At 42.0% G+C, this 72,089-nt stretch overlaps 1 protein-coding gene and 1 long non-coding RNA gene across 3 annotated transcripts in view; both read right to left on the bottom strand.

The window, feature by feature from the left end:
- The window catches only part of LOC106603743 (glutamate receptor ionotropic, kainate 4), a 75,134-nt gene extending 55,656 nt beyond the window's left edge, over nt 1-19,478 (bottom strand). The window contains exons 1-3 of one of the 2 annotated variants that reach the window (XM_014197795.2): nt 19,347-19,478; nt 17,609-17,773; nt 12,344-12,441 (exon numbers count right to left, since the gene is read on the bottom strand). In XM_014197795.2, coding sequence (XP_014053270.1) covers nt 12,344-12,441; nt 17,609-17,773; nt 19,347-19,428 — 345 coding nt within the window. In that variant the 5' untranslated portion in view covers nt 19,429-19,478. The remainder of the gene's footprint in view (nt 1-12,343; nt 12,442-17,608; nt 17,774-19,346) is intronic. The other variant, XM_014197797.2, reaches the window with a different exon arrangement.
- Nucleotides 19,479-52,954: 33,476 nt separating this feature from the next.
- On the bottom strand, nt 52,955-58,637 carry LOC106603744 (uncharacterized). The gene is made up of 7 exons (XR_001328485.2): nt 57,336-58,637; nt 56,806-56,860; nt 56,125-56,237; nt 55,940-56,005; nt 55,748-55,851; nt 53,286-53,375; nt 52,955-53,089 (listed from the first exon to the last, which is right to left on the bottom strand). It is a non-coding gene; the product is annotated as an uncharacterized lncRNA (long non-coding RNA).
- Nucleotides 58,638-72,089: the final 13,452 nt, after the last annotated feature.

Raw genomic sequence — 72,089 nt, 5'->3', positions numbered from 1 at the left:
CGGCAGCTTTCCAATCTTTGGGAATCTCATACGATACGAAAGAGAGGTTGAACAGGCTAGTAATAGGGGTTGCAACAATTTCGGCAGATAATTTTAGAAAGAGAGGGTCCAGATTGTCTAGCCCGGCTGATTTGTATGGGTCCAGATTTTGCAGCTCTTTCAGAACATCAGCTATCTGGATTTGGGTGAAGGAGAAATGGTGGGGGCTTTGACGGGTTGCCGGGCAGTTGACCGGGGTAAGGGTAGCCAGGTGGAAAGCATGGCCAGCCGTAGAGAAATGCTTATTGAAATTCTCAATTATAGTGGATTTATCGGTGGTAACAGTGTTTCCTAGCCTCAGAGCAGTGGGCAGCTGGGAGGAGGTGCTCTTATTCTCCATGGACATTAGTGTCCCAGAACGTTTTTGAGTTAGTACTACAGGATGCAAATTTCTGTTTGAAAAAGCTAGCCTTAGCTTTTCTAACTGCCTGTGTATATTTGTTCCTAACTTCCCTGAAAAGTTGCATATCATGGGGGCTATTCGATGCTAATGCAGAACGCCACAGGATGTTTTTGTGCTGGTCAAGGGCAGACAGGTCTGGAGTGAACCAAGGACTATATCTATTCCTAGTTCTACATTTTGTGAGCGGGGCATGCTTATTTAAGATGGTGAGTAAGGCACTTTTAAAGAATAGCCAGGCATCATCTACTGACGGGATGAGGTCAATGTCATTCCAGGATACCCCGGCCAGGTCGATTAGAAAGGCCTGCTCGCAGAAGTGTTTTAGGGAGCGTTTGACAGTGATGAGGGGTGGTCGTTTGGTCGTAGACCCATTACGGATGCAGGCAATGAGGCAGTGATTGCTGAGATCTTGATTGAAAACAGCAGAGGTGTATTTGGAGGGCGAGTTAGTTAGGATGACATCTATGAGGGTGCCGTGTTTACGGATTTGGGGTTGTACCTGGTAGGTTCATTGATAATTTGTGTGAGATTGAGGGCATCAAGTTTAGATTGTAGGATGGCCGGGGTGTTAAGCATGTCCCAGTTTAGGTCACCTAGTAGCACGAGCTCAGAAGATAGATGGGGGGCAGTCAATTCACATATGGTATCGAGGGCACAGCTGGGGGCAGAGGGAGGTCTATAGCAAGTGGCAACAGTGAGAGACTTGTTTCTGAAAAGGTGCATTTTTAGAAGTAGAAGCATGAATTGTTTGGGTACAGACTTGGATAGTAATACAGAACTCTGCAGGCTATCTTTGCAGTAGATTGCAACACCGCCCCCTTTGGCAGTTCTATCTTGGCGGAAAATGTTATAGTTAGGGATGGAGATTTCAGGGTTTTTGGTGGTTTTCCTAAGCCAGGATTCTGACACGGCTAAGACATCTGGGTTGGCAGAGTGTGCTAAAGCAGTGAGTAAAACAAACTTAGAGAGTAGGCTTCTAATGTTAACATGCATGAAACCAAGGCTTTTACAGTTACAGAAGTCAAGAAATGAGAGCACCTGGGGAGTGGGAATGGAGCTAGGCACTGCAGGACCAGGATTAAACTCCACATCACCAGAGGAACGGAGGAGAAGTAAGATAACGGTACGGCTAAAGGCTATACGAACTGGCCGTCTACCACGTTCGGAACAGAGAGTAAAAGGAGCAGGTTTCTGGGCACAATAGCATAGATTCAAGGCATAGTGTACAGACAAAGGTAAGGTAGGATGTGAGTACATTGGCGGTAAACCTAGGCATTGAGTAATGATGAGAGAGATATAGTCTCTAGAAACGTTTTAACCAGGTGATGTCATCGCATATGTCGGAGGTGGAACAACATGGTTGGTTAAGGCATATTGAGCAGGGCTAGAGGCTCTGGAGTGAAATAAGACAGTAATCACTAACCAGGACAGTAATGGATGAGGCATATTGATATTAGAGAGAGGCATGCGTAGCCAAGTCGAGGCAAAGGTAAGAAGCTCTGGATTAACCATCTCTGGATTCACATTAGATAGTTAATCCAGAGATTCTTACCTTTGCCTCAATTTGACAGTTTAGCCCAGAATACGAGCTCCACGAACCGCCGACTCCTTCGCTGGAGTCCCATATTGTAGGAAAACAAGAGGGTTATGATCGGTATAGACCACCAGAAGGGTAGAGATTCATACATAAACCTCAAAGTGCTGAAGAGCCAGTACCAAACAAGCTCCTCCTTCTCGAGAGTGGTTTTGATATGAGGCCAATTTCTTTTAAAAGTACCCCACAGGGTGCTCATCATTGTTATTGTATTTCTGTAGGAGCACAGCCCGGGCTTCTACGTCACTGGCATCGGTGTACTAAGCAAATGGACGACGGAAATCCGGAGCTGCTAGCACCGGTGCAGAGACCAAAGGGTCTTAGCATTTCGTTACCTGATCGGAAGACGAAGGTAGGAAAACAAACCATCAGGAGTGACAAAAGCAGTCAACTCTTTGGCGTGCTCAGTTAGAGGGACCTGCCAATAATCCTTCAGCAGATCAAACTTGCTAATGTACTTAGCAGCGCCAACACAGTCCACATAATCGTCAACCCTAGGCAAAGGGTACGAGTCTGACTTAGTAACTGCATTGACTTTGTGAAAATCGAATGAGTAGCAGCACACATGATGGTTAAGAGAAACTGGTTACCACTCTTGGCTTCGGGAAAAGGACCAACATAGTCCACCAGAACCCTGCTGAAAGGTTTGTCAAAAGCGGGAATAGGCTGCAAAGGTGTAACTGGTAAAGCTTTTTTCGGTTTACCCGGCCACTGGCAAATACGACAGGATGTACAGTAAGACACAACATCCTGTTTCAGACCAGGCCAGAAGAAGTTAGGCAAGATACGGCCACAGGTCTTGTTGACCCCAAGATGGCCTGCTATTGTGAGCCAACCTCAGTATCTCTAGTCGAAGCGCAGCTGGAACAACAATTTTGAGAAAACTAGGCCAATTGTCTTGCCCAGAAGTGGCGCGAGAATGCCATTTCCTCATCAGAACACCATCTCTGTCCAAGCAACACCCATAAACTTCAAACTCCTCCTCTGGATGTATCTCAACAAGAAGAGGGGAAAGGGAAACATCTTTACTCTGTTCAGCAATCAGCTACTTCCTAGACATCGAACTGTAGGGACCCTCTTCCTTCAGCGGTCCTACAAATTTGCTCACCCTTGGGGTTCTCAAAAGAGAGGTCAACTCAGGAGGCTTACCAAAATCATAATCACCATCAACATCTCAGACAGATCGACCATGGTGGTATCGCTGACATCCTCAACACTAGACTTGCTCCCGGTGACTTTCTTAGGCATAGCACACGCTAGGGAACTTTTCTGATAACCCATCAGGTTCCTCTATTCTGGGTTCCTTACAAACCGACAGGATTTGGCATTCCCTCCAGCCAAAATTGTTTCCCAAAATGATTTGAGACCACCTTCCCCGGTAGGCTCGTCTTCACCCCAACGGAACTGGAAATAAGATCAAACTCGAGTTCTACATTATACAAAGTAACTTCCATGCAACCCATCTCCAAGCCTTGTACTAACACACCGTAACCACTCGCTGAAGTGTCAAAGGCAAAACACCCTCCAAAATGAAGGACTGGGCTGCCCCAGTGTCTCGCAGTATCTTCACCGGCTGCTTAACAGCATCACCACTCTGCAAAGACACAAATCGTCTGAAACAAAAAGGTTCATACACATCTCATCCAAAATATTGTTTAGGAGATACACCAGTCCCAACCAGAGACTTAATTGACTGGAGGGCTCCCACAAGAAGAAACTGCTTTTTCTCAAATTTTTCTGTTTCAACTTAGGACACAGAGGCAATGTTTCCTTTCTCACGGCATTAATAACAAACTGATGGATATGAAAAAAAAACCAGCTTTCTTCCGGTCTTTGGGCTCTGTTGAAAAGGACTGAAACCTTGCAGTAGGAGGGGACTTCTGGATTGCTTTTTGCATAGGGATAACTACTGGGTGCTTTGTTTGTGAAGGTAGTTTTGTGTGTCAACAAACTCATCTGCAAGGACTGCAGCTTTCTCAAGAGTGAGATCCTTGTGCTCATAAAATGTAGATAACCCTTTTGTGAAGGCAAAAGTTTGAGTGTCTTTAAATCCTCAAGGTCCTTGGCCTCTTGAAAGCAACACCCCTGATCAAAAAGACATGCTTGTTTCCTTGTGAACTCAACATGGCTTTGTGATTGTGTCTTTCTTAATTTACGGAACTGTTGTCTGTATGCCTCTGGGACCAACTCGTAAGGATAGGATAGCAGCATTAAGTGTCAATCTGAACTCTGGTCAAGAAAAAGCGGTGTACACTTTGAGCTTTTCCCACAGGAACATTTTGGAGGAACAGTTGGTCTCGCAGACATTTTAGGGATGTGGCAATCTGCTCAAACAGAGTAAAATAATTGTGCCGACCAAACTCTCTTGAGGTTGCAGGACGGCCTGACTGGATTCGGAGTGCTTTCAATTCTATTTCTCTTAGTCAAATGGCATGCTCACGTTCCTGTTGTCTGGCTGAATGTTCACATTCTTGTAGTTTGGCTGCACGCGCATCTTCTCTTTCCCTTTCCTCAAGCTCTAATTTCTGTTGCTCCAATCTCTCCTCACGTTCTCTTTCCCTGTGCTCAAGCTCTATTTTCAGTTTTTCACATTTTGCCTTGAGTTCTAGCTCTCGCAGTTGCACATCTATGGGGTGTACACTATCACCCCATGACCCTTTTCATCATCATTATTCAATCATTGCGCGCGCATCAGCGAGCGTCTGCGTAGCCAGGCACTAAAATAGAACTTGGTTCTATTTGTGACACTCGACAAGTCCTGCCTCTCCCATCTCCTCATTACTTTTTAGGAGCATATGCCCACATGGGTGATTGAAAGATGAACTGAGATCCACACTCCAGTTGGTTGTGGTAATGAACCTTAAAGTTGGTTGCCAACCTCCATATAAAGTCAAAAGAAGAAGAAATTACTAGACACGAACTCGGTTGACCGTTTTATCTGTGGATTAATTGTCGGAGTAGAGAACCTTGTGCATTTCAGGTAAAATAACCCAATGTTTATATCCCAGGACATATTAGCTAGTAAAGAGCAAGCTAGCTAAATTACCATTAATGTTTAATGCTTTTCGACCTGTCCCCAAATTAATATAATTGTTTTGATATTTCAACCAGCATGTCCTGATCGTGTATGGTGTGGGTGGACAAAATCAACTTGTGCACGAAGGCGGATGCACACGTGCGTGAGGTCTGGTCAGCATATAACTCTTTGACTACTGCTTTTGAATTTGCATGTGCAACATTGATGTCATAATGCTTTGCAATGACAATCAGATTCACCTTCATACATTTATCTAGCATCTCCCATGTAGGGTTTTCCATAAATCCTTCCAACTTAAAGTCCATGTTTTTTTTGTAAGCCTGTGTTTATGCAACTTTTAAAATTATTGTACCAATCTTATAACCCCTCAGGTTGGATGTCTGTGACAAACGCTACCAAAAGTGTATTTTGGACACAAAAATATATCTGGGCACAGCAGAGCTTTAGAGTAGGTGATTAGAGCGACTACCATACTCATGGGAAACAAACTCCCAATTTGTTAGTCCTTAGCAAGAAAACCAAATTATGTCGCTCAAACAGAAAGAGGAACTAACAAAGTCACTGACCACAACCAAAGTGTAGGAGGGGTTCTGAAAGGCTCATGGGCTGTCCACTGAAAGTTGACAAGCATCAACAGGCACACAAATATAAAACCCACACCAAACTTAAAGACAGGAAGCAAATCAAAAAGTGTAGCCAAACAAAAACATGGAAGATCAGCTAAAGGATTGTTTGTCTAGACCTCAAATAGGGAAAGCCAACTAAAGGTGTTAACACTCTGCATATCGCAAGACAGCTGGACCACTGGGCCAGCCACTCTTAAATATCACCTGAGTCAGCACAGGTGAAACACTTTCCCCACTAACAAGATGACAAACTAGCACAGGTGTAACACACACAGACTAACGAGGTGACACCATTCTGTGTGCCCCACGTGCTAATGTCCAACCAAAGCCTGTAAGAGTATACTATAATGTTTATTTGTGTCCATGCTATAGAAGAAGATACCAAGCCCTGAATGTGCAGCAGGTGCCAAAATAGCAAAGATAATACCAAAGACAAACATTCGGGTAACATTGTTAGTTCTGGGTCTACACTCTCATAACTGTGTGCTGCGAAGAACAATCTCTTGTTTAGGCATGGGAAAATGCATATATTAATTATATAACGCAATCAAGAATGGCTTGTTGGAGATTCATGACTCTATTTTAATAAACCTATTGCAATGGTAAATCTAAGCACTGGCGGTAGTCTATAGGTTCAGAGGTGTTTCCAAAATATTTTTTGATATTTTCACAACTAGAATTATGGGTGCTTTAGCTGATAGGTGCACGAGAGGGCTGGGTTTTGATTAATTAAAAAGTTGAAGGTGTGTCGAGGCTTGACCTCTGACTGGCCAATCAGAATGTGCCCCAGGGCTAAAATATGTGGTTGCTTCAACTTGTGTATTTACAGTCTTATGTATTGCAATGAAAATTAACTCCAATTAGAATGTCAGTCCGTTATAGTCTAGTTTGTTAAATGGCCTACTAAATATTGGCCTATCCCATATTTGCTAAATATGTTTTGAACAGTAATTGCATGGCTTCAATATGGAAATATACCATTAACATAGCATTCACACTGATATAGGCCAACTGTACTGTATTTTATATATTTAACCAGGCAAGTGAATTAAGAACAAATTATTATTTACAATGATGGCCTAGGAACAGTTGGTTAACTGTCTTGTTCAGGGGCAGAATGACAGATTTTTACCTTGTCAGCTCTGGGATTTGATCTAGTAACCTTTCGGTTACTGGCCTAACGCTCTAACCACTAGGCTACCTGCCACCCCAATACTGTAAAATGCATTATGTCTGAATTATGAACATGCCAAACATTGTCAATACACAATATTAAATTTACTAAGACCTAAAAAGACTGAATAATTCCAATAAAATTCTAATAAAAACAAAACAACTATTGTTTTAAATAGGCTGTCTAAATACAGTTGCAGGCACCCTAATTGTTCCCCGTGGGCATATAATATTAGGCCTAAAACAACACAGACTATGGAGGGTTTTACAGACATCCAAACTTTCACAGGATTTGGGAAAAGAGGGAATGTCCACTCACTGTTACTGCTCCCAAATATATATATATATATATATATATATATATATATATATATATATATATATATATATATATACATACATACATACATACATACATATATATACACACACACACACACACACACACACACACACACACACACACACACTACCGTTCAAAGTTTAGAAATGTCCTTGTTTTTTAAAGAAAAATCACATTTCTTGTCCATTAAAATAACATAAAATTGATCCGAAATACAGTGTAGACATATTTAATGTTGTAAATTACTATTGTAGCTGGAAACGGACATTTTTTTAAATGGAATATTTACATAGGTGTAGAGGCCCATTATCAGCAACCCCTCCTGTGTTCCAGTGGCACGTTGTGTTAGCTAATCCAACTTTATCATTTTAAAAGGCCAATTGATCATTAGAAAACCATTTGCAATTATGTTAGCACAGCTGAAAATGGTTGTGCTGATTAAAGAAGCAATACAATTGGCCTTCTTTAGACTAGTTGAGTATCTGGAGCATCAGCATTTGTGGGTTCGATTACAGGCTCAAAATGGCTAGAAACAAAGCACTTTCTTCTGAAACTCGTCAGTCTATTCTTGTTCTGAGAAATGCAGGCTATTCCATGCGAGAAATTGCCAAGAAACTGAAGATCTCGTACAACGCTGTGTACTACTCTCTTCAAAGAACAGCGCAAACTGTCTCTAACCAGAATAGAAAGAGGAGTGGGAGGCCCCGGTGCACAACTGAGCAAGAGGACAAGTACATTAGAGTGTTTAGTTTGAGAAACAGACGCCTCACAAGTCCTTAACTGGCAGCTTCATTAAATAGTACCCGCAAAACACAGTTTCAACGTCAACAGTGAAGAGGCGACAGTGCCTTAGACCACTGCGCCACTCGGGAGGCCCAGGACAAGGTGACTTTTATCAATATATTCAGCTCTATTTACTCTCAGATTCAAAATGCTAATTAGCGTCAAAGTAGACATCATGCAAGACTACAAATCCCTGCAAGCTCCTGCATATCATCTCTAGGTGAGACCTTTACTAACAAGTACTCTGTCAATTTAAAACTTGCACAAGAAATAGCTCAGCAGAAATAGAAACTCAGCAGAAATAGAAATGTCCTCTCACTGTCAACTGTGTTTATTTTCAGCAAACTTAATGTTAACGTTCCCTGTAGCTCAGTTGGTAGAGCATGGTGTTTGCAACGCCAGGGTTGTGGGTTTGATTCCCACGGGGGGCCAGCACAGGAAAAAAATTAAAAATGTATGAAATGTATGCATTCACTACTGTAAGTCGCTCTGGATAAGAGTGTCTGCTAAATTACTAAAATGTAAATGTAAATATTTGTATGAACATAACAAGATTCAATAACTGAAACATAAACTTAACAAGTTCCACAGATGTGTGACTAACATAAATTGAATAATGTGTCCCTGAATAAAGGTGGTGGGGTCAAAATCAAAAGTAAGTGTCAGTATTGGGTGTGGCCACTAGCTGCATTAAGTACTGCAATGCATCTCCTCCTCATGGACTGCACCATATTTGCCAGTTCTTGCTGTGATATGTTACCCACTCTTCCACCAAAGCACCTGCAAGTTCCCAGACATTTCTGGGGGAGTGGCCCTAACACTCACCCTCCAATCCAACAGGTCCCAGATGTGCTCAATGGGATTGAGATCTGGGCTCTTCGCTGGCCATGGCTTAACATTGACATTCCTGTCTTGCAGGAAATCATGAGCAGTATGGCTGGTGGCATTGTCATCCTGGAGGGTCATGTCAGGATGAGCCCGCAGGAAGGGTACCACATGAGGGAGGAGGATGTCTTCCTTGTAACGCACAGCGTTGAGATTGCCTGCAATGACAACAAGCTCAGTCCGATGATGTTTTGACACACCTCCCCAGACCATGACGGACCCTCCAAATAAATCCCGCTCCAGAGTACAGGCCTCGGTGTCACGCTCATTCCTTCGACGATAAACGCGAATCCGACCATCACCCCTGGTGAGACAAAACCGTGACTTGTCAGTGAAGAGCACTTTTTGCCTGTCCTGTCTGGTTCAGTGACGGTGGGTTTGTGCCCACAGTGATGTCTGGTGAGGACCTGCCTTACAACAGGCCTACATCCCTCAGTCCAGCCTCTCTTAGCCTATTGCAGACAGTCTGAGAACTGATGGAGGGATTGTGCGTTCCTGGTGTAACTTGGGCAGTTGTTGTTGCCATCCTGTACCTGTCCGCAGGTGTGATGTTCGGATGTACCGTTCCTGTGCAGGTGTTGTTACACGTGGTCTGCCACTACAAGGATGATCAGCTGTCCGTCCTGTCTCCCTGTAGCGCTGTCTTGGGCGTCTCACAGTACGGACATTGCAATTTATTGCCTTGGCCACATCTGCAGTCCTCATGCCTCCTTGCAGCATGCCTAAGGCACATTCACGCAGATGAGCAGGGACCCTGGGGAACTTAGTGTCCTAAGTTGTCATAACTGTGACCTTAATTGCCTACCATCTGTAAGCTGTGAGTTTATTAACGACCGTTCCACAGGTGCATGTTCATGAATTGTTTATGGTTGATTGCACAAGCATGGGAAACAGGGTTTAAACCCTTTACAATGAATATCTGTGAAGTTATTTTGATTTTTACGAATTATCTTTGAAAGACAGTGTCCTGAAAAACGGACGTTTAGATAAAGGCTGTTAAGATTTCCTCTTGAAATCCGACTTGTCCGTGGTAAGGACAACTTGGTTGCTGACTGTCTTTCAAGGGTGGTCATGCAATAAGTTTTGTGTTTAGCCCTGGCTCACAATTTATTTTGACTGCATGTTTTGTCGTTTTTGGAGATTAGTTGTGTCTTGGTTGGACTTGTTCCAAGTGGATGAGAGTTATAGAAATTTTCGTGATTTTACCTATGTTTCTCAAACGTAATTTTTTTTAGGCAGTAAAAAATTGATTGTAAAAAGTATATATACAGTATATAAAAAAAGAGTTGGCTGTTTTTTCTTGTATTTAATTGTTGACAGACAGACACCATATTTATATTGGAAAAGGTGACGCATTTAAGTTGATCATGTTGTGAGATGGAAATCATTTTCTGTTGGTGGTGAGCAAACTTCTCCAACAAAAATATAGGATATATTTGATGTCTTAATTAACCTGTTGGGGCTCGGGGGCAGTATTGAGACATTTCGAAAAAAATATGTGCCCATTTTTAACTGCCTCCTACACCAACTCAGAAGCTAGGATATGCATATTATTAACACATTCGGATAGAAAACACTCTGAATTTTCTAAAACAGTTTGAATGGTGTCTGTAAGTATAACAAAACTCATATTGCAGGCAAAAACCTGTGAAAAATAGATCCAAAAAAATTTGAATTTTGTGACCGTACTATTTAGTGTCATTGTTTTATAGATACCATAGTGAGAAAGGATTCATTTCGCAACACCTACGGCTTCCACTAGATGTCAACGATCTTTATAAAGTTGTTTGAAGCGTCTATGATAAACAGAGAGCAAATTAGAATGCAAGGAAGTTGACATGTCATCACTTCATTTTTTTGCGCCTGCGCATAAATCTGAGAAGCGTGAGTTTGTCATCATTGTTTATCTAGACATAGGATAGGTTGTGTGAAAATATTACTGATGTTTAACGTTAAAAATGGACCAAAAGATTAATGCTAAACAACATTTGACATGTTTGAACGAACGTAAATAGATTATTTACTAGGTTTTTTTTAGCTTTTCGGCATGATTTTACACCCCCCCACCACGTTTTGTGGGAGCATAATGAACTCTAAGTACTTGGTGTTATTTGGACATAAATTATGAACTTTGTCAAAAGAAACCACATGACCTGGGAATCCTGGCAGTGCCTTCTGATGGAGATAATCAAAGGTAAGGGGATATTTACAATGTTATTATCGATATTAGATGATGCTAACTGTATAGCATAGCTTATTGTTCTTAGCATAGCACCCCGTTTATTGCAAAATGTGATTTCCCAGTAAAGTTATTTTGAGATCTGGCCATTCGGTAGCAGTTACGAGATGATAATATATTATTCTTTGAATGACAATATTATAATTTACCAATGTTTTCGAATAGTAATTTTGTTATGTTCACCGGAAGCATTTCAGAGAAGAAAAAAATCTGAATTTCACGCTACTGTAAAATGCTGTTTTTGGATATAAATATGAACTTGATGGAACAAAAAATGCATGTATTGTATAACATAATGTCCTAGGAGTGTCATCTGATGGAGATTGACAAAGGTTAGTGCATAATTCTAGCTGGTTTCTGCTTTTGGTGACGCCTGACCTTGAATTGAAAATGGATGTTTGTACTTTTGTGGCTATGTACTGTCCTAACATAATCTAACTTTATGCTTTTGCCGTAAAGCCTCTTTGAAAATTGAACAATGTGGTTAGATTAAGGAGATGTTTATCTTTTAAATTGTGTTAAATAGTTGATTGTTTGAGAAATTGAAATTATTAGATTTTTGATGTTTTGAATTTCCAGCCTTGTTAGCAATCCCGACTCGGGGTTCATTGCTAACCTGTAGCCCCAACAGGTTTTAAGGGAGAATGTATTACAGGCTTTGGTTTTTCCATTTTTATTTTGAGGTTGGACATTAGCATGTAGGCTGCACCGATTGGCGTCACCTCGTTAGTCAGTATGTGTTACACCTGTGCTGGTTTATCATCTCGTTAGTGGGAAAGTGTTTCACCTGTGCTGGCCCAGGTGATATGTATGAGTGGCTTGCTCAGTGCTTCAGTTGTCTTGAGAGATGTGGAGAGTTAACACCTTTTTAGTTGGTACTCCCTTTTTGAGTGCTTATCTGATCTTCCCTGTTTTTGTTTTGTTGTACTTTTTGATTTGCTTCCTATCTAAGTTTGGTGTGGGTTTTAATTTTGGACAAATTTAGTGGGCGCTCATGGTGGCTGTCTTTTAGGTCCCAGTTGTTGCTAGTGACCTTTCAGTGGACACACCCATGAGTGTCTTTCAGAACCCTTCCTAAAACCCCCACCATTTTGGTTGTGGTCAGTAACTCTTTGTTAGTTCCACCTTCTGTTTGAGCGACATTATTTGGTTTTCTTGCTGGGGAACGTAATACACAGACCGATACCTATGTTCACAGAAGTGTATTGGTCACACACACACCTCTTTCTCTCCACAGATATTACTGATGATGGTGTCGGAAGCTGGGCTAGCTGAGGGTCCCAGGACCGCCAATACTCCCTTAGAGATAATCTGGCACACTGTTGGGAGGGAGAGGAGAAAACAGAGGGAACCAAATGAGTGTTAACATAGAATTTACAATGGCATTGAATTACACACTGGTTGCATAATGATACAGAGTACAATGCAATTTAATACAATATAAAAGCAGAATTTGAAAGTATTGTTTACTTTTACAATATACAAGTAAATATGTACATTTTGTTTTATTGCATGTTTCTGGTAGTTTTGACCCACAGACTGGCAGGTCAATTCTTTTTGGCTTGGCTAGCCAGCTACCTAATTGTTTTTGTTTGAATGATGCGTCTGGACACTGTACCAGCTTTTTTCATTTCACCTGGCTGCTGGTTCCTGATCTTTTGAAACCTTCAATTGAGGAGTTTCCTAATGCTTGAGAGGAATGGGAGATGCAGTAGAGGAATGCATTGCTGAGGCAGAGGGCTCATAGTGAGGATGACTGGCTAATACTCTGAACTGTGTGTGGTGAGCTTTCTAGCACCCAGAGCTGCTGAGGCAAACATTGTGAAGGAGGATCTACCATTGGTTTTCATTGAAGACTAAATAGAAAGACTCCAACCACAGCCTAGACATACTGTAGTGTCACCTACATGGGCCCATTATGGAGGGATATCACAACACTACATCCCCACCCTTATGCAAAAAAAATAATAATTTCCCGGAATAAACACTATTTTTTTTTTATCAGGCTTACAAGCGTGTCTTGGTTTGAGAGGCGTATCAAAGGGCGCCAGAATTGTGTAACCCTGTGCAGAGCCTGTGGTCTATGGAATCATACAGTGCGTTTGAAAGTTTTCAGACCCATTGAATTTTCTACATTTTGTTACATAACAGCCTTATTCTAAAATCTATTACATATTTTTTCCCCCCTCAATCTACACACAATACTCCATAATGACAAAGCAAAAACAGTTTTTTAGATTTTTGTTGCAAATTTACGGGAATATCCCATTTACATAAGTATTCAGACCCTTTACTCAGTACTTTGTTGAAGCACCTTTGGTAGCGATTACAGCCTAGAGTCTTCTTGGGTATGACGCTACAAGCTTGGGACACCTGTTTTTGGGGAGTTTCTCCCATTCTTCTCTGCAGATCTTCACAAGCTCTGTCAGGTTGGATGGGGAGCGTCGCAACACAGCTATGTTCAGGTCTCTCCAGAGATGTTAGCTCAGGTTCAAGTACGGGCTCTGGTTGGGCCACTCGAGGACATTCAGAGACTTGACCCAAAGCCACTCCTGAGTTGTCTTGACTGTGTGCTTAGGGTTGTTGTCCTGTTGGAAGGTGAACCTTCGCCCCAGTCTGAGGTCCTGAGCGTTCTGGAGCAGGTTTTCATCAAGGATCTCTCTGTACTTTGTCTGTTCGATCCTGACTAGTCTCCCAGTCAGGCCAAAGAGTCTTGGTTTCATCAGACCAGAGAATCTTGTTTCTCATGGTCAGAGTCCTTTTAGGTGCCTTTTGTCAAACTCCAAGCGGGCTGTCATGTGCCTTTTACTGAGGAGTGGCTTCCGTCGGGCCACTCTACCATAAAGGCCTGATTGGTGGAGTGCTGCAGAGATGGTTGTACTTCTGGAAGGTTCTCCCATCTCCACAGAGGAACTCTGGAGCTCTGTCTGTGTGACCGTCGCGTTCTTGGTCACCTCACTGACCAAGCCCCCCCTCCCGATTGCGCAGCTTGGCTGGGCAGCCAGCTCTAAGAAGAGTCTTGAAGGTTCCAAACTTCTTCCATTTAAGAACGATGGAGGCCACTGTGCTCTTGGGGACCGTAAATGCTGCGGAAATGTTATGTCCTTCTGTGCCTCGACACAATCCTGTCTTAGACCATGGCTTGATTTTTGCTCTGACATGCCCTGTCAATGGTGGAACCTTAAATAGACAGGTGCATGCCTTTCCAAATCATGTCCAATCAATTGAATTTACCACAGGTGGACTCCAATCAAGTTGTAGAAACAATCAAGGATGATCAATGGAAACAGGATGCACCTGAGCTCAATTTTGAGTCTCCTAGCAATGGGTCTGAATACTTATGTAAATAAGGTATGTTATTTTCTCTTTATTTTTAATACATTTACATCGCTTGATCGTTATGGGGTATTGTGTGAAGATTCAGGGAGAAAATAATTAAATCCATTTTAGAATAAGGCTGTAACGTAACAAAATGTGGAATACTTTCCGAACGCACTGTATAGCTTCCATAATTGAATGTGTAGTGTAAATTGGACAATGATGAATCAATACCCTGTTTACAAATTTTCCCATTTATAATGGTCTAGTGGTACACATACTTTCAAGCAGCACTGTATATATACACAGTATGTGAACCCTACAGGGCTGGTCATTATTTTACTATAAAATAAACATAAAATCCTTATCTAAACCCCAATTCTTAATAAAGACATTTCAAGTAAATTATATTTTCATTGTTAAATAAACCACTTTTGTTAAATAAGCAAACTCAGATTTGATGCGTGCAAAAATATGTGAACCCCTTCAGTCAATAACTTGTGGCACCTCCATTAGCAGCGACAACTTGGAGTAAACGCCTCCTATAGCCAGTAATCAGTCTCTGACATCTGTGTTGAGGGATTTGTGCCCACTCCTCCTTACAGAATGCCAATTGAGTGAGGTTTGAGGGGTGTCTGGCATGAAATGCCTGCTTCAGGTTCTGCCACAGCATCTCGATTGGATTTAGGTCAGGACTTTGACTTGGCCAAAACACAAATCTTCTTTCTCCTGAGTCATTCTTCGGTAGATTTGCATGAATTCTTTGGGTCGTTGTCTTGTTGGAAGACCCATTTTCGGCCCAGCTTTAGCTCCTTGACTGATGGCCTTACGTTCTGTTCAAGAATCTCCTGGTTTACCTCAGAATTCATGGTTCCCTTAATGATGTGGAGTTTCCTCCAGGGGAGGAAAAGGAGCCCCAGATCTTGACATTCCCACCACCATGCTTGACTGTTGGGATAAGGTTATTTTGGTGGTAGGCAGTGTTGAGTTTTCGGGGAACATAGCAGTGTTGATTGTGACCAAAAAGGTCAATTTTGGACTGATCGGTCCAGAGAACGGACTTCCAGAAACCTTCAGGTTTGTCCAGGTGGTCTCTGGCAGTTTGTTTCTTTTTTGACAGCAGAGGCTTCTTCCTAGCAACCCTCCCATGAATGGCATTTCAATTCAGTGTTCTTCTTATTGTTGAAGCATGCACAGTTACTTGAGATGCAGCAAGGGAGGTCTGCAAATCTCTAGATGTTATGGTTGGCTTTTACCTGATGTATTATTGTTCTTTGGCTCTTGGGGATATTTTGGAAGGGTGTCCACTTCTAGGCCGAGTTGATGTCATGTTAAATGCTCTCCATTTGTAAATTACTTGCCTCACAGTGGACTGATGGAGCTCAAATCTTTTTGAGATGATTTTATATCCTTCCCCAGACTGATGTGCTCTCACTACCCTCGTCCTGATGTCCTCTGAGCTCTCCTTTCCCTTCCTTTCGGCATGGTGTGCTTTGCATTTACCTGGATAGGTAACACCATCCAGGTAAATGCCCCGCCCAAACTCTTTCCTAATGATCTCTCCTTTGATGGGTTAATTTGGTACCCAATTGTTTACCCACCTGATTCTACTTGATTTAACCAATACAACTTGGGGTTCACTTATTTTGGCACCTGCACTAATTCCTTTTTTATTTTGTTTTTCTACTACACACATGATTTCCTCTGCACCAACATATGCTATTGGTAAATATTAACCTGTCATGTCAGAGCAAAAAGACTGGTTCTGATAAAATTAAGATTTCATGGTAAAAGAAAATCTTTAATTGCACAAGGGGTTCACATACTTTCAAGCAGCACTGTGTATGTGTGTGTGTAAGTATATATAATATCCCCACCAGAGACCAGGGTTCAATCCCTGTGTCCACTGTCCACCCTTCCTACTGTCTTCCGTTCTGTCTCCCCGTCTACTTCACTACTGTCTTAATCAAGTATTAAAAAGGAGAATTCCACTTTTTAAAAATCGCTTGACATTTCCCGCAATGGCTGTGTCCCAACCAGGGCCAATAGGGCTCTGGTCAAAAGTAGTGCACTATATAGGGAATAGGGTGCTGTTTGGGATTCAGACAATTAGTCAGCAGTCCATTTCTAATCCTGTTTCAGAGGTATCCATTTCCACAGCCAACCAGCCGTGGAGAGGCCAAACTGGCCTGGGCCTTTATTGGAACTGGGGAAATGCATTTGTCATTTCCTTCCTGCCGGTCAACTAAAGGGCTGCATCCCAAATGGCACCCCATTCCCCATATAGTGCATAAATAGTATAATATCAGGAGTAGGGTGCCATTTGGGACGAAACCAATATATTCTCTCTAGGCTTCAGATAAATAGAAAAAGACTTTACATCCACTAGACTAGAGCAAGCATTGGAAATGCAGCCAGGTCACCCGTGATACAAGTCAGTATTCAATGTCCATCCATGTCTGAGGATGTTTGGAGATGACATGGAAACCGGCCACTAAGGGCAACAGTGAACGCTGTTACCTTCAAGTAGATTTCGGTTTTGCTAAGGCATTTTGGACGGGGATGGAGGATGGGTGTAAACATCGTGTCAAAGGTTGAATGTTTGAATTCACCAATAGAAAGTTGTTTTTTAGATTTTTTTTGTTTTAAGCCTATCCCAAACCTTACCTTAACCATTCAGAGTTAATGCCTAAACTTAACCATAAACACTTTGAAATTTGACGTTTGGAACAACTTTGAAATTTGTTTGGGAAACATGGATGAACATCTAATTCTGACATGAGACTGTTAGAGCTTGTTGTGTAAATGATACATAGGACAAGGGGATTTGTTTCTAGCTGTAAGACTTTGGCCGTATCCTAAATCTGTCTAGTCTACTTACTAAAACTACATACTGTACTAATCATACTACATACTATTTAGAACGTACTGTTTAGTAAAAACGTATGAAGTAAGCAACAAATATCAAGTTCATTAGCCTATGCCCTGAGGGAACTTGGTTCCAGTTACAGTTGAAACCTTTGTATTAAAATCTTTTACTTTTAATAAACACCAGTTTTGCCTCTGTCTTGAGCCTCTCTGAATTTTCTCTCATCACTGCCCTCCAAGTGTTCTGACACATAGAAAATACTTCAGTTTTTAGCACTGTATACCATTATCCTGACTTACTGGTGTCCCCTGTCTCGTACTCGCTGTCCCTCAGGAGTTCAAAAATGTCCACCTCCACTTTGCCCATCACAGAGAGGTTACTAACACGGTTGATGCCCTCTTTGGCCAGGGTGATAGCCAGGCGCTCACCACGACTGCACTCCATCGGGTCATCCAGAACAGCAGCTACAAGACACAGGGTGTGTTACGGTTCTGCCATTTTGAGGACTATGCCTAGGGTTGCAAAGTTTTGGTAACTTTCCCCAAATTCCCTGTTTTCCAGAAATTCCGGTTGGAATATTCCTGGAATCAGGAGGGAATAAGGAATCCTCCAACCAGGTTACCAGCTTTTTAAGCCCTAACTATGCCATCAATGCCATAGCCTGGTGCCAGATCAGTTTCTGCTGTATAGCCAACTCCTATGGCCACTATCATGCCAAACATTACAGTTGAACTGCAATAGTATTCTCCCATTTGTGTTGATTGTGAGGACCTATAGGTTGATATAATTAACATATTTGGGAAAATCCTTTGCAATGAGCGGTTTTTTATTTTGTTGATGAACATCTTTTTGGGGTGAATTTCTCCCAAACATGATCAGTGAGTAGACATTTTTATTGCTATATTTCTATGGCACAGGCTGTATTTGACAGGCAAAATAGCACAGATCTGTGCAAAATATACTGTCAAAATTATAACAATATGCAGCATGACTAAATCAAAACTTTCAACAACAATGTGCATTAAAATGAGGTGGTTATTTAATCACTAAACGATGCATGCAATACATACAATGCATTTGTGAGTTGCAGTATTTGGAACTCACAATGGATATTAATCCCTTCCCGCCTATGTGAAATATTGGTTATTTTGCTCACTGCTGTTTGCTCATGTAAAATGTCCCCCATTATGCATTTTCTCTAGAGGCAGAGCTAGAACAAAGGAGAGAGACAGACTGCAGTTGTCTGTGATAAAAAGTTTATTATGTTAAATGTCATGGGTTTTCTCTCTTTCCCCAAATGTCATGTACTGAATATGAAATAACACTCTGTCGTGTGAGGGAGTTCAAAAGTAGTGCAACCTAACAGAAATGCAATGACGGCTTTACTGCTCTCCAATAATGCTAAATTCTTTGAAAAAAGAATTCACTTCATAAGGTAAGCCAATGCTTGGATGGCAAGGAGAGAGGGATACACAGACAAACTTTTAGTTATCGTTCATATACCGTTCAGTGAAATGTTGACCTGTATGAGAAGCTTGTCATAGTGAATGTTGCTGTTAAATAAACAAGTTATGCAGGGTCAGACAATTCCCTGTTTTTTTCTGTTGTTTCTTTTAAGATAGAAAGCAATTTTCTGCTTCACAAATGCATTCAGTCACTAGAGCGTGCAAGGAAGTGACAGGAGCTCAAGTTGAGATTGCTAATAGAAAAGCAACACAAGCCACATTGTAACCGAAGGTGCCAAGTCCTTTGTCACCATCAAACTATATTAGTTAATACAGCACAGTAAGCAGTAGACTAGTATTAAATTAAATTAAGCCAGTTCTCACATCTCCAAATAGGATGATTTCCAATGTATGCAAATGTCTAATTTAAAGCAATGTTGAGTATTCAACCAAGCTGTGGTATAAGCAAAAATAGCTCTCACCGATTTTAGTATTTTCTACATTCAAACAATGACAAATCCTTAAGAGGAATGTTGGCATGATAGTGCACTGCAATTGCACAGGCAGGAGGATAGTTTGGTGCATTACTTACCCAGTCTCAAGGTGAATGGATTGGTGGATATGCGCCCTGCACACATGGCTAAGAGCAGCAGAGCGGCCCACACCGGGTGCATCTTCTATGACTCCTCATGGGGCTTACCTTGGGGGTGCCCCTCTCACAGCCAGCTGCACACAACAAGAAGAAACCGTCAGCATAGATAGAATAGAGAACTATTCTATTCTCATCAATGCTGCGGTATCCCAGGACTCCCTGAGAAGCAGTGGCCATTGTTACTGTGTGGACTATAAATGGACAGTGCATAATCAATAACTTATCAACAAATTGGCATACAATGCACAAAATAAAAAATAGGCGTATAAAATAAAATGTATTATAAAATGAATTTACTCTACCGCAGCAGCACACAATGGCACATTATTTGGGTCCTCATTCTCGGGTTGTAAAATTAAATGTATTACGCTGTCATAACTATAATACAGCTGCTTCTTTTGTCAAATAAATAGTAATACACATGCATTATTAATCAGAGAGACAGAACATTCAATGTTTTCATTTGAAAACCTGCTCTGCTCTTTATTGAGGGCTGTATTACTGGGCAGTCTACCACTAATATGCTGCTAATTCATTTATCACAATGGGGAAGTGGCAATTAAGCAAACACACACAATGCTCAATCAATTCTCCCATATGCAATTACTGCAGATCACCGTGAATGGCTTTAAATGGCCCATGTGTAGGCAGCCATTAGCCTATAGAATACTGAATAGTGGGATGTCCAACCTGGTCTCGGAGCATTTCGTATTATTCTGTATGTAAATCCAAGACACTCCGTTTAGTATGATATGTTACGTTTGGTATGGTGTGTATTAATTTGAGGACGTCTATCACCCATTTCGTATGATATGTTCGGAATTTGCACATCTAAAAATGTGTTACGAATTGGAAAACCGTAAATTAGTTAATTAAAGCTAGCTAGGTGGCTAACATTAGCTAGGCTAGGGGTTAGGGTTAGCTAAAAGGGATAAGGTTAGGGGAAGGGTTGGCTAACATGCTAAATAGTTGCAAAGTAGATAAAAATAGTAAGTAGTTGAAAAGTTGCTAAAATGCTAAAGTTGTCCGTGATGAGATTAGAACTCGCAACCTTTGGGTTGCTAGACGTTTGCATTATATGCAGACCCATCCACCCCGACCAACCAACCTATGTTTATTTTTGCCTTAAGTAACCATCCTTCTTATGTAACTTACTTTATCATAGAACATTTTGTGTCCCGGATTTACATCTATTATGTTACGTCTATGAGACCAGACTTAGATGTCTGTGAGTGTATACCACTTATGCAGTAACAACCTATGTATGTTGTAACAGAGCTTGCACGATTGGCTATAAATTGTTGGACAAAACAGACAAAAACAGCAAATCGGCTCCAAGTGATTTTAATTTAAGAAATCTATACCCAAGTATTCCCACGCATAATAGAGAGAAACATGTGATTGTATACAAATGTAAGCAAGGTTTGAAATTATTTTTGTTTTAGTCACACATCTGTTTTGGCTTGGTTTGTGTAGGGTTACGTTCAACTTTAAAGAAATACACTTCTCAAAACATCAGACACAGTACCTCAGTTATTATTAAGACATGTAAAATATAGGTACAAAGAGTTTTAAACATCATTCAAGTGCACCTGAGCATGTACAGTGCCCTCAAAGTATTCACACCACTGGACTTTTCCCACATTTTGCTATGTTACAGCCTGAATTTAAAATGGATTAACTTGAGATTGTGTCACTGGCCTACACACAATACCCCATAATGTCAAAGTGGAATGTCTTTTTTACAAATTAATACAAAATTAAAAGCTGACATGTCTTGAGTCAATAAGTATACATCCCCTTTGTTATGGCAAGCCTAAATAAGTTAAGGAGTAAAAATGTGCTTAACATGTCACATAATAAGTTGCATGGACTCAGTGTGCAATAATCATGTTTATCATGATTATTTAAATGACGAACCTCATCTCTATACCATACACATACAATTATCTGCAAGGTTCCTCAGTCGAGCAGTGAATTTCAAACACAGATTCAACCACAAAGACCAGGAGGTTTTCCAATGCCTCGCAAAGTAGGGCACATATTGGTAGATGGGTAAAAATAATATCCCTTTGAGCATAGTGAAGTTATTAATTAAACTTTGGATGGTGTATCAATACACCCAGTCACTACAAAGATACAGGCATCCTTCCTAACTCAGTTGCTAGAGAGGAAGGAAACCGCTCAGGGATTTCACCATGGAGCCAAACAGTTAGTTTTATCCTGTCACAGCCATTAAACTCTGAGGATGGATCAACATCATTGTGGTTACTCCACAATACTAACCTAAATGACAGAGTGAAAAGAAGGAAGCCTGTACAGAAGAAAAATATTTCAAAACATGCATCCTGTTTGAAATAAGGCAGTAAAGTAAAACTGCAAAGATTTTGGCAAATAAATGTTTGGGGCAAATCCAACACATCACTGAGTATTACTCTGAATATTTTCAAACATGGTGGTGGCTGCATCATGTTATGGGTATGCTTGTCATCGGCAAGGACTAGGGAGGAAAACCTGGTTATCTGCTTTCCACTAGACACTGTGACAAATTCACCTTTCAGCAGGACAAGAACCTAAAACACAAAGCCAAATATACACTGGAGTTCCGTACCAAGAAGACATTGAATGTTCTTGAGTGGCCTAGTTACAGTTTTGACTTAAATCAGCTTGAAAAGCTAAGGCAAGACTTGAAAAGGGCTTTCTAGCAATGACAAGAGCTTGACAGAGAACCAACTTGACAGAGCTTGACAGAGAACCAACTTGACAGAGCTTGAAGATTTTTTATATAGAATAATGTGCAAATATTGTAAAATCCATGAAGCTCTTAAAGACTTACCCAGAAATACTTACAGCTGTAATCGCTGCCAAAGGTGATTCTAACATGACTCAGGGGTGTGAATACTTATGTAAATGAGATTTCTGCATTTCATTTTCAATACATTTAAAAAAAAAAATTCTAAAAACATGTTTTCATTTTGTCATTATGGGGTATTGTGTGTAGTTGGGTGAGGGGGAAAAAATAATTAAATACATTTTGAATTCAGGCTGTAACACAACAAAATGTGGAATAGGGTCAATGGGATATGAATACTTTCTGAAGGCATGTGACAATTTGACTTAAAGATCCAATGCAGGCGTTTTCATCTCAATATCAAATTATTTCTGGGTAACAATTAAGTACCTTGATCGTTTTCAATTCAAATGGTCAAAAACAAACAAAAATAGCTTCTTAGCAATTTCTCAAGCAAGAATTTAGCTGGACTGTGTATTTGTATTTATTATGGGTCCCCATTAGCTGCTGCCAAGGCAGCAACTGCTCTTCCTGGGGTCCAGCAAAATTAGTCAGTTTATACAATTTTAAAAATATTACAATGCATTCATTGATTTTACAACACACTGTGTGCCCTCAGGCCCCTACTCCACCACTACCACCTACAATGAGGGAAAAAAGTATTTGATCCCTGCTGATTTTGTACATTTGCCCACTGACAAATAAATGATCAGTCTATAATTTTAATGGTAGGTTTATTTTAACAGTGAGAGTCAGAATAACAACAAAAAAATCCAGAAAAGCGCATGTCAAAAATGTTATAAACTGATTTGCATTTTAATGAGGGAAATAGGTATTTGACCGCTCTGTAAAACATGACTTAGTACTTGGTGGCAAAACCCTTGTTGGCAATCACAGAGGTCAGACGTTTCTTGTAGTTGGCCACCAGGTTTGCACACATCTCAGGAGGGATTTTGTCCCACTCCTCTTTGCAGATCTTCATTAAGTCATTAATGTTTCGAGGCTGACGTTTGGCAACTCGAACCTTCACTCCCTCCACAGATTTTCTATGGGATTAAGATCTGGAGACTGGCTAGGCCACTCCAGGACCTTAATGTGCTTCTTCTTGAGCCACTCCTTTGTTGCCTTGGCCGTGTGTTTTGGGTCATTGTCATGCTGGAATACCCATCCACAAACCATTTTCAATGCCCTGGCTGAGGGAAGGAGGTTCTCACCCAAGATTTGACGGTACATGGCCCCGTCCATCGTCCCTTTGATGCGGTGAAGTTGTCCTGTCCCCTTAGCAGAAAAACACCCCCAAAGCATAATGTTTCCACCTCCATGTTTGACGGTGGGGATGGTGTTCTTGGGGTCATAGGCAGCATTCCTCCTCCTCCTCCAAACACGGCGAGTTGAGTTGATGCCAAAGAGCTCCATTTTGGTCTCATCTGACCACAACACTTTCACCCAGTTGTCCTCTGAATCATTCAGATGTTCATTGGCAAACTTCAGACGGGCATGTATATGTGCTTTCTTGAGCAGGGGGACCTTGCGGGCGCTGCAGGATTTCAGTCCTTCACGGCGTAGTGTGTTACCAATTGTTTTCTTGGTGACTATGGTCCCAGCTGCCTTGAGATCATTGACAATATCCTCCCGTGTAGTTCTGGGCTGATTCCTCACCGTTCTCATGATCATTGCAACTCCACGAGGTGAGATCTTGCATGGAGCCCCAGGCCGAGGGAGATTGACAGTTCTTTTGTGTTTCTTCTATTTGCGAATAATCGCACCGACTGTTGTCACCTTCTCACCAAGCTGCTTGGCGATGGTCTTGTAGTCCATTCCAGCCTTGTGTAGGTCTACAATCTTGTCCCTGACATCCTTGGAGAGCTCTCTGGTCTTGGCCATGGTGGAGAGTTTGGAATCTGATTGATTGATTGCTTGCTTCTGTGGACAGGTGTCTTTTATACAGGTAACAAACTGAGATTAGGAGCACTCCCTTTAAGAGTGTGCTCCTAATCTCAGTTTGTTACCTGTATAAAAGACACCTGGGAGCCAGAAATCTTTCTGATTGAGAGGGGGTCAAATACTTATTTCCCTCATTAAAATGCAAATCAAATTATAACATTTTTGCCATGCGTTTGTCTGGATTTTTTGTTGTTGTTATTCTGTATCTCTCTGTTCAAATAAACCTACCATTAAAATTATAGACTGATCATTTCTTTGTCAGTGGGCAAATGTACAAAATCAGCAGACCAAATACTTTTTTCCCTCACTGTATGGCTCTATAAGCTTGGCACATCTTGCCACTGGGATTTTTGCCCATTCTTCAAGGCAAAACTGCTCCAGCTCCTTCAAGTTGGATGGGTTCTGCTGGTGTACAGCAATTTTAAGTCATACCACAGATCCTCAATTTGATTGAAGTCTGGGCTTTGACTAGGCCATTCCAAGACATTTAAATGTTTCCCCTTAAACCACTGAAGTGTTGCTTTAGCAGTATGCTTAGGGTCATTGTCCTGTCTGGAAGGTGAACCTCTGTCCCAGTCTCAAATCTCTGGAAGACTGAAACAGGTTTCCCTCAAGTATTCCCCTGTATTTAGAGCCATCCATCATTCATTCAATTCTGACCAGTTTCCCAGTCCCTGCTGATGATAAACATCCCCACAGCATGATGCTGCCACCACCATGCTTCCCTGTGGGGATGGTGTTCTCGGGGTGATGAGAGGTGTTGGATTTGCGGCAGACCCCAATCTCTGCTGTGGAGCTTTGCAGCTCCTTCAGGGTTATCTTTGGTCTCTTTGTTGCCTCTCTGATTAATTCCCTCCTTGCCTGGTCCGTGAGTTTTGGTGGGCGGCCCTCTCTTGGTAGGTTTGTTGTGGTGCCATGTTCTTTCCATTTTTTAAAATAATGGATTTAATGGTGCTCCGTGGGATGTTCAAAGTTTTGGTTATTTTTTATAACCCAACCCTGATCTGTACTTCTCCACAACTTTGTCCCTGACCTGTTTGGAGAGCTCCTTGGTCTTCATGGTGCTGCTTGCTTGGTGGTGCCCCTTGCTTAGTGGTGTTGTAGACTGGGGCCTTTCAGAACCGATGTATATATACTGAGATCATGTGACTGATCATGTGACATTTAGCTTGCCCACAGGTGGACTTTATTTAACAAATTTTGTGACTTCTGAAGGTAATTGGTTGCACCAGATCTTATTTAGGGGCTTCATAGCAAAGGGGGTGAATACATACGCACACACCACTTTTCCGTTTATTTATTTTTTAATTTGAAACAAGGTATTTTTTTCGTTTCACTTACCAATTCGGACTATTTTGTGTATGTCCATTATATGAAATCCAAATATAAATCTATTTAAATTACAGGTTGTAATGCAACAAAATAGGAGAAACGCCAAGGGGGATGATTACTTTTGCAAGGCACTTATATTCCTACCTTTTTGACTTAACTCCCAGTATCAAATGTCTGCCAGTGTTGAAAGTTATGGTTAAAGTTTGACGTCAAACTGGGCCGAGGGCACACTGATAATGTCCATGACACTATGTAATTCTGTAACCGCTGATGTTGTCTTCCTCTCCGGCTGGTATTTACAGAACACTTGGTACTGTTGGATTAGAATATAAAGGGTCTTTCTCCAAGAGGCCCGCTATACATTTTTTATCTGCTTTATATATAAAACCCAGGAAAATCTAGTTTTTGACTGACTGCACTGGACCTTTAAAGTTAAATATATTTAACCTTTATTTATCCAGGCGAGTCAATTAAGAACAAATTCTTATTTACAATGAAGGCCTGGCAAAAAGGTGTGTTGCTATTTTCTTCTCAAAACTAAGTGTCATAATGTAGCATTCCGCCAAACAGTCTATAGGATCACATAAATATTAAAACAAACTGGTTTTGGGAAATTTTTGGAACGCAGTCGAATGCGTGGCTGAACCCTATCTAGTGTGTAGCACAGCCACTTTCTAAATAATACATTTTTGTAGGAAGAATGCCAGGACAAACTTTCTTATGGATTAATTTAACCGTTACCAAGGTAGGACTGCAATCTAATTTTGGTGGGAAATACAGTATGCTAGCTAGTCAGTGGTGTAAAGTACTTAAGTAGTACTTCAAAGTATTTTTACTTAAGTAGTTGTTTGGGGTATCTGTACTTTACCTTACTATTTATATTTATTACAACTTTTACTCCACTACATTCCTAAAGAAATATGTAAATTTTTCCTGACACCCAAAAGTACTCGTTACATTTGGAATGCGCAGGCAGGACAGCAATATGGAATAATTCACCACCTATCAATAGGTGGGGCTCACTAAACACATACTGGATTTGTAAATGATGTCTGAGTGTTGGGAGTGTGCCCTTGTCTGGCAGTAACAAAACAAGAAAATGTTGATGTATAGCATTTACTTTAACTCAAGTATGACAATACATTTTTTCCACCACTGTACTTAAGTATATTTAAAACCAAATACTTTTAGACATTTACTCAATGTGACGATCGTCAAAAGGAGTAGACCAAGGTGCAGCGTGATAAGTGCTCATGATATTTTTATTTTAACACTCAGACCACTAAAACATTAAACAACGGAAAACGAATGTCACGTTCTGCAGGCTAACTGAGCTGTACAAAAACAAGATCCCACACAGAAAGAGGGGAAAAGGGCTGCCTACGTATGATTCCCAATCAGAGACAACGATAGACAGCTGCCTCTGATTGGAAACCATACTAGTCCAATCAAAGGAAAAAACAACATAGAAATATCACACATAGAATGCCCACCCCATGTCACACCCTGACCTAACCAAACAGAGAAAAACGTCTCTCTCAGCTCAGGGCGTGACACTCAAGTAGTATTTTACTGGGTGACTCACTTTTACTTTAGTAATTTTCTATTAAGGTATCTTTACTTTTACTCAAGTATGACAATTGGGTACTTTTTCCATCACTGTAGCTAGGTAAGTTTTAGGTGTCTGTTGAAAAATGGTCTACTAACTTTATGATACCAGTTCATATGGGTAACATTCTCATGGGTTTAAATTATAATTTTTTCTTCTGGTGGTTTTTATTTTTGCATCTTGCTCTCAATGTGTCCGTTGGCATTAACATTAGCTGCCAGCTGCCTCCCAGAGCATAGTGCTCAGCTAGCTGGCTAACCTTGGGCTGGCTTTGCAAGGTAATACGTTGGAACAACCATTGCTTGTGATAATGAAAAACACTGCAGTCATTCAGTCATGTACAGGCAGCATTTTGGTTTAAATGGAAATCATATGGAGGCTATTTGGAAACAATAGCAAGCCTGCGTTGGAAATTCAACAATGTAATAGCGAAGCAGCATACTCCTCTTGCTAATCTTGGCCTGTTCTTATATATAAAAATGAATGTTTCCCACAGCTCTACAGTATTAAACACATTATGGCTGCAATCAAAAGTTAAAATGCCAATGACATCTACCATTTGCATAATAAAACTACAATTTTGGACGTTAACCTTTAAGTTAATGGATCTGCGAGAGTCATGTTAATGGCTCAGTTGGTAGCATGGTGTTTGCAACGCCAGGATTGTGGGTTACAGTAGATTCCCATGGAGGACAAGTATGAAAATGTATGCACTCACTACTGTAAGTCGCTTTGGATAAGAGCGTCTGCTAAATGACTAAAGAAAGCCATCCTGGCTCCAAGATACCAAAGTTCAAGTTCAATGCCTCCGAATTGATATGCAGGGCCATGGTCCGATGTCTCTAACATGAGAATACTCTCAGCAGAGATTAGGAACATTGTTGAGAGGACACCGTGAGGAATTAATGAAGTTTTGGCGACGAAATGTTGACATTGACACTTCTGAAGTAAGGAAAGCTTAGGGAGCTCAGAAACCCAATGGACTGTGGAGCCGTGACACATCATTGAACGAAGTAAGGACCTATTTGAAATAAGACTTAATTGGACTCTTTCATTTGCATTTCATTATGCATCTGTTTTACAGACGTGATTTTGCCATTTCAGATTAACCACTTTAGAAGATTAGCGGGCACAATATTAGTGGCTATTTTATGAAATAAAAAGAGGTCGTGGCTTTGAAATTCAATCAATTTTGAAATAATGTTCCCTTATTGCAACCTTTCACCCAAGCTGTTGTTGGTTGTAAATCAAGTGCAGGGTTCCATGCCGGAATCTCATCAGTATTCATTAAAACTAATTTGATGAAGCAAAAGGTGATCCTGTGATAATATTTTGTTCTGCTGGGCAGCAGTGATACACCGTGTGACTGATCTCAAACATCTCCCCTTCAAGTGAAGAGGAAATGCAGTACACACTGGGTCCAAGCCATGACCCTGATTGAAGACACACATTAAATAATATCCACATAAGAAAGAAAACACAGTGAGAAAATCCCGAGCAAGCTGCAGGAGAGATAAAGCTGATACATCTCCGGGCTCATCCCCCATCTGCGGTGTTTGACTCTCCCTGGAAATAAATAGTGGTGTGAAGAATCACCTATTTAATATGCGGACTGCATAAACAGAAACAAGACAGGTGGTGGGATTCACAATAGGATTAGGCTGAACAGGAGGATACCAGTACCGTGATATCAGTTTTGTGCAGCAAAATGTCACTAATGCAACTCTAATACAGCCTTTCTGGTGCAAACTATTTCTGATAAAGTTCCATTTCTGGCTAGATACCAGAGAGCAAGAGTTATTTTCAATAGTGAGGGTCTGGCTAAAAATGTCAGTCAAAATGCAGAGTTGGAGCAAATTGTTGCCAGAAAGCCCTTTAGTCTATCAATCCAGCTGAGGTATGAAGACACAATCCTCTTTGGCTATGCCTCCATGTGGTGTGGTGACATGGCATCATACCAAAAAGCATGGCTGGGTGAATTTGATCCCTCTCATCTAGCAGCTATTCAACCAAATAGTTTACTTCTGCAGCCTTTACCACTTTCACGTGGTGTGCTTTCATCAAGGTCTTATTGGTCAGGAAAATAGTAATCTCTGAACCAAGAACCCAGTTTCGCATGCGCTAGCTAGCTAACAGGATTTACTTCTGGGAGAGGAAGTGGCTAAATTTAAACTAATAGAAACAGCAGATTCTGCTTCTCCCCAGTACAGAACCACTACGAACGTGACCAAAGACACTTATTGATAAGACCGGGAACAATTAGAATTTCCCAGAGGAAAAAAATTCACACTTAGCCGTCATGTTGGGTATGTGCGTTTGTCTACCGGATAGCAACCACAGTGCCACCAATGAGAATCAGCCTTAGCAAAGCATCTGCACATGTGCACAGGGATTTCCCCCACTCTAGAAACATTATTTTCCTCACAATGATTGGATCCATTAACTTTTGGGATGTTGGGTTTTAATGAAAAGAAGTGTCTTATGAGAAGTTTGAAAAAATATGAATATTTACACGTTTGGCAATGTTTTATCGGAGGAATAGGTCTATACGCTCTTCCACCAACCCCTGCGTGGCTGATTGTCATACTACAATGAAAAAAAAGTGTGACGGCTAATGCTAACAAGCTAAGCCATATTTTTTTAACTTTACAGTTAAACTTCCCGCCTCCACTTCAAGCACCACTTTGATACTTATAAAGCAGGTAGGTATTCCCGAACTGGGGTACATGTAACCCGGCCATCGGGGGTACGCCAAATCAAAATGTGATTCACATTTTTTTTTTTATTATACACTGCTCCAAAAAATAAAGGGAACACAAACAACACATCCTAGATCTGAATGAAAGAAATAATCTTATTAAATACTTTTTTCTTTACATAGTTGAATGTGCTGACAACAAAATCACACAAAAATAATCAATGGAAATCCAATTTATCAACCCATGGAGGTCTGGATTTGGAGTCACACAAATTAAAGTGGAAAACCACACTACAGGCTGATCCAACTTTGATGTAAAGTCCTTAAAACAAGTCAAAATGAGGGTCAGTAGTGTGTGTGGCCTCCACGTGCCTGTATGACCTCCCTACAATGCCTGGGCATGCTCCTGATGAGGTGGCGGATGGTCTCCTGAGGGATTTCCTCCCAGACCTGGACTAAAGCATCCGCCAACTCCTGGACAGTCTGTGGTGCAACGTGGCGTTGGTGGATGGAGCGAGACATGATGTCCCAGATGTGCTCAATTGGATTCAGGTCTGGGGAACGGGCGGGCCAGTCCATAGCATCAATGCCTTCCTCTTGCAGGAACTGCTGACACACTCCAGCCACATGAGGTCTAGCATTGTCTTGCATTAGGAGGAACCCAGGGCCAACCGCACCAGCATATGGTCTCACAAGGGGTCTGAGGATCTCATCTCGGTACCTAATGGCAGTCAGGCTACCTCTGGCGAGCACATGGAGGGCTGTGCGGCCCCCCAAAGAAATGCCACCCCACACCATGACTGACCCACCGCCAAACCGGTCATGCTGGAGGATGTTGCAGGCAGCAGAACGTTCTCCACGGCGTCTCCAGACTCTGTCACGTCTGTCACATGCTCAGTGTGAACCTGCTTTCATCTGTGAAGAGCACAGGGCGCCAGTGGCGAATTTGCCAATCTTGGTGTTCTCTGGCAAATGCCAAACGTCCTGCACGGTGTTGGGCTGTAAGCACAACCCCCACCTGTGGACGTCGGACCCTCATACCACCCTCGTGGAGTCTGTTCCTGACCGTTTGAGCAGACACATGCACATTTGTGGCCTGCTGGAGGTAATTTTGCAGGGCTCTGGCAGTGCTCCTCCTGCTCCTCCTTGCACAAAGGCGGAGGTAGCGGTCCTGCTGCTGGGTTGTTGCCCTCCTCCACGTCTCCTGATGCACTGGCCTGTCTCCTGGTAGCGCCTCCATGCTCTGGACACTACGCTGACAGACACAGCAAACCTTCTTGCCACAGCTCGCATTGATGTGCCATCCTGGATGAGCTGCACTACCTGAGCCACTTGTGTGGGTTGTAGACTCCGTCTCATGCTACCACTAGAGTGAAAGCACCGCCAGCATTCAAAAGTGACCAAAACATCAGCCAGGAAGCATAGGAACTGAGAAGTGGTCTGTGGTTACCACCTGCAGAACCACTCCTTTATTGGGGGTGTCTTGCTAATTGCCTATAATTTCCACCTGTTGTCTATTCCATTTGCACAACAGCATGTGAAATGTATTGTCAATCAGTGTTGCTTCCTAAGTGGACAGTTTGATTTCACAGAAGTGTGATTGACTTGGAGTTACATTGTGTTGTTTAAGTGTTCCCTTTATTTTTTTGAGCATTATATATATTTTTCCAAACAGTCCATTTATATTTTCCAACGGGGCTATACATTTGGGTGAGGTTTTTCTCTCGCCTGAGTAGCCTCGTTTCACTGCCAAAAGTGTAAATTGAACCATCTAGTGTATATCAAAATAATAACACAATGTCAAATACAGGTAGCCTAGTCAAATAATGAACATATAATCACATTAACCGTTACTCTCTCACGGAATTTCCGCTAACGGTCCGTATGTAGCCAAACGTAGCAGCTGCTCATGTTTGTATCTGTACTGATGGCGCAAGCAATGACAGACACAGTGGAGTGGTAACGCGCGTGCAAGTAGTTGCTCTCAACGCCACTTGGGTACACTGCAGCATCCACTGAGAGGCTCTTGCTGCCAAGGGAATGCCTGACCGCTTGAAAGACGTTTTGTACACCACAGTGAAAATGGTTAACTAAAGCAAAGCCTCTGAACTCTCGTGTATTTTCTGCACTATGCAATGTTATGGGCAGCAACCATTTAACCCAGTGCGCTGGTTATCAAGGGGAAAAGTATTTTTTTTTTAATTGAGAGACGAGCTTAAAGTTTTCTGTACTGACCATAATTTTCACTTGTCTGACCACTTGCATGATGACGAGTTTCTCACACGACTGGCCTATCTGGGTGATGTTTTTTCTTGCCTGAATGATCTGAATCTAGGATTACAGGGACTCTCTGCAACTATATTTAATGTGCAGTACAAAATTGAGACTATGATAAAGAAGTTGGAGCTCTTCTCTGTCTGCATTAACAAGGACAACACACAGGTTTTTCCATCATTATATGATTTTTTTGTGTGCAAATGAACTCAAGCTTACGGACAATGTCAAATGGGATATAGCGACACACCTGAGTGAGTTGGATGTGCAATTACGCAGGTACTTTTTACGGATGACACAAACAACTGGATTCGTTATCCCTTTCATGCCCTGCCTCCAGTCCACGTACTGATATCTGAACAAGAGAGCCTCATCGAAATTGCAACAAGCGGTTCTGTGAAAATGTAATTTAATCAGAAGCCACTGCCAGATTTCTGGATTGGGCTGCGCTCAGATTATCCTGTCTTGGCAAATCGCGCTGTTAAGACAATGATGCCCTTTGCAACCACGTACCTATGTGAGAGTTGATTCTCAGCCCTCACTAGCATGAAAACTAAATACAGGCACAGACTGTGTGTGGAAAATGATTTAAGACTGAGACTCTCCAATTTTTATTCATTTTTATTTCACCTTTATTTAACCAGGTAGGTTAACCAGTTGAGAAGTTCTCATTTACAACTGCGTCCTGGCCAAGATAAAGCAAAGCAGTGCGACACAAACAGAGTTACACATGGGATAAAGAAACGTACAGTCAATAACATAATATAAATAAATCCATATACAGTGTGTGCAAATGTAGTAAGATTAGGGAGGTAAGGCAATAAATAGGCCATAGTGGCAAAATAATTACTACTTAGCAATCAAACACTAGAGTGATAGATGTGCAGAAGATGAATGTGCAAGTAGAGATACTGGGGTGCAAAGGAGCAAAAAAATAAATAACAATATGGGGACGAGGTAGTTGGGTGGGATATTTACAGATGGGCTGTGTACAGGTGCAATGATCGGTAAGCTGCTCTGACAGCTGATACTTAAAGTTAGTGAGGGAGATATAAGACTCCAGTTTCAGTGATTTTTGCAATTCGTTCCAGTCATTGGCAGCAGAGAACTGGAAGGAAAGGCTTTGGGGATAACCAGTGAAATATACCTGCTAGAGCGCGGGCTACGGGTGGGTGCTTCTATGGTGACCAGTAAACTGAGATAAGGCGGGGCTTTACCTAGCGAAGACATATAGATGACCTGGAGCCAGTTCGTTTGGCGACAAATATGAAGTGAGGGCCAGCCAACGAGAGCGTACAGGTCGCAGTGGTGGGTAGTATATGGGGCTTTGGTGACAAAACGGATGGCACTGTGATAGACTACATCCAATTTGCTGAGTAGAGTGTTGGAGGCTATTTTGTAAATGACATCGCCAAAGTCAAGGATAGGTAGGATAGTCAGTTTTACGAGGGGATGTTTGGCGACATGAGTGATGGATGCTTTGTTGCGAAATAGGAAGCCGATTCTAAATTTAATTTTGGATTGGAGATGCTTAATGTGAGTCTGGAAGGAGAGTTTACAGTTTAACCAGATACCTAGGTATTTGTAGCTGTCCACATATTCTAAGTTAGAACCGTCCAGAGTAGTGATACTAGACGGAAGGGCAGGTGTGGGCAGCGATCGGTTGAAGAGCATGCGTTTTAGTTTTACTTGCATTTAAGAGCAGTTGGAGGCCACGGAAGGAGTGTTGTATGGCATTGAAACTCGTCTGGAGGTTTGTTAACAGTGTCCAAAGAAGGGCGAGAAGTATACAGAATGGTGTCGTCTGCGTAGAGGTGGATCAGAGAATCACCAGCAGCAAGAGCGACATCATTGATGTATACAGAGAAAAGAGTCGGCCCGAGAATTGAACCCTGTGGCACCCCCATAGAGACTGCCAGAGGTCTGGACAAAAGGCCCTCCGATTTGACACACTGAACTCTATCTGAGAAGTAGTTGGTGAACCAGACGAGGCAGTCATTTGAGAAACCAAGGCTGTTGAGTCTGCCAATAAGAATGTGGTGATTGACAGAGTCGAAAGCCTTGGTCAGGTTGATGAAGACGGCTTCACAGTATTGTCTTTTATCGATGGAGGTTATGATATCATTTAGGACCTTGAGTGTGGCTGAGGTGCACCTATGACCTGCTCGGAAACCAGATTGCATAGTGGAGAAGGTACGGTGGGATTCAAAATGGTCATTTGTTAACTTGGCTTTCGAACACTTTCAAAGACAAGGTAGGATAGATATAGGTCTGTAGCAGTTTGGGTCTAGAGTGTCTCCCCCTTTGAAGAGGGGAATGACCGCGGCAGCATTCCAATCTTTAGGGATCTCAGACAATACGAAAGAGAGGTTGAACAGGCTAGTTACAGGGGTTGCAACAATTGCAGGGGAAATATTTAGAAAGAGAGGGTCCAGATTGTCTAGCCCAGCTGATTTGTAAGGGTCCAGATTTTGCAGCACTTTCAGAACATCAGCTGTCTGGATTTGGGTGAAGGAGAAATGGGGGAGGCTTGGGCAAGTTGCTGTGGGGGGTGCAGAGCTGTTGACCGGGGTAGGGGAAGCCAGGTGGAAAGCATGGCCAGCTGTAGAAAAATGCTTATTGAAATTATCGATTATCGTAGATTTATCGGTGGTGACAGTGTTTCCTAGCCTCAGAGCAGTGGGCAGCTGGAAGGAGGTGCTCTTATTCTCCATGGACTTTAGAGTGTCCCAAAACATTTTGGGGTTTGTGCTGCAGGATGCAAATTTCTGTTTGAAAAAGCTAGCCTTTGCTTTCCTAACTGCCTGTGTATATTGGTTCCTAACTTCGCTGAAAAGTTGCATATCGCAGGGGCTATTCGATGCAAATGCAGAATGTCACAGGATGTTTTTGTGCTGGTCAGGGACAGTCAAGTCTGGAGTGAACCAAGGGCTATATCTGTTCTTAGTTCTAAATGTTTTGAATGGGGTATGCTTATTTAAGATGGTGAGGAAAGCACTTTTAAAGAATAACCAGGCATCCTCTACTGCCGGAATGAGGTCAATATCCTTCCAGGATACCCGGGCCAGGTCGATTAGAAAGGGCTGCTCACTGAAGCGTTTTAGGGAGCGTTTGACAGTCCTCCGGGCAGCCGAGGGGAAATGGAGGAAAACTAGCCTCCCTGCGGACCTGGCATCTTTTCACTCCCTCCTCTCTACATTTTCTTCCTCTGTTTCTGCTGCTAAAGCCACTTTCTACCACTCCAAATTCCAAGCATCTGCCTCTAACCCTAGGAAGCTCTTTGCAACCTTCTCCTCAATCCTGAATCCTCCTCCCCTCCCCCCCCCTCCTCCCTCTCTGCGGATGACTTCGTCAACCATTTTGAAAAGAAGGTTGACGACATCCGATCCTCAAACGACACCGCTGGTCCTGCTCACATTGCCCTACCCTATGCTTTGACCTCTTTCTCCCCTCTCTCTCCAGATGAAATCTTGTGACCTGTGACGGCCGGCCACCCAACAACCTGCCCGCTTGACCCTATCCCCTCCTCTCTTCTCCAGACCATTTCCGGAGACCTTCTCCCTTACCTCAGCTCACTCATCAACTCATCCTTGACCGCTGGCTACGTCCCTTCCGTCTTCAAGAGAGTGAGAGTTGCACCCCTTCTCAAAAAACCTACACTCGATCCTTCCAATGTCAACAACTACAGACCAGTTTCCCTTCTTTCTTTTCTCTCCAAAACTCTTGAGCGTGCCGTCCTTGGCCAGCTCTCTTGCTATCTCTCTCAGAATGACCTTCTTGATCCAAATCAGTCAGGTTTCAAGACTGGTCATTCAACTGAGACTGCTCTTCTCTGTGTCACGGAGGCTCTCCGCACTGCTAAAGCTAACTCTCTCTCCTCTGCTCTCATCCTTCTAAACCTCTCATCCTTCTAAACCTATCTGCTGCCTTTGATACTGTGAACCATCAGATCCTCCTCTCCACCTTCTCCGAGTTGGGCATCTCCGGCGCGGCTCACTCTTGGATTGCGTCCTACCTGACAGGTCGCTCCTACCAGTTGGCGTGGTGAGAATCTGTCTCCGCACCACGTGCTCTCACCACTGGTGTCCCCCAGAGCTCAGTTCTAGGCCCTCCACTATTCTCGCTATACACCAAGTCACTTGGCTCTGTCATATCCTCACATGGTCTCTCCTATCATTGCTACACAGACGACACACAATTAATCTTCTCCTTTCCCCCTTCTGATAACCAGGTGGCGAATCGCATCTCTGCATGTCTAGCAGACATATCAGTGTGGATGACGGATCACCACCTCAAGCTGAACCTTGGCAAGACGGAGCTGCTCTTCCTCCCGGGGAAGGACTGCCCGTTCCATGATCTCGCCATCACGGTTGACAACTCCATTGTGTCCTCCTCCCAGAGTGCTAAGAGCCTTGGTGTGACCCTGGACAACACCTTGTCGTTCTCCGCTAACATCAAGGCGGTGACCCGATCCTGTAGGTTCATGCTCTACAACATTCGCAGAGTACGACCCTGCCTTACACAGGAAGCGGCGCAGGTCCTAATCCAGGCACTTGTCATCTCCCGTCTGGATTACTGCAACTTGCTGTTGGCTGGGCTCCCTGCCTGTGCCATTAAACCCCTACAACTCATCCAGAACGCCGCAGCCCGCCTGGTGTTCAACCTTTCCAAGTTCTCTCATGTCACTTCGCTCCTCCGCTCACTCCACTGGCTTCCAGTTGAAGCTCGCATCTGCTACAAGACCATGGCGCTTCCCTACGGAGCTGTGAGGGGAACGGCACCTCCGTACCTTCAGGCTCTGATCAGTCCCTACACCCAAACAAGGGCACTGCGTTCATCCACCTCTGGCCTGCTGGCCCCCCTACCTCTGCGGAAGCACAGTTCCCGCTCAGCCCAGTCAAAACTGTTCGCTGCTCTGGCACCCCAATGGTGGAACAAGCTCCCTCACGACGCCAGGACAGCGGAGTCAATCACCACCTTCCGGAGACACCTGAAACCCCACCTCTTTAAGGAATACCTGGGATAGGATAAATTAATCCTTCTAACCCCCCCCCCCACCCCCCTCCCAAAAAAAAAAAATATATATATAGATGTACTATTGTAAAGTGGTTGATCCACTAGATATCATAAGGTGAATGCACCAATTTGTAAGTCGCTCTGGATAAGAGCGTCTGCTAAATGATGTAAATGTAAATGAGGGGTGGTCGTTTGACCGCAGACCCATTACAGACGCAGGCAATGAGGCAGTGATCGCTGAGATCCTGGTTGAAGACAGCAGAGGTGTATTTAGAGGGCAGGTTGGTCAGGATGATATCTATGTGGGTGCCCGTGTTTATGGATTTAGGGTTGTACCTGGTAGGTTCCTTGATCATTTGTGTGAGATTGAGGGCATCTAGCTTAGATTGTAGGATGGCCGGGGTGTTAAGCATATCCCAGTTCAGGCCACCTAATAGTACAAACTATGAAGATAGATGGGGGGTAATTAATTCACATATGGTGTCCAGGGCACAGCTGGGGGCAGAGGGGGGTCTATAACAAGCGGCAACGGTGAGAGACATGTTTCTGGAAAGGTGGATTTTTAAAAGTAGTAGCTTGAACTGTTTGGGCACAGACCTGGATAGCATGACAGAACTCTGCAGGCTATCTCTGCAGTAGATTGCAACTCCACCCCCTTCGGCAGTTCTATCTTGGCGGAAAATGTTGTAGTTGGGGATGGAAATTTCCGAATTTTTGGTGGCCTTCTTAAGCCAGGATTCAGACACGGCTAGGACATCAGGGTTGGCGGAGTGTGCTAAAGCAGTGAATAAAACAAACTTAGGGAGGATGTTTCTGATGTTAACATGCATGACACCAAGGCTTTTACGGTTACAGAAGTCAACAAAAGATAGGGCCTGGGGAATAGGAGTGGAACTGGGGGCTACAGGGCCTGGGTTAACCTCTACGTCACCAGAGGAACAGAGGAGGAGTAGGATAAGGGTACGGCTAAAGGCTATAAGAACTGGTCGTCTAGTGCGTTGGGGACAGAGAATAAAAGGAGCAGATATCTGGGCGTGGTAGAATAGATTCAGGGCATAAGGTACAGACAAAGGTATGATAGGATGTGAGTACAGTGGAGGTAAACCTTGGCGTTGAGCGACGATGACATTTTACATTTTACATACGCTCTTATCCAGAGCGACTTACAGTAGTGAATGCATACATTTCATTTTCATTTCATACAATTTTTTTTTTTTCTTTTTGTACTTGGCCCCCCGTGGGAATCGAACCCACAACCCTGGCGTTGCAAACACCATGCTCTACCAACTGAGCTACGGGGAAGGCTTGAGAGAGGTTTCGTCTCTGGAGGCACCAGTTAAGCCAGGTGAAGTCTCCGCATGTGTGTGGGGTGGGACAAAAGAGCTATCAAAGGCATTTTGAGTGGGACTGAGGGCTCTACAGTGAAATAAAACAGTAAGAACTAGCCAAGACAGCAGTACACAAGGCATATTGACATTAGAGAGAGGCATAAAGCAAACACAGGTGTTGATCAGGAGAGCTAAGACAACAACGGGTAAATGGCAATGAATGGGCAGAGCGGGTTAATTAGGTACATACAGGACCTGAGTTCGAGGCTGGGGCCGACAGGTAAACAAAATGAGGTACCTTGTTATGAAACAGTCCAGGGGGCATCAGCTGTGTAGCCAAGTGATCATAGGGTCAAAAGAGCAGCAATAGGTGAGTCAGGGTGCCATTCGGCAGTCACCACTACAATAGGTGAGCAGGGGACACAGCGTTCAGAAAAGCTAGAGGGCCAGGGCTGGTAGATGGTTCTTCGGCGACATCGTAACAGAATAGCCTGTTGAGACCCCTTCGGACTGTTACGTCGGTAGACCAGTCGTGATGGATCAGTGGGGCTCCGTGTCGGCAGTAAAAGGGTCCGGGCCAATTGGCAAAATGGGTAGTGTAGCCCAAGAATTGGCTGAAGGACCTCTTCGGCTAGCCGGGAGATGGGCCTAGCTCAAGGCTAGCTCCAGGCTAACTGGTGCTTTCTTCGGGACAGAGACGTTAGCCAGGAGTAGCCACTCGGATAGCAGCTAGCTAGCTGCGATGAGCCAGTGTAAAGGGTCAGAGCTTGTGGTAGGAATCCGGAGATGTGGTAGAGAAAAAGCAGTCCGATATGCTCTGGGTTGATATCGCGCTGTGCAGACTGGAAGGAATTGACCGGGCTGAGGCTGGCTGATGTCCGAGTTAACGGTGATGACCGCTAGCAGTGGCTAACTGACTACTAGCTAGTAGCTAGTTAGCTGGCTAGCTTCTGATGAGGGTTCCGGTTCTAAAGTAAAAAAAATTGCAGATCCGTACCACATTGGGTGAGGCGGGTTGCAGGAGAGTATGTTCAGTCCGTAGATGGAAATTGAGATTAAAAATATATACCAAGAAAATGATATATACATGGGACGGGACTGACGGGACAAGACAAATAGATGTCTGACTGCTACGCCATCTTGGAATACAGCCCAACATTGCAGAGTTATGTGCATTCTTTCAAGCACACCCTTCTCATTAACCTGTTGTGAGTTATTCACAATTTTCGATGAACAAATAAAGTTTTATATTTAAGATGGTTAAATAAAGAGCAAAATTATTGATTATTATTATTTGTGCCCTGGTCCTATAAGAGCTCTTTGTCACTTCCCACGAGCCGGGTTGTGACGCACTCATTCTTATGTTTAATAAATGTGTGAGTTTGTGTGACAGGCTTACAATGATGGCAAAAAACAACATTTGAGAGTGCGCTGACCCTGGTGCTAGAGGAGGTACGCAGCTGGAGGTTGAATGTTTGAAGGGGTACGGGACTGTATAAAGTTTGGGAACCACTGTTCTAAAGAATCGGTCGCGCTGTGCACATCATTTAAGATTTTTCCACCTGAATCTCAGATTCATCAAAGTTCGCTGACAGATTTCCAAGTTTTAAATAAGACTGTTACACGATATTATCATAATACCCTCAATGCATGACCTTTTCTAAACTGTTATCAGGTAACACAATGGTAACCTACAATATGAGCCATTTGAAAAGAGCAAATATTGCACCTGGAATGACATGCATTGTGACATTTTATACAAAGAGAAGTGAAATTGTTTAGGAAAGAGATGATTATTTACAAGGCTCCATTTCAAGATGTTTATTGATTTACATGTATTGATTTGAATTCTACAGTCATGAAAGTGCCTCAGGAAACGTGGTGTCAGCATAAGCCAAAACACAGAAACTGCAGAGGGAAGGTGTTAGACTGGGGAACAGAATGGCAATAGTACTCTACTCTCTTTGGCAGCTGAAAACGTGACTGAAATGAGGAACAGTCAGCCCACGTCATCGACTCAAATCTTCAGGGCATTGGCAGGCCAAGACGATTTAATATTAAAGTCCCATGAAGGCAGGCATATTATCACAGTCATTATAAAGCTTCTAGCTTGCAGCCTAACAATAAAGAACCTATGGATAAACATTCAATAGATTTACTGGCATGAATAATCAATGGTTTGTGCAATAGTGAGTATCAGGTCTTTTCATTTTAGACACAATATGGCGAAGAATGTGGAACGAGCCTGATATACAGGGTTATTCTAGATGTCACCATTACTTCAAGGCATTAGTATTCGAAAGATAATGAAAGACAATTAATGACGGTGTCCAGAAAGTCAGCAAGTATAGTAATGTTCCTTTAACACACTATCCTGAGATGTAGGCTATTCAAAATGGCAACTTTTAATTAAACTTTTAATCCAAAAACTAGAATAGTGTGCATGAATTAATTGTGGTTTCCTTTCCACAGCATCTCAGAAAAAACATCTCCTCAGAAAAAAACTGTGCTTTTTAGCTCATTAGTTGAACTCGGTAGCACAATATTTTCCAATTCAATATGTCTATGTTCCTTACTTATAAGATAACAATATGATTTTTCCGATGTGCTTGATGCTTTGTAGTCTTTAACTGAATCTTTAAAAAATGTATGAAAGCACAATAGACCAAAGTATTATCTATTTTAGTGGAATAAAATCATAATACAATATACATTTACATGATATTAGCTACGGTGGTGCACTCTAAATATAATGTACAGATTTCATATCAAATCATTTTAACAATACAATTATGAATAATTTCTTTGGTCTAGGCATAAGGTGAATTTAAGTTATAGATGTTGCATATTTCCAATGTGACCAAATTTGCAATTCTCGAGGCCTTCACTCCACAGTTAAGCAAGCAAGGCTCTCCATTTTTAGGTTCTCTATATTCATACCTGTCATATCCCTTAGCCATCAGACCATGCTAGTCCTTGAGACACTGCTTTGGTCTCAGCCTCAGTACAGTGCTGCAGCTTCCTTGGTTCAGGTAACTTCAAACGCGTTCATCAGTTCAGGTCGACACATCTTCCCTACCAGACAGTAAGTCAGTCACATGGTTGAAGGATGGGTTGAGATCACCCTTAGAGTACTGTACTCACAAGCTGCATGACTTACAATAACTTATAACTCTCTCATTACCTAAAAGTAAAAATAATCTCTTTTAAAATAATATACCACTTTGCATAACATGAATAACCAGCTCCTCAAACATCAAAGGCATTATGGCAAAGCAGGTGGCAGGTTGGACACAAGGTAATTAAAGGTATTAAATATATTCTAATATCTTTATCAAACTGGTTTAATATCCTGCCTCGTGTTAGAAACACTAGGTTTTCATCCACAATGGGGATGAAGGATATCTATAATATCCTACACTCTCAATGCAAACATTAGGCTACAAAAATTATAGACAGCTGCCACCTAGGTTTTTTGTTGTTTGAATCTTTCTTCCCACAGAATGTATAACAGCTTTCAAGCCACATCAAATTATTTCTTCCCAAGATATAGAGGTGTGTCTTTTCAAAGACACTCGTCAGATAATTATTTAAATGATTGAATAAAGAAAATGTCCTAATCTGAAGAGCCTTTTTAAATTTAAATATCAGGAAGTATACATGAGACCCACCAAAGATCACCTCTGTTGGATTTCCTCAGGTACACTCTTCTCCATTAGAACTATGTTTCTTTTCAACCTAGAACTTTTGATTTTCAGAGACATTAATTCATATCGGAACATCTTGAGTGAGGCACTTAACCCTAATCAGTGGCGATTTTAGCATGTAAATCTTGGTGGGGCAAACTCTGCGACAAGCGGTGCCCACAAATGTTTAGGGCCTACATAAAGCTGTCCCACCAGCAGAGATTTCTTTCCAGCACAATGGAGTGAATCCTTACCACCGCTACAACTGGCTATCAGCGGAGCCTGTCTGGCAGAGACACAATTCATTCAGCCTCATTTACTACCTTTTTTAAAAACATAGCTGATATGGCTGACCATATCTCCCTGGCATATTACATAATTTATGCAGCAGCATATAAGACATTTTTGGACTCCCCTTGTTGTGGTCCTTCGTTGACAAATTTTGTCATCAAAGAAAAATATTTACAATTCCGAGTTGGATGACCGTTCAAAATGTATTTTCCCAGTCTGACTTCCCAGTTGCAGTGCTTGCGGTTAGCCATGGTCACCGATTCCCGCCAAACAACTAATTGTCGAATTTGCGATTTACAACTTGTTGTGTACTGTTTATATCCAATGGCCGATGAGCATCGATATGTTTTATCATACTTTCTCTTCATTATTTCTCTTCATATGACAAGGATTAAAAATGATTTGCCAGTAGACTTGATTCACGATGAGGTAGTAACCAAAAAAGTGAAACAAATCTAAATATATTTTATATTTGACATTCTTCAAAGTAGCCACCCTTACCCTTGATGAAAGCTTTGCACACTCTTGGTATTCTCTGAACCAGCTTCATGAGGTGTGCCTTGTTAAAAGTGAATTTGTGGAATTTCTTTCCTTCTTAATGCGTTTGAGCCAATCAGTTGTGTTGTGACAAGGTAGGGTGGTATACAGAAGATAGCCCTACTTGAAAAATACCAAGTCCATATTATGGCAATAACTGCTCAAATAAGCAAAGAGAAATGACAGTCCATCATTACTTTAAGACATGAAGTCAGTCAATCCGGAAAATGTCAAGAACTTTGAAAGTTTCTTCAAGTGCAGTCGCAAAAACCATCAAGTGCCATGGTGAATCTGGCTCTCATGAGCACCGCCACAGGAAAGGAAGACCCAGAGTTACCTCTGCTGCAGAACATAAGTTCATTAGAGTTACCTGCACCTTAGATTTCAGCCCAAATAAATGCTTCACAGAGTGAAGTAACAGACACATAACATCAACTTTTCAGAGGAGACTGCGTGAATCAGGACTTCATGGACGAATTGCTGCAAAGAAACCACTACTAAAGGACACCAAGAAGAAGAGACTTGCTTGGGCCAAGAAACACAAGTGATGGACATTAGACCGGTGGAAATCTCTCCTTTGGTCTGATGAGTCCAAATTTGAGATTTTTGGTTCCAACCGCCGTGTCTTTGTGAGACGCAGAGTAGGTGAATGGATAATCTCTGCATGTGTGGTTCCCACCGTGAAGCATGGAGGAGGAGGTGTGGGGGTGCTTTGCTGGTGACACTGTCAGTGATTTATTTAGAATTCAAGGCACACTTAACCAGCATGGCTACCACAGCATTCTGCAGCGATATGTCATCCCATCTGGTTTGCACTTAGTGGGACTATAATTTGTTTTTCAACACACCTCCAGGCTGTGTAAGGGCTATTTGACCAAGAAGGAGAGTGATGGAGTGCTGCTTCAGATCACCTGGCCTCCACAATCGCCCGACCTCAACCTAATTGAAATGGTTTGGGATGAGTTGGACCGTCGGATTTTAGCAGACAAACATCAGGCAATAGCACGCTTGATGGCCTGGATGAGGATGAGAAAAATAACCACAACTCCCACTATTGGAAGTATTATGCCCACCAAAAAACTTCCCCATATACCGAATGTGGAAGACAACCACATGACTGAGCCTAAATCATCTGGATTGTAATTATGATATTTAGTGCCCTCAGTCCTGATTTTGGTATTAGGTCAGTTATTTATTCAGGATTATCAGGAATGTAAGTACAGCATTCAGCACCAATAACAGCACATCTACCCCCTTGTGAAGTCAGAAGATAATCAAGGGCCAAACGATTTTGCATCGCCACAGTCCGAATGGCAACCATCTCGGCCGTAATTAACTCAAGACTCTCAGTTGTTCTATTTGCTAGGATTTCCAAAGAGTTAGCCATATTAATAACTTCCCATGTTATTTTAGAAATACTATAAGAGAGAAAGGCAATCACAAAGAATCTCTCAGTTTCTGTAATCCCACGTTTATGAATGTCTTACATGGGGTACAACATATCCCAAATAACACGACCCTTGCCACAACTTCGGTAACCAGGAATAGGCATAGGATCCACAGATAAAGTAAGTCCCATTAGGAGCTATTATACCATTATTGATGATATTACCGAAGGTATTGGCATAAAAAGTAGTCATAGTGCATTACTGAGAGTTAATTCAACAGACATTAGACATTCCGCAACCTTAGTACTGTCACAGGCAGAAAGATAGATCTGTTGTCTGATCACACTTACTCTGTCCTACTTTGACAAACGCGTCCTGGTGCAGTTGAGACAAGTTCTGTAACCTATTAAAGAAAGTAAAAGAAAGTAACCTATTAAAACATAACCACCCAACATGGGCATGTGTAGTAACTCGGTAACGTGGTCGATGATTAGTGTCATTGGTAATTCCAAATGAAGGAAGGTACTGCAGAACTAGGTACTCTCGCATGTTGATACTCAGTATTCTCACCCCAATTATACCAATTAACATCTCTCCATATCCCTAACATTTCACTCTGGTTAAAAGGAATAGCCCTTAATGAAATATCTGCCCTTGATGTGAATGGTGCATACGTACAAAGCTAACAACTACTTTGATTGACTACGGTGACATAGTGTAGAGAGAGGGTAGAAACATATTGATGCCCAGTGTCCCTCATTGTCACGTCCTGACCATAGAAAAATGTTACCTCGTTGTCTCTAATTGGAGATCATACTTAAGTAGGGGTTTTTCCACCTGGGTTTTGTGGGTGATTAATTTTGAGTTGTGCATGTGTTCATCTCTGCGTCACGGTTTGTTGTTTTTTCATTGAGTGTATTTATGTATTGCATAGTTTCACAGTATAAATAAAATGTGGAACGACACACGCTGCACTTTGGTCCTCTTCTCCTTTCGACAGCCGTGACAGAATCACCCACCACATAAGGACCAAGCAGCGTGATCAGGAGGCCTGGATCAAGCAGTGTGCCCAGGAGGAGATGGCATCCTGGCCTCTGGAGGTGTTGGAGGAAAGAATAGACTGGATTTGGGAGCAGGTATTGGATAGATACAACAGCCTGCCAGGGAAGCAGGTGGAGGCAGCGAGAGAGTCACGGCCACTACGGAAGCCCGAGAGGCAGCCCCAAATACATTTTTTGGGGGGGCACACAGGGAGATTGGCAGAGTCAGGTTGGAGACCTGAGCCAACTCCCCGTGCTTACCATGGGGAGCAAGTGAAGAAGCAAGCACCGTGTTATGCGGTGATGCGCACTGTGTCGCCAGCACTATCCTGTGCCTGCCCCACGTACCCGGCCTCCAGTGAGTCTATCCAGCCTGGTACGCCCTGTTCCTGCTCCCCGCACTTGCCCTGAGGTGCGTTACCAGTCTGGTGCCACCTATACCTTCCCCACGCATCAGGCCTCCAGTGCGCCTGCCCGGTCCGGGGTGCCCTGTTCCTGCTCCCTGCACTCGCCCTGAGGTGCGTGTTACTAGTCTGGCGCCACCTATGCCAGCCCCACACATCAGGCCTCCAGTGCGCTTTCCCAGTCCAGAGCTTCCGGCGACAGTTCCCAGTCCAGAGCTTCCGGCGACAGTTCCCAGTCCGGAACCTCCGGCGACGGCCTGCAGCCCGGAACCTCCGGCGACGGCCTGCAGCCCGGAACCTCCGGAGACGGCCTGCAGCCCGGAACCTCCGGCGATGATCTACAGTCCGGTTCCTCCGATGACGATCCACAGTCCGGTGGTACTGAAGCAGAGGGATCAGCGGGCAGAGCGGGGGTTACGCACCGGAGCCGCCTCCTCTGTGGGAGGATCTGCTGGATGATAGGGTTCTGGGTACTGCACCAGAGCCGCCATAGACAAGTTACCCACCCTGACCTCCCTTCTTTTTTCTTTTTTTTGGGGGGGGGGGGTTGGTGTTTTGTCTAGGTGCGGTCATAGTCCGCACCTTTGGGGGGGGGGGGAACTGTCACGCCCTGACCATAGAATTATGTTATTTTCTATGGTAGAGTAGGTCAGGGCGTGACAGATTTTTTCTCGCTCTATGTTTTGTATTTCTATGTTTAGGTTCTAGTTTTGTATTTCTATGTTGGGGTTTTGTTTGGGATGATCTTTAATTAGAGGCAGCTGGTCCTCGTTGTCTCTAATTGGAGATCATACTTAAGTAGGGGTTTTTCCACCTGGGTTTTGTGGGTGATTAATTTTGAATTGTGTATGTGTTCATCTCTGCGTCACGGTTTGTTGTTTTTTCATTCAGTGTATTTATGTATTGCATAGTTTCACAGTATAAATAAAATGTGGAACGACACACACGCTGCACTTTGGTCCTCTTCTCCTTTCGACAGCCGTGACACTCATCCTGCTGACACATCTCTGTGTTAGAAATGGAAACACCACCCCACATCCTGTATTACGAGGAAACTCGCAAGGAAAATAATTTCAAACATCCTTCACTTGTCTGCAAGACAATAATATTCAATCGTCCTATTGTCAAGGTAATCATTCACAAAGTCCTTCAAAAGTGACCAGCTCTTCCACACTGGTATCAGTCTCACATAGATAACAATTACAAATTATGCCGGTAATGAGGAATTCTTCTTCCGTTCCACTGGTTGCAGGATTAAAAATGATTTGCCAGTAGACTTGATTCACGATGATGACTGCTAGCGAAGATTGTGAAAATAAGATCAAAGCTACTGTACATATAATGTGATTTGATGTCATTTCTGTGGCCAATGACCTTGAGCCTTCTTGGAAGGGCACTTGTAATATACCTCTATGGTAGGACCCAAAGGGCTGAAATTGTGGATGTCTACCATTACTAAAGGACTGAAGCTAGGCGATTGCGCAAGGTCCCCATGAGTGACAGAATACTGAGCCAATCACAGTGCAATGCTCCTATTTTCTGGTGGCTCGCACCACCATCACAGAAAGCACTGAGCTAGGCTGAAACACCTGCATTTTGGAGCTGCCTTACTCAAGAAAACAAAAAAGAGACCATGTTTGTATGCGGCTTTATTAACTCAATTATATACACTACCGTTCAAAAGTTTGGGGTCACTTAGAAATGTCCTTGTTTTTGAAAGAAAAGCTAATTTTTTGTCCATTTAAAATAACATAAAATTGATCAGAAATACAGTGTAGACATTGTTAATGTTGTAAATGACTATTATAGCTGGAAACGGCTAATTTTGTATGGAATTGTCACACACTTCTTCGTCTTCTGACGATATTGCGAAATCGTCGTCGGAAAAGGTAGACCAAAACGCAGCAGGTATGTGATTGTTCATTTTGAACATTTATTCACTCCAAAACGAATACAAAACAACAAACAAGAAAACGAACGATTTACTGACAGTCTGCAAGGCACAAGGCTAACACAGAACAATCACCCACAAATAACAAACACAAACACACCCTAATATATGGGACTCTCAATCAAAGGCAGATAGACAACACCTGCCTTCAACTGAGAGTCCCAACCCCAATTAACCAAACATAGAAACAGACATACTAGACTAATCATAGAATACCTGAAAACCAAACAGTGCCCAAAAACCCCAGAATACTTAAACCAAATGCCCCTTCAACAAAACACACCACCCCGAACCACATAAAACGAATACCCTCTGCCACGTCCTGACCAAACTACAATACCAATTAACCTTATACTGGTCAGGACGTGACAGGAATATCTGCATAGGCGTAATGAGCCTGTAATCGAACCCACAAATGCGGATGCTCGATACTCAACTAGTCTAAAGAAGGCCAGTTTTACTGCTTCTTTAATCAACACAACAGTTTTCAGCTGTGCTAACATAATTGCAAAAGGGTTTTCTAATGATCAATTAGCCTTTTAAAATGATAAACTTGGATTAGCTAACACAATGTGCCATTGGAATGCAGAAGTGATGGTTGCTGATAATGGGCCTCTGTACGCCTATGTAGATATTCCATAAAAAATCTGCCGTTTCCAGCTACAATAGTCATTTACAACATCAAAAATGTCTACAATGCATTTCTGATCAATTTGATGTTATTTTAATGTTTTCTTTCAAAAACAACGACATTTCTAAGTGACCCCAAACTTTTGAACGGTAGTGTATATATTTTTTACATTGTTTGCAATGTGTGACACATATTAATGCCAATATAACATGCAATCCACCCCCTCCCCCCCAACAAAATGTATATATTTTTTTGGTTACAAAAAACGTGGGTCTCAAAACAGGTGGGGCTCTGCCCTGAATGACGGGTCGCCACTGACCCAAATTGCTCTAGGGCCGGCGTTGATAATGGCTGGCCGTGACCCCACTCTCTGCGGGTCTCTCAGGGTATGCAAAAAAACAGCAACAAATATAAGCATCCACCAAATTATTATACAGCAAATATGCTACACAGTGAACCTGTTGGGGCTCGGGGGCAGTATTGAGACATTTTGAAAAAAATATGTGCCCATTTTTAACTGCCTCCTACACCAACTCAGAAGCTAGGATATGCATATTATTAACACATTCGGATAGAAAACACTCTGAATTTTCTAAAACAGTTTGAATGGTGTCTGTAAGTATAACAAAACTCATATTGCAGGCAAAAACCTGTGAAAAATAGATCCAAAAAAAATTTGAATTTTGTGACTGTACTATTTAGTGTCATTGTTTTATAGATACCATAGTGAGAAAGGATTCATTTCGCAACACCTACGGCTTCCACTAGATGTCAACGATCTTTATAAAGTTGTTTGAAGCGTCTATGATAAACAGAGAGCAAATTAGAATCCGAGGAAGTTGACATGTCATCACTTCATTTTTTTGGCGCCTGCGCATAAATCTGAGAAACGTGAGTTTGTCATCATTTTTTATCTAGACATAGGATAGGTTGTGTGAAAATATTACTGATGTTTAACGTTAAAAATGGACCAAAAGATTAATGCTAAACAACATTTGACATGTTTGAACGAACATAAATAGATTATTTACTAGGTTTTTTTTAGCTTTTCGGCGTGATTTTACACTCCCCCCACCACGTTTTGTGGGAGCATAATGAACGCTAAGTACTTGGTGTTATTTGGACATAAATTATGAACTTTGTCAAAAGAAACCACATTTGTTCCGGACCTGGGATGCCTTCCGGACCTGGGATGCCTGCCTTCTGATGGAGATAATCAAAGGTAAGGGGATATTTACAATGTTATTATCGATTTTAGATGATGCTGACTGTATAGCATAGCCTGTTGTTCTTAGCATAGCACCCCGTTTATTGCAAAATGTGATTTCCCAGTAAAGTTATTTTGAGATCTGGCCATTCGGTAGCAATTACGAGATGATAATATATTATTCTTTGAATGACAATATTATAATTTACCAATGTTTTCGAATAGTAATTTTGTTATGTTCACCGGAAGCATTTCAGAGAAGAAAAAAATCTGAATTTCACGCTACTGTAAAATGCTGTTTTTGGATATAAATATGAACTTGATGGAACAAAAAATGCATGTATTGTATAACATAATGTCCTTGGAGTGTCATCTGATGGAGATTGACAAAAGTTAGTGCATAATTCTAGCTGGTTTCTGCTTTTGGTGACGCCTGACCTTGAATTGAAAATGGATGTTTGTACTTTTGTGGCTATGTACTGTCCTAACATAATCTAACTTTATGCTTTTGCCGTAAAGCCTCTTTGAAAATCGAACAATGTGGTTAGATTAAGGAGATGTTTATCATTTAAATTGTGTAAAATAGTTGATTGTTTGAGAAATTGAAATTATTAGATTTTTGATGTTTTGAATTTCCAGCCTTGTTAGCAATCCCGACTCGGGGTTCATTGCTAACCTGTAGCCCCAACAGGTTTTAAGCACACAATGTAAGTCCCCAAGACAAACTTACAGTTAAGATGGTGTGGAAATGTTAGGTCTTGTAATGATTATATCCACACTTCCAGCTGTTGCACCAAACTTTTCATTTGTTGTCGTTCGGAGCACTTCTCAAAATCCATTTTAGTAAAAGTTGAATACAGAGAAAAGTTTTCAAAATGTGCTCCACGTGCCTTCTATGCCAGGCTTCTAGCCTTCCCTATGCTCTCCAGCATCATCATATTAATGACTGCTGAAAGATTATTCTGACATCATCTACAGTATATCTACACTTTGTCATTTGAGTCTGGTGCCTTTTAAGTCATTCCTAGCTATTGTTGGAATCTGCTAAACTTTGAACATTGAGATATTAAATAAATGATAGCCTTGAAAAGAAAGAGTTTGTAAAAATCCAGAAGGCTTTGGAATGTGTTTGATAGAGGAGAGTGATGTGTTTATATAGGGAAGACAGATGGATATCTGTGGATTAGGAGGTGAGGGGTGAGGTCAGTTCCCCTTAAGGGAGTAATAAGGGTTGGTATCTGGTTACCTTCTTTCCTGTGGAGCCATAAACTGTAAGGAGGGGGAGTGTCTTAAGTAGGATGCATATAAACTGTGATGTCTGAAATGTTTTGCTGTCTGATTTCAGCTGTACAGAACCTTTGGGAATGATTACACTTGGTTAAAGCTTCTCTAGTGTCCGTGAGTTATTTACTCTGAAAAATAAGAACCTAACACCATTAAGCTGACCGGTTCTGCTCACATATCCTGCTGCCGCTTGCTGCTCACATATCCTGCTGCTGCTTGCTGCTACTGCTAGTATGCGTTTGCTTATTTTGCTCCCACCACCACCCCAGCCTCCACCTGTTAGGTTCTGTTTTTCTGCTGATGGATTGGTAAAGTTTACTGCGCTCACTGCTTGTAGGTCATTTTATATATTTACGCTTTGCTTGGGCAGTGAGCTACCCTGAAGGAGCAGAATGTTTTCAAACCTTGAATTATTGATTATTTAATAAATGATTGAACATAATTCTACGTGGTGTTTCCTTTCTGAACTATGCTGACATGCTGCACTCATCTACCATATATCTATACTTTGTCATTCTAGTCTGGTGACTTTAAGTCATTCCTAGAGTTATTAAGACTGAACAAAATGTGTCCAACAGTGTAAATATCCATGGCTCGTTACCAAAAACAATTCTAACAGATTATCACTATAACAGCTGGGAAATACATTAGCTACCATTGCCATGTTACTGACTGAGGAAAAATGCGTGGCTTTAATCGAGTCAATATTACCTGTGACAAATAAGGACGAAATAATAAAGCAGTCTTTTCTCAGAGGTCAAAAACCTTTCCAGTAAATTGGGTGTGTGGGTGAGGAGGCGCTGGTCATTGAAGGTGATCACTGATATCCTGCTACACTTGACGTCAAGTTTATTTTACCAGAAAATGACGAGTTAAAGGATGTCTCTATGAAGTCAGTCCTCCAATCTTTACAATGGTGACGTGTGAAGAGTGACAATCAGCCTCAAGCTCAACTGCTCCAGCACTGAGGTGGGAGCAGAGTGACTGTACCAATGGCAAAGGATCAGGGGTACAGGGGTGCGCAAAACTGGCTTGTACCACAGTTGCAACCTAAATGAGTCTTAATGGCAGGGTCTGTATTCATAAAGTACCTCATAGGAGTGTTTATCTAGGACCATTTTCACATTTTAGATCATAATTAATATGATTACATGGGAGCTAGTGTCTTTTTGATAGAAAATGGCTAACAGAAAAGTCTAATGTGTGCATAAATGTATCCTTTACCAGACTAAAACTGTAAAACAACTGTCAATACTGTTTGCTTGCACAGTGTGGCACCCTTTTTGTGCTTCGTCACTAGAGGCCTGCAGAGATTAAACTTTGAAGTTCCTTAAATTCATTGTATGTGTCCAAAATAACAAGATGTTTTTTGAGGGAGTCTAGTCAAACCTTCTGTAGTAATTACACTTGCCTGCAATAAATGAATACAACAATTTATATTATTGTAGTTTTCTTTCACACATTGCTGTCCTTGATTAAGTTTGCCTAGTACAATAGACTAGTCCCCTAAGTGCTCCAGAACATTGTTTTTATTTCTGACCATTGCTCTTCTAGACAATTAGATTTTTCAGCATGTCAGCAATCATAATTTGTCATTAAAGCTTATTTATATTAAACTTGCTCCAAAGTAAACCGCACAGTCAATCAAAACCTCATTGGATATAGAACGCTGAAATGCATGATTCCTCCCCAGTGGGAAAAACCTGGTTGAAAAATGTCTGATGATGTCTTTTAAAGAACTCTTACTCTGGTCGCAAACATGTTTTATGACCAGAATACTACGTATTTTTCTGACCACCATGTGACCAGCTGGTGATAATTCTGACCACTATATTATTTACTACCGGTATAATGTACTAGTCATAGTTAAGAGCTCATCATAACCTGGTAATGACCACCTGACTCCTCTCTACAGCTTATTACCTACTGTAAAAAGTATTGCAGGGGATAAAGTTGGATACTGAAAACATTGTTCATTACATTTCTATTTGTTTCCATAGTCACCAATTAGTTTCAATCTGCAAAACATTCTTACATTTAAAATAAATCAAACAATTCTATGCACATCTGCATACAGTAATTATTTCATAATTTACCCATACACATTACATGCATTGATAGACTGGGGCAGAGTATATGAAGGCCTATTGCTTTTATTATTGATGATTATTAAGAGTGATGTGGTGGGGTAGATCCTCATCAAGGACCTCTGAGCAAAGAAGGCGATCTGGAGCGCAATGGCCCTTTTGACGAGTGGTGTGATGGGTCAGATCTGCAGTGAAGAGAATCAGCGCATTAGAACTTTATCGATTTTGAGATTTTTTAACTAGAAAAGGACCTTCCTGAAGAAACTTTGTGGATTCAGCTGGCTAAAACGTTTTAAAGTATTTCTACGGTACAAGTTGAAGATTATGGCAGTTATAGCTTAGAGATGTCTTTAAAGAAGAGCAACTTGCTCATATACATACTTTAGGTCCTCCTCCACCACGGCGGTCAGGTGCACATTTTAGGACTTTACCGACGGCCCGCAACACATCAACCTCCCAAGTTTTCTGGCTCTTCATGACACGTAATGTAAGCATAAAAAGATAATAAATTACCGATTGACATAATGTGGGCATGCAGGACACGACTGAACAGTAACGCACAGTAAAATATATTTAAAATGTCTCATTGTCTATGTCAAATGTCTCAACTGCTCACATTTACTTATCAATTACAATGGAGCACACACGAGTGGTAGCAAAGGCATGTTTGCTCCTCTCTCCCTTCATATTGAAGTGGGACATTAATTCATTGGTCATCAATCTGAAACATTTTAAAATTAGACAGTAGTTGGATCATTACATTGTTTAAATTGTCGCTAAATAGGGTAGAGTGTTGCTTAATCCTAATACATACAACTTTTTATAAACACACCACTCTATAATCCCGAGGACATTATCCAGGTGTCATGTCCTGACCATAGAGTGCTCTTATTTTCTATGGTAGAGTAGGTCAGGGTGTGACTGGGGGGTTTATTCTAGTTTATTTGTTCTATGTTGTGTTCTAGTTTCTTTTTTCTATGTTGGGGTTTTTGTATGATTCCCAATTAGAGGCAGTTGGTCATCGTTGTCTCTAATTGGGGATCATATTTAAGTAGTTGTTTTTCCAACCTGTGTTTATGGGAGATTATTTTTGAGTTAGTGCATGTTGCACCTCTGTCGTCACAGTTTGTGTTTTTGTTTATAGTTTTTTGTTTGTCTTGCAAAGTTTCACGTTCTAATAAAAGATGTGGAACGATACTCACGCTGCGCCTTGGTCCGTTCCTACACACATGCGTGACAGAATCTCCCACCACCAAAGGACCAAGCAGCGTGCCCAGGAGGAGCAGGGATCCTGGGCCCGGGAGAAAAGGGAGTGGAGGACATCCTGGACCTGGGAGGAGGTAATGGCAGGGGACAAGACCCTGCCATGGAAGCAGGCGGAGACAGCAAGAGAGGAACAGCGACGATACGAGGAATTAGCACGGCAACGACAGAAGCCCGAGAGGCAGCTCCCCCCAAAAATTGGGGCGGGAGGCACACGGTGAGATTGGCGGAGTCAGGTTTTAGACCCCGTGCTTACTGTAGGGAGCGTGTGACCAGTCAGGCACCGTGTTATGCGGTGATGCACACCGTATCTCCAGTGCGCATTCACAGACCGGTGCGCTCGTTTCTGGCTCCCCGCATTCAGCCAGGACGGGTTGTGCCGGCTCAGCGCTCCTGGTCTCCGGTGCGTCTCCTCGGTCCAGGATATCCTACACCGGCTCTACGCACTGTGTCGCCAATGTGCCTTCACAGCCCAGTGCGTCCTGTGCCAGCGCCCCGCACTTGCCGGGCTAAAGTGAGCATTCAGCCAGGACGGGTTGTGCCAGCTCTATGCTCCAGACCTCCAGTGCGCCTCCACGGTCCAGTATATCCTGCACCGGTTCTACGCACCAGGTCTCCAGTGCGCCTCCACAGCCAAATACGTCCTGTGCCTCCTCCTCGCACTCTCCCTCGGGTGCGTGTCCTCAGTCAGGTACATCCTGTGCCTCCTCCTCGCACTCTCCCTGAAGTGCGTGTCCTCAGTCAGGTACGTCCTGTGCCTGCTCCTCGCACTCTCCCTGAAGTGCGCCTGCCCAGTCAGGTACGTCCTGTGCCTGCTCCTCGCACTCGACCTGAAGTGCGTGTCACCAGTCTGGCGCTACCTGTTCCAGCTCCACGCACCAGGCCTCCAGTGCGCCTTCCCAGTCCAGAGCTTCCGGCGACAGTTCCCAGTCCGGAGCTTCCGGCGACAGTTCCCAGTCCGGAACCTCCTGAGACGGCCTACGGTCCGGAACCTCCTGAGACGGCCTGCGGTCCGGAACCTCCTGAGACGGTCCGCGGTCCGGCGCCTCCGGCGACAGTCGGCGGTCCGGAGCCTCCGGCGACAGTCGGCGGTCCGGAGCCTCCGGCGACAGTCGGCGGTCCGGAGCCTCCGGCGACAGTCGGCGGTCCGGAGCCTCCGGCGACAGTCGGCGGTCTGGTTCCACGAAAGTGGGGGGAGCCCCAAGCGGAGGGGGGTCTGCGTCCCGCACCGGAGCCTCCACCGATGCTGCTGACCATAGAGTGCTCTTATTGTCTATGGTAGAGTAGGTCAGGGTGTGACTGGGGGGTTTATTCTAGTTTATTTGTTCTACGTTGTGTTCTAGTTTCTTTTTTCTATGTTGGGGTTTTTGTATGATTCCCAATTAGAGGCAGCTGGTCATCGTTGTCTCTAATTGGGGATCATATTTAAGTAGTTGTTTTTACCACCTGTGTTTATGGGAGATTATTTTTGAGTTAGTGCATGTTGCACCTCTGTCGTCACGGTTTGTGTTTTTGTTTATAGTTTATTGTTTGTCTTGCAAAGTTTCACATTCTAATAAAAGATGTGGAACGATACTCACGCTGCGCCTTGGTCCGTTCCTACACACATGCGTGACACCAGGACAGTTCCTCCAATCCAGGACAGCTTGGCAGTCTTAAAAAAAGAAAGGTCACCAAGGAAGGTCTGTAAAAAAGTGAGTTAAAATAGGATGTTATTTGCTTTACAAACGTATATTATTAGAAGTGGTGCTATTTCAATTGGATCTACTTACACTAAGATCAAGCAATCATGGGGAGCTGAATAGCATGTCTTTTGGGGAATACAGTCTCAGTGAGATCTGATGCAGAGAAAAAACTTGAATGATCATCAGCATAGTACAAACCTAGCTCTAACCAAGCTGTTTAGTAGGAATCAATACACATTATCAAAGAGAACAACATTTTTCACACAACTTACTGTCAATGACTACGGATTTAAGAAGGGCTGGTTCTGCTCTATCCTTTCCCTGGGATGTGGGAGAATAGGTGGGTGGACAAGCACTACATCAGGTCATTGACATGTTTAAGGAACTGTAAAGACAGGGACAAATCATGATTCACCATTAAGTTAACCTAGCTACTACAGAAGACCTGTCTTTAGTAAGTTAGACTTAGCCTAGCAAGTACATTCACTATGTTGCCCTTCAGCAATGGCCAGCAGCATACCACCCTGAATCCCACTGCTGGCTGGCTTTTGAAGCTAAGCAGGGTTGGTCCGAGTCAGTCCCTGGATGGGGGACCAGATGGTGTTGGAGGGCCAGTTCCTCTGGTCTTAAAAAATATCCCAATTCCCCAGGGCAGTGATTGGGGACATTGCTCTGTGTAGGGTGCTGGATGGGACGTTAAACGGGTGTCCTGACTCTCTGTGGCCACTAAAGATCCCATGGCACTTATCGTAAGAGTAGGGGTGTTAATCCCAATCTGGCCCTAATACCATCATGGTCACTTAATCATCCCCAGCTTCCAATTGGTTCCTTCATCTCGTCTGTAACTATATTCCTTCCCCAGGTTGTTGCTGAGAATGTGTTCTCAGTCAACTTGGTCTAAAAAAAGTACTAATAATAAGCAGACAGAGAGAGACAAAACATAAGCTTTTTACATTTCTTAGTCAGCCGGCTGGATAACTTCTGTCTGCCATCCAAACTAGAAGATTACTGCAATAAAGAGAATCAATAATTGAAAAAGGTAGTTGACAGGAGTTAGAATGAGTGTTGAGGGGAGATAGGCAAGGATCCCTGATTAATCAAGAAAAACTTCACATTCGTATTGGGAGGTACATGTTTCAAGAATTAGGCTAGCTAACAATGTCACACACAGTCAATGTTTCCTATTTGCATTCATCAACCCTCTCTCGCGTGCACTCACTCACTCACACACACGACAATGTTGACATGATGACAACCTTTTTTATAAATTATTGTGATCATCTCTCTTCCCCTCTCTCTCACACACACAAACACATACACACAGCTAGCATTTTCTAAAGTTATTGTGATCATAATTTCTCTCTCTCGCTCTCTCGCTCACACACACACAAACATTTACTGTCATTAATAACTAAACATATCAAATGTCAAAACATTAGATAGCTAACTAGCTACAATGGGTACAAATTGAAATTTAACTTACCATGTCCATGGAGGATTAGCCAGAGAGCTAACGTTAGCTAGCTAGCTAGCTAAAATTAGCCAGCTAGCAAAACTTTCCTTGACGTTCTTCTCCCCAACAAACCGCCGATTTACTTACAAATGTAAAACAAGAATGCATGAGAACATGGATGACCACTTAGCAGTCAAATATTACTATTTCTTTATTTTTTGCAAATTTTGATAAACTGTCGTTTTCCAGCTGTGTTGCTATGTAGCCTATCAGGCGCTCTGTCCCAACGGCCATATGGAATGTTGACGCTTCAGCAAGAAGGCAAGGCATAGTTTCCAATCCAAGTTTAAGTTGGAACTGATATGCCTACCTGCTTATTTAGATACAGAAATGTAAATAAAATGACTGCACGCATTTATGTTAATTGCTTAAAAACTTTACGGGAAAATCTAATTGTCATACTGTATTTCCAGGGTCAAATTCGGGTGCAATAATTTTACTAATTATGGAAATAAAATGGGATAGAAATATTTTTGGGGTAACTCATGGTAGATTGTATAGGATAATGAAATAAAATACATAGGCCTATTTGTTAAATTCTGAAAACAAATTTAGTCATAATAGAACATCAAAATTGCATTCAGTGGAACAGAAGAAAATGTGCAGCAAAACAGTGCAATTACACAGACAAAAGATTACCATTAGAAGCCAACACATACCCAAACTACCCAGTAAGCAAAATGATGTTGAAAAGACGTCTTTTCCAGACATTGATATGTGTAAGCCGTTATTGTAAATAAGAATTTGTTCTTAACTGACTTGCATAGTTAAACAAAGGTTAAATAAAATATATAAAATAAACATGCATTTCAGCTGCTGAATGAAAGTTTAGAAAATGTATTTTATGGATGTTGAAAAAATATCTTATACGGACGTCGAAAAGACTACCTTTATGGACGTTGAAAATACGTATTTTCAGTACGTTGAATTTAGGTGCTGAATGAAAGGTGAAAATATGTATTTTCCGGACGACAAAAATATGTATTTTCAAGATGCTGAAAATACATATTTTTCAGAAATAAATTCTATGGCCAAATTTCAACTGCACATACATTCAATGAAATAAGCATTATATCACAATCATTTTTCAAGCCTCTTGATATAAAAAAAGAGTCTTGTTATTATTGTTCCCATCTGTCACATGCACTTATGTTAGCTTTTTCAAAAGCTTTAAAACTGACAGTGATGTTCAAAGTAGTCCAAAAAACTCATATTTCAAACATCCAGCCTGACAAAAGATACATTTTATGCCTCACCATTAAGTTAATTATTGCCAATACATATTAACCTGTTAGGGCTAGGGGGCAGTATTGACACGGCTGGATAAAAAACATACCCGATTTAATCTGGTTACCACTCCTACCCAGTAACTAGAATATGCATATACTTATTACATATGGATAGAAAACACCCTAAAGTTTCTAAAACTGTTTGAATGGTGTCTGTGAGTATAACAGAACTCAAATGGCAGGTCAAAACCTGAGAGATTCCTTTACAGGAAGTGGCCTGTCTGACCATTTCTTGAACTTCTTTTCCATCTCTATCTTTTACTAAGGATCTCTGCTCTAACGTGACACTTCCCACGTCGTCCATAGGCGCTCAGAGCCCGGGAAAAAACAGAATGTCGTCATTCCAGCCCCAGGCTGAAACACATTATCGCCTTTCTCAAGTGGCCGATCAAGGGACTCTGGGCTTATGCGCATGACCCGACCGCCCCCGCCTTTGTGATTTTTTCCTCTGTTTGCCGAAAAGGAGATTCCCTGTCGGAATATTATCGCTTTTCTACGAGAAAAATGGCGTAAAAATTGATTTTAAACAGCGGTTGACATGCTTCGAAGTACGGTAATGGAATATTTAGAATTTTATTGTCACGAATTGCGCCATGCGCGCGACACTTCTTTACCATTTCGGATAGTGTCTGGAACGCACGAACAAAACGCCGCTATTCGGATATAACGATGGATTATTTTGGACCAAACCAACATTTGTTATTGAAGTAGCAGTCCTGGGTGTGCATTCTGACGAAGACAACAAAAGGTAATGAAACTTTTATAATAGTAAATATGATTATGGTGAGTGCTAAACTTGCCGGGTGTCTAAATAGCGAGCCCGTGATGCCTGGGCTATGTACTTAGAATATTGCAAAATGTGCTTTCACCAAAAAGCTATTTTAAAATCGGACATATCGAGTGCATAGAGGAGGTCTGTATCTATAATTCTTAAAATAATTGTTATGCTTTTTGTGAACGTTTATCGTGAGTAATTTAGTAAAATGTTAGCGAATTCCCCGGAAGTTTGCGGGGGGTATGCTAGTTCTGAACGTCACATGCTAATGTAAAAAGCTGGTTTTTGATATAAATATGAACTTGATTGAACAAAACATGCATGTATTGTATAACATAATGTCCTAGGGTTGTCATCTGATGAAGATCATCAAAGGTGAGTGCTGCATTTAGCTGTCTTCTGGGTTTTGGTGACATTATATGCTGGCTTGAAAAATGGGTGTCTGATTATTTCTGGCTTGGTACTCTGCTGACATAATCTAATGTTTTGCTTTCGTTGTAAAGCCTTTTTGAAATCGGACAGTGTGGTTAGATTAACGAGAGTCTTGTCTTTAAATAGCTGTAAAATAGTCATATGTTTGAGAAATTGAAGTAATAGGATTTTTAAGGTTTTGAAAATCGCGCCACAGGCTGCAAGTGGCTGTTACGTAGGTGGGACGAATTCGTCCCGCCTAGCCCAGAGAGGTTAACAAAGGGGTGTACATTTGGTTTTGATATTTCATGTTTAATATTCATGTAAGATTTAGTAATCATAATTATTACAGAATTGCAGAATAAACCAACAGACCCCTTCAACTAGAATAACTTTTTTTTTAAATCTACCTTAGTTGTATGCACGGACTCTAAGTCGATCTGGATAAGAGTGTCTGCTGAATGACCAAAATGTAAATGTAAAAACAAACACTTGCAAAGTATGCTGGGTATTATTCGAATGCACTCGAAACTCAAGCCAGTACAAATTTGGTCGGTGCGATCCAAATCTGAACAAATCATAGACGTCTAGGATGTTTCACAAGTTTGAACATTACAGTAGAGCACAATAGAGCATAGTACAGTATGGTACAGAACAGTCAAGTTTTATTCAGTAGAGTAGGGTACAGTACACTATACTTTACTCTAGTGTGCCAATTATAGACGTCTATGTTTGGGCCAAATCAAGGACGGTCTGGACCAATTTTGAACCAATTATAGACTTCTATGTTTGGGCCAAATATAGGCCGGACTGGACGTCTGTGGACATTGAACTGAAGGCCGGTCCAAACCGGACAAAATCTAAACCAAACATAGACGTCAATGATTGGTCTGGACCAAAAATGTACGTCCTTGGACGTTGAAATCAAGGCTGGTCCAGACTGCACCAAAAACATTGGTATAAGATGTCGTGAAAAATACGTCTTTATCACTACTTATGCCCCCTGGGTTCTTTCCTGGCAGGGTTTATATTCTGAAGTGACAAGTTGCCAATGAGATAGTTAATAGTCTTGTAAACATTATATAAAATGCATATGTTATCTCACCATGGAAAGTCATATCGGATTCTATTTGTTTATGGGCCTATACAAATATTAAAAAAAAAAAAAATCCTAATTTTTGTCATGGTTTGTAATGTGGAACCTATAAGGTAAGCATATATTTAATTTAAAGCATCTAATTTATCTTCATTGTCAAATCATGCACTACAGATTCTTATTCGATTTTTCTTTCACACATTATCAACTTGTGCATACAAGATACATTTTGATTTGTATGTTTCTTTTCTATACGGGAACCACTCCATATGCGAAAAGAATAGTTCAGATGTGGGGTATATCACAAAAACTTAAACTGAAAAAAAAGCATCCATGAACAAATTACTGTCTTTACCGGCGGCTGCTTACCCGACCATTCATAAGATGATGTTTCCCGCTTGTTTTACGGCTTGAGTTTTTGGTTGGGTATTTATTTGTCTTGATTTCTTGCACTTGCTGCTGTTGAATAGTGGAAATGTTTAAATTTTCGTGGCAGTCTGTGTGCAACAACCTGTGCATGTCTATTGCTGTCTGGAAGTTATGGGTCTCCTGAGAGAACGCGAGAAAATCTTCGCATCAAAGCATGATGTGGTTGTTGATCATTTCTGCCATGTCCAGCAGATGAAAATCAAACCATTCCGGTCTCAGTGTTGTGGGTTTTGCTTACGGTAGGCTACTACTCTTCCTCTCGTTGCCGTGGATAAAGAAGAGTGAATGCCACGGAGAAATATCCACGCAGTTTCAAGCTCCTGCCGTGCAGAGAAGCGACTCAGCTTTCGACTGGAGACATACTGTTGTCTGTCTCATCTTACTAATGAATCTAGTCAAAACCATGCATGGCGCAGCCCGGAAAATATGCATGTCCTGATGAGTAGGCAAAGACAATGAACTGTTATGTAGCCTATTATTCAGAAATCTCATTGGAATTGAGATGACTTTACTGAGTAGTAGTATCCTATTGAATGTTCTGTGAAGTGCTTCTGCTAAATTATTACCCACACTGATTTAACATATTTCTAAGATAAGAGAGTACCAGTCAAAAGTTTGGGCACACCTACTCATTTAAGGTTTTTCTTTATTTTTACTATTTTCTACATTGTACAATAATAGTGAAGACATCAAAACTATGAAATAACAAATATGGAATCATGTAGTAACCAAAAAAGGAAACAAATCTAAATATATTTTATATTTGAGATTCTTCAAAGTAGCTACCCTTAACCTTGATGAAAGCTTTTGCACACTCTTGGTATTCTCTGAACCACTTTCATGAGGTAGTCACCTGGAATGCATTTAAATTAACAGGTGTGCCTTGTTAAAATGGAATTTGTGGAATTTCTTTCCTTCTTAATGCGTTTAAGCCAATCAGTTGTGTTGTGACAAGGTAGGGTGGTATACAGAAGATAGCCCTACTTGAAAAATACCACGTCCATATTATGGCAATAACTGCTCAAATAAGCAAAGAGAAATGACAGTCCATCATTACTTTAAGACATGAAGTCAGTCAATCCAGAAAATGTCAATCCGGAAAATGTCAAGAACTTTGAAAGTTTCTTCAAGTGCAGTCGCAAAAACCATCAAGCGCCATGATGAATCTGGCACTCGTGAGCACCGCCACAGGAAAGGAAGACCCAGAGTTACCTCTGCTGCAGAACATAAGTTCATTAGAGTTACCTGCACCTTAGATTTCAGCCCAAATAAATGCTTCACAGAGTCAAGTAACAGACACATAACATCAACTTTTCAGAGGAGACGGCGTGAATCAGGACTTCATGGACGAATTGCTGCAAAGAAACCACTACTAAAGGACACCAAGAAGAAGAGACTTGCTTGGGCCAAGAAACACAAGTAATGGACATTAGACCGGTGGAAATCTGTCCTTTGGTCTGATGAGTCCAAATTTGAGATTTTTGGTTCCAACCGCCGTGTCTTTGTGAGACGCAGAGTAGGTGAATGGATTATCTCTGCATGTGTGGTTCCCACTGTGAAGCATGGAGGAGGAGGTGTGGGGGTGCTTTGCTGGTGACACTGTCAGTGATTTATTTAGAATTCAAGGCACACTTAACCAGCATGGCAACCACAGCATTCTGCAGCGATATGCCGTCTCATCTGGTTTGCACTTAGTGGGACTATGATTTGTTTTTCAACACACCTCCAGGCTGTGTAAGGGCTATTTGACCAAGAAGGAGAGTGATGGAGTGCTGCTTCAGATCACCTGGCCTCCACAATCGCCCGACCTCAACCTAATTGAAATGGTTTGGGATGAGTTGGACCCTCGGATTTTAGCAGACAAACATCGGGCAATAGCACGCTTGATGGCCTGGATGAGGATGAGAAAAATAACCACAACTCCCACTATTGGAAGTATTATGCCCACCAAAAAACTTCCCCATGTACCGAATGTGGAAGACAACCACATGACTGAGCCTAAATCATCTGGATTGTAATCATGCTATTTAGCGCCCTCAGTCCTGATTTTTGTATTAGGTCAGTTATTTATTCAGAATTATCAGGAATGTAAGTACAGCATTCAGCACCAATAACAGCACATCTACCCCCTTGTGAAGACAGAAGATAATCAAGGGCCAAACAATTTTGCATCGCCACAGTCCGAATGGCAACCATCTCGGCCGTAATTAACTCAAGACTCTCAGTAGTTCTATTTGCTCGAATTTCCAAAGAGTTAGCCATATTAATAACTTCCCATGTTATTTTAGAAATACTATAAGAGAGAAAGGCAATCACAAAGAATCTTTCAGTTTCTGTAATCCCACGTTTATGAATGTCTTACATGGGGTACAACATATCCCAAATAACACGACCCTTGCCACAACTTCGGTAACCAGGAATAGGCATAGGATCCACAGATAAAGTAAGTCCCATTGTGAGCTATCATACCATTATTGATGATATTACCGAAGGTATTGGCATAAAAAGTAGTCATAGTGCCATTATTGAGAGTTAATCAACAGACATTAGACATTCCGCAACCTTAGTACTGTCACAGGCAGATAGATAGATCTGTTGTCTGATCACACTTACTCTGTCCTACTTTGACAAACGCGTCCTGGTGCAGTTGAGACAAGTTCTGTAACCTATTAAAGAAAGTAAAAGAAAGTAACCTATTAAAACATAACCACCCAACATGGGCATGTGTAGTAACTCGGTAACGTGGTCGATGATTAGTGTCATTGGTAATTCCAAATGAAGGAAGGTACTGCAGAACTAGGTACTCTTGCATGTTGATACTCAACATTCTCACCCCAATTATACCAATTAACATCTCTCCATATCCCCAACATTTCACTCTGGTTAAAAGGAATAGCCCTTAATGAAATATCTGCCCTTGATGTGAATGGTGCATACGTACAAACCTAACAACTACTTTGATTGACTACGGTGGCATAGTGTAGAGAGAGGGTAGAAACATATTGATGCCCAGTGTCCCTCATCCTGCTGACACATCTCTGTGTTGGAAATGGAAACACCACCCCACATCCTGTATTAGGAGGAAACTCGCAATGAAAATAATTTCAAACATCCTTCACTTGTCTGCAAGACAATAATATTCAATCGTCCTATTGTCAAGGTAATCATTCACAAAGTCCTTCAAAAGTGACCAGCTCTTCCACACTGGTATCAGTCCCACATAGATAACTATTACAAATTATGCCGGTAATGTGGAATTCTTCTTCCGTTCCACTGGTTGCACTTCACCAGTGATCTTGTATCGTTTCAAGTACAGTCAAGGGATATTGCTGCAGCCTCAGATGATAGATTCTCATAACATGTAAAGAAGGAAACAAAAAAGTGAAAATAAACCCTCTTAAGGATACCCCCTTTTTTCAATTTTCACTTAAAATGACAGATTTGGGTATAACTGACTCAGGCCCTGAAGCAAGGATATGCATATTCTTGGTACCATTTGAAAGGAAACACTTTGCACGTTGTGGAAATGTGAAAGGAATGTAGGTGAATATAACAGAATAGATCTGGTAAAAGATAATACAAAGAAAAAAACAACTGTTCTTTTGTATTTTTTTTCTACCATCATCTTTAAAATGCAAGAGAAAGGCCATAATGTATTGTTCCAGCCCATGTACAATTTAGATGTTGTCCACTAGATGGCAGCAGTGTATGTGCATAGTTTTAGACTGATCCAATGTTCCATTGCATTTCTGTTAAAAATGTTTTCAAGACTGCCCAAATGTGCCTAATATGTTTATTAATAACTTTTCATGTTCAAAATTATGCACTCTCTTCAAACAATAGCATGGTATTCTTTCACTGTAAATTGGACAGTTTAGATGAACAAGAATTAAGAATTTAGATTAACAAGAATTTAAGCTTTCTGCCAATATCAGATATGTCTATGTCCTGGGAAATTTTCTTGTTACTCACAACCTCATGCTAATCGCATTAGCTTATGTTAGCTCAACCGTCCCGTGATAGGGACACCGATCCCGAAGAAGAAAAGTAACATGTCCTGGTTTCAATAGATGTTTACTTAGATTTCCCTAGGTAAGCATGTCCCGATTTTCAGGAAAACGTTAGACATTTCACCTATTATCCAGTAAATATTAGCAGATTAGTTACAGATGGGAACCAGACAGGCTGTGTGTACACCTTGTTTGAGAGGTACAGTTCATTATGGGTATAGATCAAGGATGGACAACTTTGATGGGGGTTGGGGTCACAAAAAATCTGAACTCATCATGGGGAGCCGCAGTTGCGCCACCACATCTGATACATTTTATTTTTTGTAGTTTTAGCGTAAATTCCGTGCAATTCTACACATTTTGCCATGGGGTGTAGAGAGAAAATGTTGCTGTTATAAAGCAAGTTTGCTGCAATTCTACATAGTTTGCCATGAAAGAAGATTTTGCAATTTTATAATTAATTTCATGCAATTTGACACAGGGTGGAGAGAAATGTTTACAGTTTTTAATATGATATCTGAGTGAGACTATCTAACAAAATCAATGGGGTCCCTGGGCGGTAATTTGACCATGATTACTACAAGTTTAGAAATCTGGCCGCTAGACTAACTTACTAAAGCATTTTAGCTGACATGGACTAATTGAGTAACAAGAAATCCTGCAATATGCCTTTGATGTATTTTGGAGAAAAAAATTATGATGTTGACTACTTATTATTATTTTTTTTAAATGTACCCCCCTTTTCTCCATCATTCTGTGATATCCAATTGGTAGTTACGATCTTGCCTCATCACTGCAACTTCCCAACAGGCTAGGGAGACGCGAAGGTCGAGTCATGCGTCCTCCGAAACATGACCCCTCAAAATGGTGGAAAATTCATAATTGCAGACCTTATGAGTCCTTGAGGCAAATTTGTTCCTTGTGAGGAGAGGGACCTATGTACTGAATTTCAGGACTCTAGGTCTCACGGGATCAGGGGTGTGCACTTTCAGTTGCTTGTTATAGCTTCACCATGTGGCTCATTAACATGGCATTGCTTAAGAGGGTGTATCCTTTGGACCTTTACCTTTTGCAAAGTCTCTAGCTCTAAGAATAATAATGCCAACAAATACAATAGGGTTCGCTGCTGAAACGCTAATAATAGCCATGTTTGGGTGAGAAGATGCACAGAAATGAAACCGACTACACCGTGCCCATTGTTGAATAAGTACAGTGAAGTGAACAGACTCGAATCCGATCTAGTGCATGATAGATTGGACTGACAGCGAGACCCCGCTCCACAGAGGCCCGAGCTGTAGAAAAGAAAGATGTTAAGGAGAGCTCTAATTAAAGCCAGCGTGAGTGACTATGCTGCATGCTCCAAGAGAGCTGAGCAGTGGGGTATTCAAACGTAATGATCATGTCCTTCACGCCCCATTGCTTTACGGCTCTTTAAATGAAAAATGATTTTAGCAGAAATGAAGGTAAAGTATTTAAGTTGCCTTGGTTTTCGTCAAAGGTAAAATAAAGGTTTCTGAATACAGACAGCATTTGTCTTGATTCAGGTGAGCTGGCCAGGCACCAGACCCATTTTCTATTCTATTTTCTATGTGAAATTGCAGGGCAATGCAACTTGAAGGAATTCATTTATTTTCAGAGGGAGGTGCATTACCTGTTCATTTAGATGGCCAATGGATATCTACAGGACATTTGTTTCGTGCGCATAGAAATAAATGTGAACATAAACACGCACAGACACCCACTCTACATTGGTTTGTTTTGGTTAAAGCAGTGACAGCCCTTTCAAACAAATAAGAATGAATTATACAGTTCTGTACGTCAAGGACATTCAGTGTACTGTATTCCAACCACACACACATCTTAAGTGAAGAACTGAATTCTCTTTGTGCTTGTTCGTGGGCTCACATCTCCTCACCCACTCGATCACCTCAAATTAATCTCTGTCTGTCTGTCTGTCTCTGTGTGTGTGTGTGTGTGTGTGTCTTATGGTCCCACAATGATCCAGCCACAGATCTCACAATTACCATTTGAATGATCCTGCGTCATGAGAGATTCAACAAAGAATCACAGCTCTCCACGTTAAAGGTCATTCTGAATCTTAGTCCTTGGCTCATGATAGCCCTTTTCCGCGCAGTGAACTACAGTGGCTATCACGTGATAAAATGGTAATTCAGCTGAAGCTGGGATTGGCCCATAAAATAGTGTATGTTACACTCCCCCAGTATCTAAAGAACTATTTTACTACTGTTAGGAACTCTCATTCCTAAACCACGAGAGGCAGTGCCACAGATTGTGCCATGTCGATTCAAGAGTGGTACTGGCCAGAACACGTTTATATATATACGGCAGTGGTGGAGTAGAACAAACGCCCGGCTGAAATAAAAACTGTTTCTGACATTCTTAGGTTCAAACACTCCCGCAAGGCTTGGTTAATGTTGAGATAGCCTCATAGCCAAGTGTAAAGCCAATCTGCGCTAGTGTAGGGATTTCTTATGTGTATATATATATTTTTTTTGTATATATGTGGACATGGTGTATGATTGAATGTTTGGCACAGAGTGCCCATGTCACTTGCTTTGCCCTGCAGCCACTTGCTTACCAATAGAGGACCACAATGGAAACAAGTATTTTACTTTTAGTGTATATAATCCTCGTCAATTTTGGTACATGTATTAGTTGCCTGGTGTGGCTTCTTTATGTATTTTAAATTGTCAAATCAAAAAGTGTATGTCTTTGGCATCCACAGGCAAAAACATTACTTCATGTTCAGCATCACAGCACTTTCTAAAGGTCTTCTTTTTTCCCTGCCATTTCATACAGTGTAACATTATATTCCCCTCTCCCGCTTCATGATTAAAACATAAGAGTGTGACAGGAAAGGAGAGTGTATAAAATGCCTTTGATCCTATTAGCAATGCTGAGACACTTTCTCCATGCGGGTCTGGAGGTGTGCTGTCTTACTATCGCCCATCATGGATTATTTCAAAGGGCTCCTGGATCTCTAGTGTCAGAGACCCGTAGGTCATGGCCACAGCATGGGTGTATGATCATGATGTGGGACAACCATAGAAATAGAATGGGGACAATGCTGCAAAATGAATGGGCAGGATTTTATTAAAGTATAGACTGTATCAGTAGCAGAGACTGCATTTCCTCCCTCAAAGGTCCAAAAGGATTTGCTGTGCTGAAAAAATAGCAGAGCGCCCACTGATTTTTATGGCTCACCATACAAATAGAGACACCAACAATGGAAATACTATTAATCATTTCCTTCCTTTTTCAGCACCTAGACCTACTGTATATGTGGATGCAGACTTTAAGATTGGATCCCAAATGGCACCTTATTCCTAATGTAGTGCACTACTTTTGACCATTGGCCCAGCTAATTTCAGGTGCTAAGTATGAGTCTGGAAACAAACACTTTATCTGTGTCGTGTTTTGGGAACTCATCAGAGTTCTCACATCACAAGTTGTTTGCATATGATAAGCCGTGGGAGTAGAGGGAGGGGGACAAGATTGGCCTTTAGTCACCTAAGCTTCTGTTGCTTTAATTGAAAATCTCACCTCCTGCTGTTTTCACGGCGGGATCCTGTCAGGGAATAGAGGACAAATTGGTTTTTCGAAACATTAGCTGCATATAAATAACTTAAAGAAGATACAAATTGAAAGGACTGACAGTGTATTCAAGGGAACTTAGGCACACGGTCATTTTGATCTCAGCCTTAATAAGGGCACACAACATAACGCATGTTGGCCATGCACGGCCCTATGCAGTAGCTCACCTTTGTGGGTGTCGACGAGCTGTGGTGATTCTAGATCAGGGCTGGCCAAACTGTTGCTGCAGAGCTACCGTCCTGTAGGTTTTCGTTCCAACCGTTGTAGTAACTAACCTGATTCAGTTTCTCAACCAGCTAATTATAAGAATCATGTGTGCTAGATTAGGGTTGGAGTGAACCTTCAGCACGGTACGTGTTTGGGAACATGATTAGTTGTTCTTTTATTTTGTTATTTAACCTTTATTTAAGTAGGCAAATCAGTTAAGAACAAATTATTATTTACAATGACGGCCTACCTCGCCCAAGGTTAGGGCAACCCTGATCTAGAATTGTCGGGAAAATTTAAAGAAAACGATGGCCAGAGTTGCTGTGGTCAGAGGCGCTGCGCTCTGTCGATATTTGTTATGGTGTGTCCTGTCAGACGTTAATTCCAGTCATGAGAAACGGTCTATTCGTCTTAAAACCGTATTATCATAAAACGTTGTGATGAGGGCACGACAACACCTCTCCCCCCTCAGGAGGCTGAAAGATATGGCATGGGCCCGCAGATTCTCAAATAGGTCTAGCGCTGCGCCATTGAGAGCATCTTGACTGGCTGCATCACCGCTTGGTATGGCAATGCTCAGCATTCGATCACAATGCCTACAGCCCAGTCAGTGGCGGTTCTAGCTTGTATTGCTCCCTGGGCGTACCCCCCGCCAATTTTTATTCAGACATTTGGAACAACAGAAATAAATAATCCTAACATTTAAAACTATATATATACAAAAATAAGACTCATAAATATCAAAAAGAAGTAACAAAGACAAATAGAAACAACTTTGTGTTGATTTGGCACTCGAGCATCAATAAATTACCCATCCCCCAATACTGTCAACCAAGAGTCAAGATTAAACCAATTCACCTTGGTGGTGTGCAGACTGATTTTACATTATTCTTAATGATTTCGCACAAAGGAGACTTGGGAGACTTTCCCAGGCAGTAGCCTGCCTAGCTCACAAACTAGAATCAGGGCGCCTACTTCGACAAGGTTAATTGTCCCACACGGTGACATGATATCATTGACGTGACGTGCAAATGAGCGATAGAAAACCGATCGCGCAAATGTCACCTTTCTGAATGTTTTTGTGCGGGCGCCCCGTGCCGCCCCAGGCAAGATGCCGCCCTGGGCGGCTGCCCATGTCACCTATACCTAAATCCGCCACTGAGCCCAGTACATCACTGGGGCAGAGCTTCCTGCCATCCAGGACCTTCGTGACAGGTGATGTCAGTGCATGTCCCTCAAAATTGTGAAAGACTCCAGCCACCCAAGAAATAGACTGTTCTTTCTGCTACCGCACGGCAACCAGTACTGGAGCGCCAAGTCTTGGACCAAAAGGCTCCTAAACAGCTTCTACCCCCCCCACCCCCCAAGCCATAAGCGTGCTGACAATTATTCAAATGGCTACCTGGACTATTTACATTGACCCCCCTTTTTTTGCACTGACTCTCTTTCACTGACTCTATGCACACTCAATTGACTCTACTCACACACTCGCACATACTACACTGACATTCCAACACACACACAAAACACACACAAACATGTATATTGACGACACACACACACTCACACTCCTCACATGCGGTGCTGCTGCTCTGTTATCTTGTCTGATTGCCTAGTCACTTTTACCCCTACCTACAGTACAGTCCCTTTAGAAAGTATTCACACACCTTGACTTTTTCCACATTATGTTGTGTTACAGCCTGTATTGAAATGTTGTGTCACTGGCCTACACCCAATACATTACAATGTCAAAGTGGAATTACGTTTTAGAAATGTTTAGAAATCTATTTAAAACGAAAAGCTGAAATGTCTTGATTCAGTAAATATTCAACCCCTTTGTTATGGCAAGTCTAAACAAGTTCAGGAGTAAAAAGGTGCTTACCAAGTCCGATAATAAGTTGCATGGACTTACTCTGTGTGAAATAATCGTGTTTAACATTATTTTTCAATGACTACCTCATCTCGAGGGCAGCCCGAGTGGCGCAGCGGTCTAAGGCACCGCATCTCAGTGCTAGAGGTGTCACTACTGTTACCCTGGTTTGAATGCAGGCTGTATCACAACCGGGCCGTGATTGGGAGTCCCATAGGGTGGTGCACAATTGGCCCAGCGTTGTCCGGGTTTGGCCGTCATTGTAAATAAGAATTTGTTCTTAACTGACTAGCCTTGTTAAATTAATGTTAAATATAATAAAAAAATATACAATTATCTGTAAGGTCCCTCAGTCGAGCAGGGAATTTCAAACACAGATTCAACCACAAAAACCAGGGAGGCTTTCCAATTCTTCGCAAAGAAGAGCACCTATTGGTAGAAAAGTTTTAAAAAAGCAGGCATTGAATATCCCTTTGAGCATGGTGAAGTTATTAATTACACTTTGGATGGTGTATCAATACACCCAGTTTCCGGAGAGGAAGGAAACTGCTCAGGGATTTCACCATGAGGCCAATGGTGATTTAAAACAGTTACAGAGTTTAATGGCTGTGACAGGAGAACTGAGGATGGATCAACAACATTGTATTTACTCCACAGTACTAACCTAAATGACAGAGTGAAAAGAAGGACGCCTATACAGAATAAAAATATTCCAAAGCATGCACCTGTTTGCAATAAGGCACTAAAGTAAAACTGCAAAAAAGTGGCAAAGAAATTTCAGAATTTGTTGGTTTTTGTTTGTCCACCCTCCTCTTGAGGATTGACCACAAGTTCTCAATGGGATTAAAGTCTGGGGAGTTTCCTGGCCATGGACCCAAAATATCAATGTTTTGTTCCTCGAGCCACTTAGTTATCACTTTTGCCTTATGGCAAGGTGCTCCATCATGCTGGAAAAGGCATTGATCGTCACCAAACTGTTCCTGGATGCTTGGGAGAAGTTGCTCTCGGAGGATGTGTTGGTA

This window comes from Salmo salar, chromosome ssa04 (genome assembly GCF_905237065.1).
Source record: "Salmo salar chromosome ssa04, Ssal_v3.1, whole genome shotgun sequence".
In the NCBI taxonomy this organism is placed as follows: Eukaryota; Metazoa; Chordata; class Actinopteri; order Salmoniformes; family Salmonidae; genus Salmo; species Salmo salar.
The sequence above is the reverse complement of the archived record's forward strand: the minus strand, read 5'-3'. Positions and strand labels throughout refer to the sequence as shown.